This window comes from Capsicum annuum, chromosome 12, assembly GCF_002878395.1.
Source record: "Capsicum annuum cultivar UCD-10X-F1 chromosome 12, UCD10Xv1.1, whole genome shotgun sequence".
In the NCBI taxonomy this organism is placed as follows: domain Eukaryota; kingdom Viridiplantae; phylum Streptophyta; class Magnoliopsida; order Solanales; family Solanaceae; genus Capsicum; species Capsicum annuum.
The window spans coordinates 215326808-215398896 of NC_061122.1; positions in this window are offsets into that span (position 1 = coordinate 215326808).

Here is a 72089-nt window from a genome sequence, read left to right on the forward strand (position 1 = left end):
TCTAGTTGGGATTAATCCTTCTTGAATACAACTAACATCAACACCACTATCAATCATAGCAATATTGGTAACAGAAAATTCCTTATTTATCAAAATAGTGCAGTTTATATACCACTTATGAGCAGTAACAATTTGCATCATTCCCAAGAAATAATCTTTTTTCAAATCTTCTGTTGGACTGAATTTATCAATTTCAGAATTTTCAGAGTGTTCAAAATCTTTTTCTTTTCCTTTTGAAGCAAAAGATACTTCGGGAACATCAATAATTTTTTCTTCAATTTTTAAAATTCTATGATCTGAAATCATCTGGTTTTGCTTTAAGGAAATAATCTCCTTTTTCAATTGCTCAACTTTGATTTTTAAATCATTAAAGGTGGTATCTCTACCGGGGGTTTTATTTAAAGCAAGACGTCTATTAACTTCAGCTAGGGAATAAGACATGGGATGATTATCAAAAGAGTTATCTTTAGAAGTACTAGTATTAGCAGAAGTCTTTTGAGTAGCAAACTTGAGGATTTTTCACGTAGTTTTTCATCAGTAACTTCTTTTGGTAATTCAAGGACATTTTCAGCAGTAAGAGTTTGAACATTCAAATCAAGATGTTCGAATTGCGCTTGCAGTTTATACATCATTTCATCACAATTGCAAACATCATTATCACAATCATTACATTTATTATCCTGATCGAGCTCACTATCCGAATTAGGTAATTCAAAATCATTTGCAGAAGTAGAATCAGATTCGGAAGCAGAGGAGTATAACAAATTATAGACTTGGTCATGAACTTCTTCAGAAAGTCCTAAGGACTTGAGTTTTTGTAATTTACAATTTGGAGCAATATGACCATACTAGTTACATTTATAGCATTTAATTTTGGCTAAATCTCTTTTTGATCAGTTTTTGGTGAATCTAGTAGACTTACGGAAGGATTTTCTAGCCTCACGTTCTTCCTTGCTTCTATGCCTGGAACGTTTATTTCTATAGGGTTTTGAGGACTTAGAATACTTTTGGGGTTTTCGTACAAAGGGTTTATCCATACCAAATTGCTCGCAAAAGTCTCCTAATTGAGATTTTTCTCTGAGTTTGTCAAGCTTAATTTGTCTAGCTAATTTCAACTCGTTACAGAGGGCTAAGCCTTCTTGAGTACAAGCTACAATAAGTTGACCATAAGTTTTTTCTGAATACTGGACTTCTCCATAAGATCCTCGAAGGGTTTTTCTAACTCTTTCAGCAAATAAAGGGGGAAGACCATCAATGAATTTAGCTTTCCAATGGTCATATTTACTTTCGGGTAAATCCATAACCCTACTAATAAAGGTGTCTTTATACCATCTAAATTCACCTAAGTGACGACATTTTAAACCATTAAGCAGAGTTCTAATGTTTTCATATTGATTGGTAAATCTTCCTCCAAAATGTTCAATAATCGTCAGCATAAGGGTGTAGACAGCATCCAAACGTCCTCCCCGAAGAAGTCGCCCTAGATTGTCTTTTCCGGGTTGATCATTGGTGGCGTTAAAAATAGCCTCGTGTTTAGTATCATCAAGGAAATTATCCCACCAGCCGCGAAGTTGGCCAGTAAATCCCGCAACAATCATTTTACAAATTGTTTGGTCAGTACGAGTGGCCCTATTTTCTGGCGAAGTAGTGGCTGTGGCAATAGTAGCATACATAGACATTCGATGAATAAGAATGGAGATTTGTCGGTCAGATAATCCGTCAATGTTCCATTCATAAATGGCTTCTCCACTATAAGAAGTATTTGTCTGATTCCATTCCCTTTCCTCTATCAGAACATCTTGAGGAGTTGGGCGTGGATAATATGCAGTAGACATACGGGGAATATCAGCGTACTTCTTTCCAGGTTGTTTTTTAATCAAACCTTTGAGCTTATTAAGCTCGGAAGAGATTATAATGCCAGGATTTTCAGCAGAATCAATATTCTCAGCAAAATTAGACTCAAGATTTTGTACAAAATCATCAAAAATATTGAGGGGTGTAATATTTAAACGAGAAAATTTTTTATCTAAGAGTTTCTCTAATTGGTCTAATTGAGAAACCTTTTCAAATCCGTCTATTTCAGGAGGTCTTTGAATACAAGGTTTAGATAGAATATATTCGTCTTTATTAGTGATTTTGGAAGTAGAAGGAATGTTAGAGGAATTCATCTGAGAGCTAAGTTTGTTTACTAGCTCAATTAATTCGTCAAGTTTTTTGTCAAGAGAGGAAATGTGTTCGCCTAAAACCTTAACATAAAGACTTAAATAATTGTTTTGGGCAATAAGGTTATTTATTTCAGAAACAGTAATCTTTCCCACATCCTCACTAACAAACTTTTGAAAAGCAGAAAAAGTCATGCCAGTATTATTGGGTAAGATAAAGGAAGACTGAGGAGGGTAGAGTGCTTGAGTAATCGATCCATCAGAATGTTGATAAGATCTTTCGATTATTTTGACATAGGACGGTAAATATGCAGACATGAACCATGGGACAAAGAAAATAATTTTATTATGTAAAGCACAAATTTCATAGAATTCTTCTGAAATATTTTTTAATTCATCAGAAGTATAGGTTTCAAGAAACCAGGTCCTAAAGGTTTTCCATTTCTCAGAAAAAAATTCCTTTTGAATATATTTTCTTGCCTGAGAACCAGGACTAAAATCAATAAGTTGTGTCATCATGGTTAAACAGAATTTATGTCAAAATCCATTTCAGATGGAGTAGGATTTTCATTATCAAAATCTTGAACTATGTTAGTTTTTGAATTGATTTTTATCTTTTCTACACCTTTAGGTGTAATATGCGAATCTGCAGAATTAATAGTATGCAAAGATGCCGCTCGATTCCTAGCCGGTCCATAAGTGGGTTCAGCAGGTTCAATCGGAGAAATATGATGTATTGAAGGGAGCCTTCGTGGTAAAGAAAAAGAATTTCTATAGACAGGAGGATTGCTATCGAATTGTAGACAAACTCGCCCATCAGAGTTTTGAGTTACTTGGGTTAACTCTGAATTAGTCACGTCCTCCGCCAATTGTTTTGGGGAACTGACTGAATTTAATATCCAAGTTTGGGGAAAATCAATTTCATCCCATCTAATAGGCCTTCGGGTAGTAACCCTAGATTATATAAAATTTGTTTCAATAAGCATAGTGCAGTCAGAATTATCATCAATCAACTTACATCGAGGATTTAGAGTTGATAATAATCGATAATATATGCGGTAAGATAATCCTATAAGTTCAGATCCAGGGGCATAATCATATCCATGGGTTTTAAAATTTAATGTTAGAGCATGAAGAATGTTTACATCAGTCAAAGATAATTGTAAATTTGGTTGAGTATTAAAATATACAGGACCATAAGCAAGAGTAGATTCAATAGATCCCATTAAAGACTTTCGAAAATTCAAATTTCTAGCATCACGCAAAGCAGCTAAAAATGTTTCGGGAAGACCCTTTAGAGTTAGAGGCCGAAAGGCAATTTGAACTAAGCCAATATGCATATAATTATAATTACGTTTAAAAATATCAATATCATGCTTATTTAGGAGTTGAAGAGTCTGTTCATCAGCATTTAAAGCAAGAGATTGTTCCGTTGTTTTAATAATCTGTTTATGTTTTATTTTATCAAAAAATCCATATTCATATATGGTTTTTAATTCAACTTTAGGAATAGTCCATTTATTCAGTAGATCCATATCTTGAGGTAAATCTACCTCTTCGAGTTTTGTACTTTTAGTACTTACTTCTCCCATATCCATAGTTGGAAGAGTCTTATATCTATGCTAAGCATCATCACTTCACCTAACATATTTACTATGAAAATTCACAGGCTTTGATACCATTTACAGGATCTCTTAGGCTGGGGTATGCCACTCAGCCTACCAGACCATATAATAATATCGGATTAAGCCAAAGTCGGAAGACGGGAGAAAATAATACAGAAGATTGCCGAATATGAAAAAACTCCCAAAAAATCAATTTTAGTTGAAGACAAAAATCTTAATTATGTTTCCAGAAGAATTTCAGCTCATGAGGGTAATAAAATGCAATTAATAGAAGAATATCTATCAGATTATTATTATTATTATTATTATTATTATAATTATTATTATTATTATTATTATTATTATTATTATTATTTGTAACACCCTGCACTTTTGGACTAAAGTTTGAACCGTCCTTTCTATGCGTATAGACCCGAACCAAATGTTTCTTTGTTAACATATGTTTGATGATCAATCATTTAGTATTTGAATAACTTTGAATATGAATCGAGGTCACACATATCTCCTAACTCAAGATGAGTTGAAAACATTTCTATCGATTAAGTTTTGGGGAACGCTTCATCTAGGTCAACTTTCAATGACCATTACTCCCTGAACATAATTAGTTACGTGTCTTACTATATACCAAAATAAAGATCTTTGAGTCATCTTTCCAGTGCATTTGGTTTCACCTTAATCCAATATCGGAGCGAAAAGTTAAGCTCATTTTACTTCAGCATGTTTGACTGTCAACAAAGTGACGACTTGAGTTGATAGGCCATCACCTAAGTGACGACCTATCAGCAAAGTCATCACCCCAAACCAGTGATCCATTATTTTTAGCTTCTATGTGACGACCTAAGTTGATAGGCCGTCACCTAAGTGATGACCTATCAGCCCAAGTCGTCACCCAAGACCAACAACTCATTAAATCAACTTCTAAGTGACGACTTGGTGTAATAGGTCATCACTTAGTTGAAGGCCTATCAACCAAGGTCGTCACCCCTGAAATTCAAAAATTTTAATTTGAATGTGGAAGGGTATTTTGGTATGTTTCTCATCCTAAACTTCTCCCACATGATTTAAATCATATCCTAAGCATTATAATCAATCTTTTATCAGTTTTAAACATATCTCAATCCTCTCTACTCTCAAGAACAAAAGAAATTAGTCTTTTCCTTCAAGGCAAGAATTCAAGCCTTTCAATCCAAGATTTCCAAGAAATGAGTCAAGATTCGGATTCTATTCTTCGAACTAAGTAATCTAAGGTATGTGGGACTATCCTAAACCTCATGGGCATGAATTTAAAGGTATTGATGAATATGTATTGAAAATCCCTTATATTGATGAAGTTTTATAGAACTTGTGGTATGAAACCCTAAGGTTGAAACATTTTCATGAGATCATGTAATACTAAATTTGTAAAGATAAATGAGAGCATGACCATGTAAACCCCTTATTACTTTGAAATCTATTGTTTTCACAAGTTGTGGCTTTGATTTTACAGATTGCTAAAAGCTTGAGTTGAAGGGTTACTAATACGTGTACATAGTACTATTTTGATTGATTAAATGAGAGGGTGTTTTATGGTTTATAAGCATTTATATTTCTAGTTGAATGTTTGCAAATGTTTGATAAAAAAAGATGACCATTGTAGAGAAAGTGTTGAAGAGAGAGTAGTTTGTTTTCATGTGCTTTCAAGTATGACTTTACGAATGATTTTTAAATATTTTGGGTGGTCAATGATACCTTTTGAAATAAGAAAAAGGGCAGTAGAGATGTTGTAACATGACTTGTAAGTCTGGGTATGACGATACCCTATTTTGATGTGCCCAGATGATATTAATAAAGAAATAACTTTTCAAAGAAGATACGGTTTAAAGAATCTAAAACTAGGCTTAAGAGAGTTAGGTAGATACCCGATGAAGGCACGAGTTAAACGGCTCATTGCCCCACGGGTTTATGATACTCAAATGGGAAATTGTACGCCAGCGACGGCCCAATGGCGAAGTAGAGAAGCAGAGACTCCAACCTTTGCAGCGAACTTGGGTTGGGGGCTTGGCCGCTGAGTCAAGGGTGGATTCCATATAGCCTGTGGAATAGCAGAGTTGTAGGGTGTACCATCTGACTCAGAAGTAAGATAAAGAGTTCAGTCATGAATTGTAGAATGTGTTTCTAAAGTTTTAGATTATTGATATGTGAGTAGATGCTAACATATTTGACGCTTTTAACTGATAATAATCGCAAAGTCTTAAGCAACTTTTGTCATTTTTGATTGTTTTATCTTTGATTTTGCAGTGGAAGTCATGAGGCAAGAGAACCAACAATAATGGAAGTAAAAGAGTTGAAATATGAAGCAAATAGAAGAAAAGTATGGATGACGACATTCCTAATAAGTCGTTAGCACTCTGATAGGTTATCATCTTCATTATCAAACTTAAACAAAGAATGGAATTTAGTTGGAAGAAGTGACGATGACATGTTATATGCCGTTAGCCTTGTGATAAGCTGTCAGAGTCGCTGTCAGCCTTAGACAGAACATGAGAGCTAAGGTGGAGAAGTGATGACATTATCTGATATGTCATCATAGTTTTGATAAGCCGTTAAGATCGTTGTTAACCTAAGGAAGAACATGAGAGCTGAAGTAAATCATCGACGAAATCTGTGATAAGTCGTCAAAGATCTGATAAGCCATCATGCTTTATCGTCAGCCTAAGGCAGCGAATGTCAAAAGCAAAGAGAAGCTAACGACATCTATGATAAGTTGTCAGACTCCTGGTAAGGTGTCACAAAATGTCATCACCTGTCTGAGAAATTACTGAACTCTGTGATTTTGTTTCCATAATTAAGATGAAGTATTTAAAGCATATGTTAGGGTTTTTTAATTATAAAAGGAGGATGAACATATCGGGAGGCGGAACATATCGGATGGGACTCGACATTCTGGACTTGAACTTTACGTGTTTTCTCTCTAGTTTTTGATACAAGTTTACAATTATCTTTGAAGAGCTTATCATCAATATTTTGGGATTTCTACTTTGATCTAATTTGAGAAACACTCATTGCTTTTCATCTTGCTGTAAGTCCATCTTTCAAATTATGAATTCAACTTGTTGTATCGATTATTACATTATGAGTGGCTAAATTCCTTTAACCCTAATTATGGGACCTATGGGTTAGGTCTTGGTAAGTTGCTAAGTGTTCAAGATTCTAAAGGTAATATGACTCCTTTATAATTTTGAGGTTTTAATTATTATCTATTGGTTGCAAATGATAGATAGCCCCTACTTTGATTTGCTTGAGATAAGAAATCAACTATAGTAGGAATTGAATTATTGACAGGGACTTGGAAGCTACCAACCTTCCGTTTAATATTGACGCTGTAACAAGGTTAATTAACCTAAGGCAAAGTCTGGACAGTGAATATAAATTCCCTAAGTTTGAGAGGATTAGGTAGTTAAATGCTTAAGTAGGTCGAGAGATATTTAGGCATAACTTTAATAAAGAAAATCGGTTGTTCTTACATATCGTGAGAATCTTGAATCAGTATTAGCCTTTGTCAATACCAAAACCCATAGTGAACATAATTCTGGTTTACCATAAACTCTTGATTACAAACACTGAAACTAAAGTGACCAACAATTATTTGCTGATCATCAAAAAACCCTATTTTATCTTTTCGTATCATTTGTTTGAATTTAACTTGTAGCTTTAGTTTCAAACTAGTTTAATCGCCACTCACATTGTTCCTAGTGGATTTGACCCCGACTTCAAAGTTGGGTAAATATATTGACAATGACTGCCTTGCACTAAATTGACATGTAAGTTGAGCGTTATCAATTATGCCTATGTGTTTTCAATAGTTCCAAAATGACATGAGATTTATAAAATGCTCTCACCTATGTTTTATAAAAATGCATATTTTGTTTTTGGATTGTTCTGCATACTAGTACATCTGTATTGACCCTCTATCTTTCAGGATCTGAGGCACAGTCCTGGGGTCCCGCTAAGCAGTAGATTATTTATTTGAAGTTTGTAGTTGGTGAGCCTCTCTTATTTTAGAAAGCCTTAAATTTTAGATAGTACTACTTAATTTTGTTTCATGGTCTGACTGGGGGCCTTGTCCCAGTCTTTAGATGAATATTGGTTTTAAGATTGTTAAAGATTTTGCAGACTAGCTTTCATGTGGTTTTGAATGTGTATGAACTAAATTTTTTATTATTAAATTAAACTCAAAATATGACCATAATTCCATCTGTTTATCTTTTTGCATTTTCTTTATTGTATATGAATGGTGTGTATAATTGCCAGTTAGAAAAGGGCACTCGGGCCTTCATAGTTTGGGATGCTTGTTACAATTGGGGCCTCAGTTTGGGTCGTAACAAACTTGATATCAGAGCATGATTCATGGTCCTAAGGTGTCTGCAAAATCACATCGGGTAGAGTCCTGTTTATGGGTGTGTAGCACACCACACTTATAAGTAGGAGGCTAAAAAAAGTTTAGGAATATTTCTCTTTCTTCATGTTCTAGCTCATGCTATGGAGTTAGCATATTACTCTTTCATACTTTAGTTCGTGCTATGGTGTCGTCCATAGGAAAGTAAAGTTATCCCAATTCTTTCCCTACTTTGATATTCTTAGATATGTTTCATTGTTAAGGTAATTCAAGTGCAGAAGCTTAGAATCTAAATGATGTGATCCTTTTTTATTTAGTCATGAATGATTATGAAATTTCACAAGGACTTGAGAGGAGTCCATAAGTTCTTTAAAGAGCATTGATTTGAGCTTATACCCCTATCTACATCAATTATGCGTCTGAGCCTGATGTATGAAGTATATTCGATCTTTTTCAAAATTCTTGTTGCAAATGTCATGCATAAGGATAGTGATGTATATAAGAATATTGGAACTATATTTCCACTCGAGTAGTAGTGTATGTTAAAGTTCCATGATCTATTGGTAGTGAGATGGGCCAAGAAGTTGGTGATATGAAGTCACATGCTTAGAATTCAGAACGAGGGTGAATTTTGTGTAAGGAAGCTAATTTAGTTGTATAACCATTGATTGAGGTATGGGTTGCCATTTCATAGTGATAGACTAATGCGGTAGCAATATTTGTAGTTTGTATGGCAGTCTATGAAAGAAGTGGTTGGCTAAGATTATAATTTATTCAAAATTGGAAAAAATATTAGAATTGGTAGTTATGGTGGTTATAGAAATCATCTATAGGTGGTAAATGGAAAAAGGTAGATTCGCCAACAAGTTACAAGTATAGACTAACTTGGGGGGAAACTTAGTGATGTTTAAGGAATTTTGAAATTTGTCTAAATGTGTGCATGGGTAAGTTGACTTAATGTGAGGAAGTAGAGTATGTTGATAAGATTGAAATGGGTTATATTATAAGATTAGCATTGACTATCCCCATTATGTGACTTAACCCCTTGATTGTCTTCTCTCTAGTCGTTGTAAACTAGTACTGCATGTTAGAAGGTATGTAGCAGATTTTGAGATGTCATAGTGATCCCATGGAGGGGATGTGATTATAGGTAGTAATTGAGTGAAATGAGGTATTTGGGTTGATTTCCCAATTTGATGGACTAGTATAGTATATGACATGACATGTTTCATTGATATTACATGATTGGTGTTAGACAATAGGCTTGAACTTTAGATGTGGAGTGTAGTGGTACGAATAGTAACTCTAGATTGATAATTCATGTTTCGTGGGAATGAATTAGTTGGCTTGGTGTAATGTTTGAAATAACCTAGGTTGGCAACTTACGAAATAATGAGTGGATAATTGTGATATATATATATATATATATATATATATATATATAGTCATGAGGACTAGTGTTAGAATGATGAATCATGGTTGAGTTATTAAGCGAATAAGAGCGGGGTTTTATGTGCATAAGTGTTTTATGTACCTAGTTTGTGTTCTAGAAATTATAGTATGGAGAAGTCTGGTGAGTTGTTGTATGTTGTTCGTTAGAGTTGATTTGAGGAAATATAGGTAGGCAATGTGAGCCTTGGGTATGGTTTTATAAATTTTGTTAAGTTGTAAGTTATGTGATTAGAGGTATAATGCGACTATTTAAGGAGTTGAAGATAGAGTGTTAAGTGTTTGGAAGCGTGGATGTCCATGCCCATAATAAAGTTAGTCATAAGTTGGTGACTTTGGGGGTTAGAGGAAGTTATGATTAGTGTTCCTGAACGGAAGTCCTAGAAAGAACTTAGTGTCTTTGTATTGGAAATTAATTAAAGGAGTTTGTATTCATGTATATACTGATACCCCCCCCCCCTTATGATAAGGAGTGTGGATGTGTATGCTCATGAGAGTAGGAGTTGTAGAGTGATGGCTATAGAGGCTAGTGAAAGTTAAGAGTAGCATTTCCGAAAATCAAGGCCTTCAGAGTATAGTTTACCAGGAAGAGTTTAACGTTTATGTGTATGGTGATATACCTTTTGTGTTGAGAATTGTGGCTATGTATTTGATGTGAGCTTATGTCCACAAATCTAGGATTGTGACTTGGATCTAAGGGAGAGATGATAGATTAAAGTAGTTCCCAAATTTTCTCATTGTGGAAAGTTTACGGAAGAGTCATGATAAACCTATTCCTATTCAAGCACATTCCTCCTACTTCAGTTTAAGAGTTCATTCTACCAATGTCTTATGTATTCAAGCCCTACTGATGTCTAAGGTTTGAGTTCTCTATGTAAGTCATGTCATGTTCCGACCTCTAAACTAGAAGCAATGATGTCTTGGTAAGTCCAGTCTTTCACGTATTCAAGATCTATACTATGATGCTTACGATCCATAAAAAAATCCATGTCTTATAACATGCTTGGTTCTAAGAAAAAACTATGCTTTCTATATATTACCGATTTATGCTATGTTGGGTCTATCCTAATGAGAGAAAGTTTAAGAAAACTCATGGCCATGTTCAGTTCTTTAATGAGGAACAATGGCTCCAATTAGAAATCCTTGCCTCAATCGTTGACTTCATGAATTCTGTCCTTATGTTATACAACTCTTGATGTGTGCACTCATGTTTTCTCACTGTGGTCTGTCCTAAGAATTTATGTTGTGTTGTGTTTATGCCTAAACGACTCTCTACTCATGATCTAGACATTTGATATAAGAAGCACCTTGTTCCTATTGTATTGTATCTTCATCTTATGTCTCTCTTTGAGTAGTACAACAAGTATGAGTTATGATCTGACAAGTGTTATTTCCCTTCATGATGCTTATGCTTGGGTCCCTCAATGACCCTCCGTATATTAGTATGATAGCAGTTGTGGAAGTGTGGTGATGTTTTAGGTGGCGGAGTATATTTTCTTAAAGGTGAAAAGTTTTAAGTGATTTCTTGATCTAAGGTTATAAGAGAAGGGGGAAGAAGGAGATGAACTTTCATTACGTGGAATAGTTAGGAAGGAGATATGTGGTGAAAATCTTTATGAGTGATGGAATTTTCTTGTCTTAGTGGAGAGATCCATGAAGTAGGTGTAGTAATAATAGGCTTGGATGTTGTGATTGATGAAAACACAAACTAATGTGTTATGTGGTTGCTATTCCTTAATTTAAAAACTTGAGTGTATTTGATAGTAGTGATAAGGTGAAATAATCTTCTTAATGGGATGTAGAGTATAGGGTCCCATAGCTTAAGCTAGAACCCCTTTTCTCTGAGTTAGGCTTCAACATAGAAGTACGATACAGTTAGACTCAAGATCTTGCATTTATGTATTTGGCGGGGAAATTATAAGATTTGGGATGTTGAAATTTGGTATTCATAGTTGAAATCATAGTGGAGAAGCATCGCAAAAATTTAAAGGCTATTAGATGTATCATTTGAGGTAGAGAATGTTTCTATTCTATTCTTATGTCCCGCAAGAATCTCAATCTCAACTCATGTCTTGTACCATTCTTAATCAGGCCGATGATTTTTCGAAAAATCCATGCCTTACAGTGTTTTAATCATGTGACATAAAACACATGCCAAAATCATATTGATGTCAAGTTTCGTTATCTCATGATTTGTGCTTACAAAATTTACTTGGTGATGCCATAAAGCTCTTATTGAATGTCTAAGTATGTTTCATTGAGGGAAATAAAATTTCTAATGTGATAATCCATCCTTTATTCCCTACTTTTAGAGCTTCAAAAATTCCCTACCCATCATTCGGGGATGAATGACCCCAAGGGGGAGATAATGTAACACCTCACACTTTTGGGCTAAAGTTTGCACCGTCCTTCTATGCGTATAAACCCAAACTGAATATTTCTTTGTTAATATATGTGTGATTATCAATCCTTTAGTGTGTGAATACCTTTGAATATGAATCGAGGTCACAAATATCTCCAAACTCAAAGACGAGTTGAGAACGTTTCTATCGATTAAGTTTTGGTGAACTCTTCAGCTTGGGTCAACTTTCAATGACCATTACTCCCTATACATAATTATTTAAGTGTCCTACTATATACTAAAAGAAATATCTTTGAGTCACCTTTCTAACACATTTGGTTTCACCTTAATCCGATATCGGAGTGAAAAGTTATGCTCATTTTACTTCAGCAAGTTTGTCTGTCAACAAAGTGACGACCTAAGTTGATAGGCCATCACCTAAGTGACGAACTATCAGCCAAGTTGTAATGCCTCGAAATATGATCCCAAGAAATCACACGGTGCTCAAGACTACGAGTAGCCTTAAGCTAACTCTGTCTGCCTTCTACTAGATATAAATGTCATAATCAAGGTAATATAGACATAAAAGTCATACTGGATGCGGAAACTGTCTGAAATAACTACGAATAATCTGAAAATAATGTATGAAACATCAATACTGAATAACCTGAACACAACTAGTAGTCTGACAAGCCTCTACTACAAACATCTAGAGAGTAACTGGGACAAACCCCTAGTTAACTCAAACTGTCTGAAAAGATTACTAAATCATGTAAACTGATAAGATGCAAAATCTGAGTAAACAAGTCGCTGACTATGAGGACTCATAAACTCAGGATGTAGATGGAGATGCTTAGACTACTCATGTTGCTGATGCTGAGCACCTGAACCTACATTATGAGACAATGTAGCACATAAACATATATGTGGATCAGTACTTTGAGGATGTACTGAGTATATGGGGGTGAAATGCATCAGTAAAAACATCATCTCATCATTACAATTTATAAAACAATGCATGCTAATGTAAATGACTCAGATAAGCTGGAATATTTGAAATACTAAGATCATAAATAATAAATCAATCATACTTTATAAATCTAGTGAGTCATAACATTTAGTTTTGAAAGCTATACTTGTATTCTATTTGTAAATCATACTAAGTGTAGAAAGAGCTCACTTCTGAAATCTGAAATCTAAAAGATGAAGTCTGTAACTATTATCTTTCTATAAAGCACAATCTGAGTAAATTGTGAGCCTTTACACTTAACTTTTCTGAAAAATCTTTACTATTAAACTATAGGAAAAACACTTTATCTTAAGGCTTTAGGGAGGTTCTCTTAACCGACATAAACCATACGAACTACATGGAGTCTAGAGTCTCGTTCCCTTAAGGGGAAAACTCATGATGGGGAGAGGTGTCATACTCTTGCTAGGGAGTATAACCTACTTTCCATCTGATGGATTTCACCCCACTAAGTATATGGGGTGAAATGCATCAGATGGTCTGCATGATCATCCTCACTATGAGAGTAGACAATAATTTCATTGATAAAGACTATGATAAACATGTCCAAATACTATTTGAACACTCTGTTCATCAAGTCCATAAAAGCTGTTGGGGCATTTGTTAGTCCGAAGGACATGACTAGAACTCAAAATAACCATAACGGGTCTTGAAAGCTGTCTTTGGAATATCATATTCCTTTACTTTAAGCTGATGATAGCCGGATCTAAGGTCCATATTTGAGAAATAACTGGCACCTTGGAGTTGATCAAATAAGTCATCAATTCTAGAAAGAGGGAATTTGTTTTTTACTGTAACTTTATTCAACTGACGATAGTCAATGCACATATGCAAAGAACCATCTTTCTTTCGCACGAATAGGATGGGAATGTCTTATGGAGAAACACTAGGCCTTATGAAGCCTTTATCTAAAATATCCTTAAGTTTCTCCTTCAACTCTTTAAGCTCGGTAGGAGCCATACGATATGGAGGTATAGAAATAGGCTGAGTATCTGGAAGAAGGTCAATACTGAATTCTATTTTCCTATCGAAAAGTACCCCTGGCAAATCGTTGGGAAAGATATCTGGAAACTCATTAACTACACTGACTGACTGAACTGTTGGAGTCTCCGACTTAGTATCTTTAACTCAACAAGATATTAGATGCACCCTTTGGAGATCAACTTTGGGTTTTACGATAAGATATGAAATAACTTTTAGGAGACACTGAATTACCTGACCACTCAAAACCTGGCTCATCTGGAAACTAAAACTTCACCACTCGAGTGCGACAATCTATAGAGGCATAACAAGAATGGAGCCAATTCATACTAAGAATGACATCAAAGTCAACCATATCTAACTTTATTAGGTTTGCTAATATGACTTTATGAAGGATAATGATAGGACACTTTCTATAGATTTGTTTAGCAATAACTGAATCACCCACTGGGGTAGACACCAAGAAAGGCTCAAGGATCTTTTCAGAACTTATGTTAAAATTTGCTGCAACGAATGGGGTTACATAAAAGAAACTAGACCCAGGGACTAACAACACATAAACATCAAAATGAAAGACATGAATCATACCAATAACAACATTTGGTGAATCCTCCTACTACTGATAGGATGATAAAGCATAGAATTAATTCTATCACTGATCGCCACTGGTACTGAATGATGTACCCTGAGAAGGAGCTAGGCGACCTAGAGGAGCAGGTGCATTAGCAGCCTAAGTCTGGGGACGGCCATCTCTATTTCCCTACTTAGCATGTAGAAAATATCTAATACCATGATCCAACTTACCACTACTATAGAAACCCTTGTATCCAGCCAATGACTCACCGAGATGACTTTTACCACACCTAGAACATGGAGGATAACTGGGCCTACCACTCACACTATTCTGGGATCTGGACGTAGAAGACTTACCCCAATGCTCCTATCTACCTCTGGGAGTAGGAGCACTAGCTGAAGATAGTGCTGGAATAGATGAACGATCCTGAAACTGCAAATGATTTCCTCCTTGAGACCTATTCTAACCATACTCAAACTGTCCTATTCTATCCCTCTTATTATTTCTATCTCTCCCCTTTAACTTATCTGCCTCAATCTACTGAGCATGCATTATCAGTCTCGCAAGGTCCATGCCTCCAATAAGCATGGCATTCCTATACTCCTTGACTACCAAGCTAGACACCCCAGTAAAAAACTTACTCATACTAGCCCTAGGATCAGCCATCGTATCAGGGGCATACTTAGACAACTGATTGAACTTAAGGTAGTACTCTTTCACTGTCATCAATCCCTACCTCAAATTCACAAACTCTTCTATCTTAGCTTCCATCATCTCATGTAGGAAGAACCTGTCTAGAAAAGTATACTAAAATACCTACCAACTCATAGGAACTGCATTCTCACTTCTACCATTCTTCCACATCACTACCCAATCATACGCTACATCCTTTAATCTATAGGATGATAACTCTACACTCTTCTCCTCAAAAATATATATAATCTGGGTGATCTTCTTCACCTCATCTAAATAAAGTTGTAGGTCCTCCCATGCCTTTGACCTAAAGAACTCTAGCGGATTCATTCTCATGAAGTCTCTGATTTTAGCTGCTGCTAAATCCCTATTCTATTGGAGTGGGACTACAGCATGATTCAGATTATTGCCCTAAACATTGGCAGTCACAGCTTGGGCCAATGCCTGAAAGGAAGCCCTAAACTCAGCATAGGATACATTCTTATTTAAAGGATATGCAGGCTGGGGAGGCTACTTATCATTTCTATGGGCATTAGCTTGACGAGGAGGCATATTCAACTGTAATGTAAGAGCATGAGTTAAAAGCAGATAGAGATACTATAAGCATGATAGATCATGAAAGAAAGAGATGATTTCCTAAGAATATTTCATAGCCTCTTGCTTATAATTGTGGTGCACGTCACACCCATGATCAAGACTCAACGTAACATGTCTTGTCTAACTCCTTAGGACTCTCAAAAACCTTAGGCTCTAATACCAAGTTTGTAATGCCCCGAAATCTGATCTTGAGATGTCACACGGTGCTCAAGACTATGAGTAGCCTTAAGCTAACCCTGTCTGCCTTCTACTAGATATAAATCTCATAATTAAGGTAATATAGCCATGAAAGTCATACTAAATGCGGAAAATTTCTGAAATAACTAAGAATAATCTGAATATAATGTATGAAACATCAATACTGAATAAGCTGAATCACAACTAGTAGTCTGACAAGCCTCTACTACTAACATCTAGAGAGTCACTAGGACAAACCCCCAGCTAACTCGACCTATCTGAAAAGAATACTAAATTATGCAAACTAATAAGCTATAAAATCTGAGTGAACAAGTCCCTGAACTATGAGGACTCACCAACTGTAGGTTGTAGATGTAGATGGTCGGACTACTCACGCTGCTAATGCTGAGCACCTGAACCTACATTATGAGACAATGTAGCACATAGACATATATATGGATTAGTACTTTGAGGATGTACTGAGTATATGGGGGTGAAATGCATCAGTAAAAAAATCATCTCATCATCACAATTTATAAAAAAATTCATGCTAAATGTAAATGACTCATATAAGCTGGAATATCTAAAATACTGAGATCATGAATAATAAATGAATCATACTTTATAAATCTAGCGAGTCATAACATTTAGTTCTAAAAGCTATACTTGTATTCTATCTATAAATCATACTGTATAAGTGTAGAAAGAGCTTGCTTCTGAAATCTAAAATATAAAAGGTGAAGTCTATAACTGTTATCTTTTTGTAAAGCACAATCTGAGTAAATTATGAGCCTTTACACTTAGCTTTTCTGAAAAATATTTACTATTAAACTGTAGGGAAAACACTTTATCTTAAGGCTTTAGGGAGGTTCTCTTAACCGACATACACCATGCGAGCTACATGGAATCCAACGTCTCATTCCCTTAAGAGGAAAACCTCATGATGGGTAGAGGTGTCATACTCTTGCTAGGGAGTATAACCTGTTTTTCATGTGATCTGTCACAAGCTAAGTCTATCATCCATATAGAAATAGGAATAATATGATAATATGTACCTAGGTTGGCTATGTAGTTCTGTGGAAATAAATGCGCTAAACCCACACTTCCCTCTCGGTTTTAAATACTACTCCCTTTTTATTTGCTACACTCATTCTGTTAGAAATCCACTTTAAAAATAAAATAAGGGTTTATCTAAAACCAATTATGCATTTATCTGATAAAATCTGTAAATAAAGCTGATCTAAATTCAGTAATCTGTAATGATTTAAAAAGTGAATTTCATAGCTAATCTAATGATTGAAAGATCAAAGCTTTACTGAAAATCTATAAATAATCTGATAATAGGATGCTTAAAACATTATCTTTCTTCAATATTGGGGTAATAACCCATGCTTTAATCTCATGCCAAAATATCATAATAATCATGCTTGATATTGGAAGCAATGATAGTTCATCTCAAAATCTGTAAATTACTATAATTGGCATGTAAATATGAAAATAGACATGCAATTTAACTTCTAAAACACTTGAAATCTCAAAATCTTGCAAAGAGCAATAATGGGTATGAACCCTAATTCAAATCTCATGTATAATCATTCAGAATCATATGAATTTTAAATAAAAGCTTGGTTTTGGGCACAAGGATGGAAGAAAATTCTTGTTCATAAACCCTACATACCTTGATAGAAGATTAGATGAAGAAACTTGAATTATTGATTCCTAATTAAGTTCTTGGAGATGGATTCTTGATTATCTTGCCTTGGGAATCCTCAATCTTAAGCTTTCTTGGAGAATCAGTGGAGGATTTTGATTTCTTGGAGAAGAGATTTTAGAGCTCTAGGGTTTTGCTTTTGAAGAGAATGATGAATAATGAGTAGAAGGTGCTTTGAATATGATAAATCTTGTGTTTTGGACGGACTGGGGGCTTAGGAATTGACCAAAATACCCTTTTTAAACTTCTAAGAGGAACTGAAAAACATAACATTCTTCTGATTTGGGTGGCCACCGCAATACGCCACAATTGCTATGGCTCACTAGAAATAGGAAAATTGGGAACTGGGCTGACTCCGCGATGCTCCACCATCGCGATGCCCCTTTGTAATGCCATTTTGGCCACTGGCGCGATGCGCCAATATTGCATCAGTTTACTGGAATGGGACAATTAGGAATTTGGGCTTCTTTGGGATGCGGGGCTATCACGGAGGCCTACTGGAATTTGACAATCATCATTTTACCCACCTCCGTAACGCGCCAAGTGCCCAGGTGGTATACTATCAATTTAAAAATGCTCTAACTCCTCAACCGAGTATCAGAATTGGGCGAATTTGGTATCGATGAAAAGCTTATTAAATTTACCACATAATGGGAGGACTAAATCTAGAAAATTCCACACGAAATAAATATTTTTTTATTTTGGAATCTATTTCTTCATATTTAGGAATGAATTCAAGCTAGGAAAAGTGTGGGGCATTACAAAAGTCGTCACCCCAAACTAGTGAGCCATTATTTTTAGCTTCTAAGTGATGATCTGAGTTGATAGGCCATCACCTAAGTAATGACCTATCAACCTAAGTCGTCAACCAAGACCAGCAACTCATAAAATCAGCTTCTAAGTGATGACTTAGTGTGATAGGTCATCACTTGGTTGACGACCTACCCACCAAGGTCGTCACCCTTGAAATTCAGAAATTTCTATTTGAATCCGAAAGGATATTTTGGTATTTTCCTTATCCCAAACTTCTGCCACATGATTTAAATAATAATTTAAGTGTTGTAATCCATCTTTTATTAGTTTTAAATACATCTCAATCCTCTCTACTCTCAAGAACAAAAGAAATTAGGGTTTTCCTTCAAGGCAAGAATTCAACCCTTTCAATCCAAGATTTCCAAGAAACGAGTGAACATTCTGGTTCTATTCTCCAAACTAAATAATCTAAGGTACTTGGTACTATCCTAAACTTCATGGGCATGGATTTAATTATTTTAAACAAGATTTTATGAGTATGTATGCATATATATATATGTGTGTGTGTGTGTGTTTGTGTGTATATATGCATCCGAAATTAGTCTAGGTATTGATGAACATGTATTAAAAATCCCTTTTATTGATGAAGTTTTGTAGAACTTGTGGAATGAAACCCTAAGGTTGAAACATTTTTGTGAAATCAATTGATACTAAATTTGGAAAGATAAATGAGAGAATGACCATGTTAATCCCTCTATTACTTTGAAAAATATATTGTTTTCACAAGTTGTGGCTTTGATTTTACAGATTGCTAAAAGTTTGAGTTGAAGGGTTACTAATACGTGTTCATAGTACTATTTTGAATGATTAAATGAGAGAGTGTTTTACTTGATTTATAAGTATTCATGTTTCCATTTGAATGTTTGCAAATGTTTAAAAAATGAAGATGACCACCATAGAGAATGTGTTGAAGAGAGAATGTTCTGTTTTCTTGTGCTTTCAAGTATGAATTTATGCATGATATTTAAATATTTTGGGTGGTCAATGATACCTTTTGAAATAAGAAAAAGGGTAGTAGAGATGTTGTAACATGACTTACAAGTCTGGGTATGACGATACCCTATTTTGATGTGCTCGAATGATATTAAGAAAGAAATAACTTTTCAAAGAAGATATGGTTTAAAGAATCTAAAATTGGGCTTAAGAGAGTTAGATGGTTACCCGAAGAAGGCACGAGTCAAATGACTCATTGCCCAAAATTGTTATTTGCCGAAACGGGTTTATGACACCCGAAAGGGAAATTGTACGCTGGCGACGGCCCAATGGCGAAGTAGAGAAGCAGAGACTCCAACCCTTACGGAAAACTTGGGTTAGGGGCTTGGCCACCGAGTCAAGGTCAGATTCCATATAGCCTGTGGAATAGCATAGTTGTAGAGTGTACCATCTCGCTCAGAAGTAAGATAAAGAGTTGAGTAGTGAATTGCATAATGTGTTTCTAAAGTTTCAGATTATGCCCATGTATTTTCAACTGTTCCAAGATGCATGAGATTTATGAAATGCTCTCACCTATGTTTTATAAAAATGCATATTTTGTTTTTGGATTATTTTATGTACCAGTACATCTGTATTGACCTCCTATCTTTCAGAATCTGAGGCACAGTCCTAGGGTCCCGCTAAGCAGTAGATTGTTTGTGAAAAGTTTGCAGTTGGTGAGCCTCCCTTATTTCGAAAGGCCTTGAATTTTAGACAGTACTACTTTATTTTATTTCATGGTCTGACTGGGGCCTTGTCCCATTCTTTAGACAGATGTTGGTTTTCAGATTGTTAGAGATTTGACAGACTAGCTTTCATATGCTTTTGACTATGTATGAACTAAATTTCATATTGTTAAATCGAACTCAGAACATGACCATGATTCTGTCTGTTTATCTTTCCGCATTTTCCTTATTGTATATGAATGGTACGTATGATTTTCAGTTAGAAAAGGGCACTCGGGCCTTCATGGTTTGGGATGCTCGTCACAGCCGGGGCCTCAGTTCGGGTCGTGACATTATTATTATTATTATTATTATTATTATTATTATTATTATTATTATTATTTATTGATATCAAATGTTCTTTAAGGAAAAATATACTATAATGGCTAGGGCATATTTTTTATTATAATATCAAAAAAAAATTATAAAATCGAACTCATTGAATTGAGGTACACGCACGAGGCGCGTATCCTACACTAGTATATTAAAAGTGTGAAGGATCTTAGAAATATTGTTTGAACTTTTTGACCATCCCTAAGAGTCTTTGTTTTAGACAAAATCGTCTTTTTATTATTATTTTTTTAATATTTAAGGGTAGAAAATTAATTAAATATATTTATGATAAAACCTTTCTTTATTAGTAGTGATCAGAATTAATGATAACTAATATTTTTTTCTATTATTTTAAGAATTCTAATCAACTATATTTAATTTTAAAAAGATTTGAAAAATCTAGAAATAAATAAAAAATCATTTGAATAAAAAAATTTAAGAAATATCAAATTTTTAAAAGTTTTACGTACGTAATAAGAATGTAATCAATGATTTTGTAAAGATTTGACTTTAAAAATAAGGTAAGATTTTAAATATAGAAGAAGAAAAAAATAACCGTACCACAATGGTTCAAATGTGGTTTTGAATGTGTATGAACTAAATTTCATATTATTAAATTAAACTCAGAACATGACCATGATTCCGTCTGTTTATCTTTCCGCATTTTCCTTATTGTATATGAATGGTACGTATGACTGTCAGTTAGAAAAGGGCACTCGGGCCTTCATGGTTTGGGATGCTCGTCACGGCCGGGGCCTCGGTTCGGATCGTGACATTATTATTATTATTATTATTATTATTATTATTATTATTATTATTATTTCGATTATTATTATTTATTGATATCAAATGTTCATGAAGGAAAAATATACTATAATGGCTAGGGCATATTTTTTATTATAATATCAAAATAATTTTATAAAATCGAACTCATTAAATTAAGGTACACGCGCGAGGCGCGTATCCTACACTAGTATATTAAAAGTGTGAAGGATCTTAGAAATATTGTTTGAACTTTTTGCCCTTCATTAAAAGTCTTTGTTTTAGACAAAATCATCTTTTTATTATTATTTTTTAAATATTTAAGTGTAGAAAATTAATTAAATATATTTATGGTAAAATCTTTCTTTATTAGTAGTGATCAGAATTAATGACAACCAATACTTTTTCCAGTATTTTAAGAATTCTAATCAACTATATTTAATTTTAAAAAGATTTGAAAAATCTAGAAATAAAAAATAAAAAATCATTTGAATAAAAAAATTTAAGAAATATCAAATTTGTAAAAGTTTTACATACGTAATAAGAATGTAATCAATGATTTTGTAAAGATTTGACTTTCAAAATAAGGGAAGATTTTAAATATAGAAGAAAAAAAGAAAAATAATCGTACCACAAATATGGTTCAAATTGATGCATCTCTCTTAGTCTCTGTAGCAAGAAAAAGAGGTACTGCATGACAAATGTAAAAGTAATGATCCATCAATCACTTGAAACTTCTGGTGGTTAAAATATATATGTTCTTATACTAAAATATATGTTTATGTTTACATTATTATATTAAAGTGCAAAAAATCTTTGAAAAGTGATTTAAACTTTTACACTTTATTAAAAATCTCTACGATATATAAAATTATTTACTTTTAAATAATCAAACATTGCACGTGCAGTTAAAATAGTATTACATACTATATTAAAAGTGTGAACGGTCTTAAAATATTGTTTGAAATTTTTGCCCTTCATTAAAGTCTCTGCTTTAGACAAAATTGTCGTTTCACTATTTAAATATTTTAAGAGTTGAAAATTAAGTAAATAGTTATAGTAAAACATTTCCTTATTAGAAATCATCATAATTTATGACAGCTAATACCTTTTTTATTAGTTTAAGAATTCTAAATCAACTAAAGTTGATTTTATGAAAACTTTAAAACTCTATAAATAAATATGAAAACGTTAGAGTAAGAAAAATATAAGTACTATCATATTTTTTAAAGTTAAGCAACTAATCACAGATTTTCTATAAATTTAACTTTAAAAATAAGAAAAGATTTTAAATATAAAAAAAATACTCGTACTACAAATATGGTTCAAATTGATGCGTCTCTCTTAGCCTCTAACAACAAGAAAAAAAGGTACTGCATGACAAACGCAAAAGTGACGATCCATTAACCACTTAAACTTCTAGTGGTATATGTTATGTTTACATTATTATATTAAAGTGTGAAAGATATTTGAGAAGTGATTTGAACTTTTTGCACTTTATTAAAAATCTTCACAATAGAAAAAATCGTCTAATTTTAAATAATCAAAGATTACACGTGCGAGACACGTGTAGTTCAACCAGTATATATATTAAAAGCGTAAAGACCTTTAAAATAGTGATTTAAACCTTTTGCCCTTCATTAAAACGCTCTACAATAAATAAAATAGTCTTTTCATTATTTTTTAAAATTATTAATTAATTATATTTAATATTTTAAATTAAGAAATCCTAAAATATATGGTAAGTTTTAAGAATTTAAAAGTCCTAAAATATATGGTGACAACTAGCAACAAAATACATGGTAAGTTTTTAAAACTAAAGTGTCCTAAATTTGTAGTGACAACTAGCAACAAAATATATGTTAAAAATTATTAGAAAAATTAATAAAGTAGGAAGTCTAAAATATATGGGGAGGAGGGAAAATTGAAAAAGTATAGGTTTAGTTGGCGAATATTAGTATAAAGTACGTATTATTTTAATTTATAGTATATGTTTAGGATTTAGGATATCTTTTGTTTTACTTTTTTCTTCTAAAATTGGTTTTCAGGATTTTTTTTTTAACAAAGATTTTAGGATTATTTTTTAAAAATAAGACAATATTATTCATTTATTTAGATTTTTGAAATTAATTGAAGTCCTTATTTGATCTAGGAAAAAAACCATTAGTTTAACACTTCTAAATCAACTAGAATTTTACCTTATATATAAAAAAAAATTCTACGATTCTGTTCAAGTAATTGTCACGATCCGAACTGGGACCGTGGCCGTGACGGGCATCTCAAACCAATCAAGGCCTGAGATAACCCCTTAGCCTTACCTCATGAGCATGACAGTAATAAATTTGTGGAAGCTAACCAATAGAATAAAAAGAAACTTAATGAACAAAAAGATAAAGTTTGTAATTCAAGATCCAAATCCATAAAGTAAAAATCCAACACTGCCCACAATGCCTCTAACCAAAGAATACCAATCAAGATGGGACATGACCTCAACTATACCACAAGAAAATCAAAAGTTCTAGAAAAGTAAATGAAAACTAAAAAAATTGTTCCTTCAAAAGATTGTAGGATAACCACTTCAGCAGTTGTCCAACCGGAATACCGAACCACTTAACGCGGGACAGGGTCAGAAGAAAAACTCTCAGAACCTACATCATGAAACGATATAGTGTTCGGGTATGGTCAGTACAATGAGTACTGTATGCAACCCAAGAGAAGTAATAAAATATATGCATTCACCAAAAGTCAGTCATAAATCACATGCACAACAATATTATATATATATATATATATATATATATATTGTAACACCCCGTATTTTCCTAGCATAATCTAAGTCCCGATACATGAGTATTCATATATGAAATTTTTGAAACACTCATTATTTTTTAGTTTAGAGCTTTCCATTGCATATGAAATTCAATTAGCTTTCCAACAATATAAAATTCGGCCGAATCCGATAACCGGGTAAAAAGTTATGGCGATTTTAAGTTGCAGTAGTTAAAAACAATCTTTTTAATCTTTTAACCTTCATGCTTTGTCCCTTAAGCTTTAGTGTAATTTTAGTATTATTGTTTTGAGTCCTGGGGGCATTGAATACCCGAAAAACCATAGCTGTTTATTTGGTCTATTCTCAGTACATTATAGAATAGTCTCCAGATTATACTATGAGCATTATCAGAATAATCAGATATTAGTCATTAAACTCAAAATAGTCTAGTATCTCAGTGTCTTTTAGTTGAGAGTAGGATTTAGCACCGAGCGAGTGTAGGGATGGAGGCTTCCCCGTCAGATTGGCAAAGTCGTTAGTACCAGTCCCTATACTCCATAACTACGTAACCAGCGTAGGATATGAGTAGTCACCCGTTAGATTAGTCTTGACTATCTCGGAAGGGTCACCCGTCAGTTCAGGCTTGACACCCTTAGTCCTTTGGACATTATATCAATTTAGTGGATCCACATAGCCAGTGTTAGTACCCGTGGCACAGTATTAATACCATTCCAACTGGGGTTATAGGTTGGACCCCGATTAGCTCAGATTGAGGCATATCGGTTAGATGATACCTCCCACAGTCTCAGATCCAGTCTCAGTTACAGCTCCAGTCAGTCATTCACTTTTAGTGTTGTTTGACCAAAGCATACAAATACCAGTTATTTCAGTACTTCTGTTTATAGATCATACTCAGTCCATGTTATATGCTTGGTCATGCATCTTTAGTGCCTAAAAATTTTCATGTATTTTTAGTATTTACAGACTCTTATGCATATACAGTATTTGCATGCTTTATATATCTCCAGTATCTATAGATTTCACATCCTATACTCAGTACTTTATGCTTTACATGTATATTCAGATAGTTTATCACTCCTATTTATGAAACCTTGCATGTCAGCTTATCTCATTTAGCATACCAGTACATTCAAAGTACTGATGGCATACTTTTCTTTTGTTCTATGATGTCTTATATCATAGGTGCTGATGCTCAGTTCCTGGATCACACCTAGATTCTTAGATTATCAGCAGTACAGTAGCAGTGGTGAGTTCTCATCATCCGAGGATAGATTATATTACTTTATGTATTTTTCTCAGTAGTTAGTAGCATTAGTTGGGTGTCTATCCCATCAACTTACACTATTCAGTTTAGAGGCTTTTCAGACACTACAGTTAGCAATTAAGACTATTCAGATTTCAGTATTTTTATCAGATTCATAATTCAGTAGTTATTTTGTTGTTAAAACCTTATGGAATTTCAGTTATTCTTCCGCAGTCATGATTATATTATTCAGTGCTCATAACAGGTACCAGCTCATGGGTTAGCTTGTGGTCCCTCGAGACTGTAAGCACCGTGTAACGACTAAGGGGTAGTCTCAGGTCATTACATATACATATAGACATATGTATATGTATACATATGTATGGTGAGTACTGGCATGCAACACAAGAAAAGTAATAAAATAGATGCATTCACCAAAAGTCAGTCATAAATCACATGTACAATAATTATATATATATATATATACATATGACAGGATAGGAGCAAGTGGCATGATACATGATAATTTGAAAACTTAATCCTAAATTGTGTAGAACTTAATGACCTTTAGGCACCCACGGGCTATATGGGTTCGGCTCTCCCTGCTAGAAGGCCCCAATTTATGTGAGCCGTATGAATCAGAGAAATAAGGCTAAAGCCACCAATAGTAAGTTAGCCGCCTCCCAAAAATATTATGTGTAAAGAAGACACAATGTTCATAGGCCCCAACATCAGCAAACGTGATTTTTAATGTTGGTCCTTTCCCCAATCGGGACTACACCTTCTCGGCGAGCTACACAATTTTACTTACGCCCAGAAAACAGTTTAACACATATCACCAACCATGGAGTCTTTTGTTAAGGCATTTTCGAATTGGTATCGTCATACCAATAGACTTTCAGGCCCTTCCAATTATGCCATACCATACCCATTTAACCATTAGACTTCAAATTCTATTTCAAAATCCAAAACCAATGGCTTTTCAAAACCTTTTTACCATTTAATGCAATGCAATATTTAAAAGATGAGCTAAACTCTATAGTATCCTTGTTTAAAAATCAAATTATGATGTGAGTTTAATTTCATTATCATTTCAAAATCCATAATATCACAACTCGACCCGAGGTCTAGGCCGCGACGGGCATCCCTAACCATCAAGGCCTGAGACACCCCTGTAACTCCCCAACCCACTAGTGATATTGTTCGCTTTGGGACCAGGCCTACACGACTTTAAAATTCATCACTAGGGAGTAAGGCTTTCTTACTTATATACCCAGTATCCCTCCTGTGTTTTGCCGATGTGGGACTCCTTCCTAAATTAGGGTGTTACATACACCCCCCTGATGGACTCAGGGTCCTCGCTGAGGTTTTCTCCACCGAATGGGATTTGTCTACACTCAGGATTGAGGTTTGCCCTGCTTTACCATGATTTTTCTACACTCAGTTTGAACTCTAGCCCACATCGACAGGGATGACACAGAAGCGACTCTGATACCATTTTGTCATGACCCGACCCGAGGTCCTGGCCGTGACGGGCATCCCGAACCATCAAGGCCTGAGATACCCCTGTAACTCCCCAACCCACTAGTAGTATTGTTCATTTTAGGACCAGGCCCGCACGGCTTTAAAATGCATTACTAGGGAGTAAAGCTTTCTTACTTATATACCCAACATCCCTCCTATATTTTGCTGATGTGGGACTCTTTCCTAAGTTGGGGTGTTATACATAAACATTAGGAAATTTGGTTACCAAATTCCACCTTTATCATGAGGCACAAATTTGATTCATAATCCACCAGTCAAACCATGAATAAACCATTTAAAACAAGGGAACATCAATGCAAATGTGTTACAACAAAAAATCTCAACCCTAGCCTTTTTACTAATCATTTAAAACACAAGAATGCTAAGAAATTTCAAAATTTAAAGATAATTAAAAACAAGGGAATGTACAGCATGCCTTTTAGATGACCCAAAATTGTGACACTTTGAATCTGAGCCTTGGAAGTATGAGTTTTGGGAAGAAACCCTAACTTTGGCCAAATCCATCGATAGCCCCTCAAACTTGTCTTGAAAATTCACTTAGACCCCTAAATTAAGGCTTGTACCTATCAGACTCCTCAACTGCTTAAATTGATACCAATCAAGCATAAAATACTGACTTGGCAAGGAAAGTATGTTACACTCTCCTTGGGAGTGTGAGTTGAACAAAAAAATAATATTTTACATTTTTTAATTAAAAATTATATTTTAATTATTTTATTAATAAAATTTTTAATTATTATAATTTTTTAATTTTAAAAAAAAGAATAGAACAAACCCCCTCCCCCTCCATTGATCGTCTTTACAACCCTTCCCCCACGTTATCATATTCACTGCACCCCACCCCCACCCCAGCCCTCCATCACCCCCGCCTCACCAGCCCCCACTCCCCAGCCATCTTCTTCATCTCTATTTTTTTTAAATTCTTAACAATTTGTTAATACAATTAACAATTTTTAATTAATAAAAGAATAGAAAAATAATGGAAGCCATGAACTTTAGCAGTGGAATTGAACTGGTTAGGAAAGATGGAATATTTTTCAATTAACCAGTGGAACTTTAGCAATATCATCACTGCCTCTTTGGAAAGATAGAATCTTTTTCAGAGTGGACAGTTTCCAGAAAGTTTGAAATGGAGGGAATATTTGTAGCAACATATACTAATGAAGGGTTGTTTGCTTATGTCAGTCGGAGAAATCATAGCCCAATCAGAGATGGGAATGTGAAGTCATAATTTGAGAAGTCCAGTGCGACAAAAACCAATAGAGTTCCCATATCTCACAGAGCTCCGTGTTTGCTCCGCCTAGATACAAGTCACGTTTTCTCCATGCCCCAATTTTCATCCCTCATTATAAGTATCAAATTCTAGTTGCCACTGATTTCGTCTTTAATGGCGATTTAGGATAACGAAGGAAAGTTGATGAGGAAGGAGGGGCGGGGTGAGGGTGGACGTGGGGGTGGGGGTAGATCAATTATCATTTGTGGGTGGGTGGGTGGGCGACGACTTGGGGGTTATGGTGAAGAAGACGACTACAAGAGGTGGGGTGTTTTTTTCTTTTTTTTTTAATTAAGAAATTGTTACTAAATAGATAATTAAATAGAAAAAAAGTAAAAATCAGAAATTCCACTTATAATTTTATTTGGCCACGTTCTTTTTTTTTATTGGTTAATTTTTGCCACATCAGCGTGTGTGTGCAACACACACTTTAGCTTTTAGCTGATTGGGAAAAAAATGCTCAATTGAAACCAAATTGGGGGTGGGGGGGGGGGTTAGGGGTTTGATAGGTACAAACCTTAGTTTAGGGGTCTAAGTGAATTTTAGGAACAAGTTTAAGGGGCTATCGATGGGTTTGGCCCCCTAACTTTTCTTTCTTGAGAGTAGAGAGGAGAAGAAATGTTTAAAACTTTCTAATAATTGGTATACAATGCTTATTGAATGATTTAAGTCGCGACGGAGGAGTTTGAGTTGAGGAAAAGACCAAAAGACCTTAAGAAAACTTTAAAAAAATTTGTAGGAATTTCTCAGTTGACAGCCCGTCAGTTTATTGACTGCTCATCAACTTAGTCGTCAATCTCTAGCTGGACTAGACACAGACTGGTTAAGGTTAATGACAAAGTTGACCGCATATTAGCTTATTGATGACTCGTCAACTTAGTCGTAAATCTATAAATGATTTAATGTCGTTTTTGGTTAAGGTTGATGGTGAAGTTGACAGCTCATCAACTTAGTCGTCAACCTCTGGTAGACAGACACACCCAGGTAAAATGAGCATAACTTTCTACTCCAATATCGAATTAAGGTGAAATCAAATGCATTGGAAAAAAAAATACTCAACGATATTTCATATGGTATGTAGTAGGACACCTAACTCGATATATTCTTGGAGAAATGGTCATTGGAAGTTGACCTAAATAAGAACGTCCGCTAAAACTCTATCGGTGGAAAAGTTCTCAACTCATATTTGAGTTAAGAGATTTTTATGACCCCAATTAATATCCAAAGATGTTTACACGCTATAAAATTGATCAACATACTTATATTTATATAGAAATCATTGGGTTCGAGTCTATAATGTTGAAGTGACGGTTCAAATTCTAGCCCAAAATTATGGGGTATTACATTATCCCTCCCCTCAGGATCATTCATCCTCGAATGTAAGCTTGGGACACCCTTAGCACGACATAAGGAAGAATCATAAAGAGACTCAAAGAATAACATCAAATGAATCAAGAGAAAGAGTAAGATCCGTACCTAAAGAACCTTTTCCCAAAGATGGAAACAAGAAGGGATATTTAGCTTTTATGTCCTCCTTCTCTTTCCAAGTAGCTTACTCTACCCTTTGGTTTCTCTATAGAACCTTTGCAGAAGCTATCTCCTTGGTCCTTAAATTTTGAATTTTTCTGTCCAAGATATCAATCAGGATCTCCTCATAAGAAAATAAATCGTTAACACCAATATCCTCAACAGGCACTACCAAGTAAGGATCATCCACACACTTTTTAAGCATCGATACATAAAAAACAAGGTGAACCGAGGCTAAATTCATAGGTAAGTCCAATTCATAGGCAACATTCCTAATCCTTCTTTCAATTTCATACAGACCAATGTAACGGGGGCTGAGCTTCCCCTTTTTCCCGAATCTCATAACTTCTTTCATAGGAGAAACCTTCAAGAACACCCAATTAACAAACTTCAAATGCTAACTCCCTTTGCCTCACATCTGCATAAGATTTTGGCGACTTTGATCAGTCTTAAGTCTTTCTTGAATCACCTTTACTTTTTCCATAACTTAATGAACTAAGTCATGCCTAAACAGTCTAGTCTCACCCACCTCAAACTATCCAATCAGAGACCTACACCTTCTACCATGAAGGGCCTCAAAGGGATCCATTTGGATACTGGAATGATAACATCATTATAAGTGAACTCGATAAGCAGTAGATGATCAACCCAACTTTTTTTAAGGCCAATCACACAAGTGCTTAACATATCCTCTGAATGTGAATAGTATACTTTGCTTGTCCATCTGTTTGAAGGTGGAAACCGGTGCTAAGGTTCAGCTGTGTACCCAACCCTTTTTGAAAAGAACGCCAAAAATGTAAAGAGAGCTGCATACCTTTGTTAGAAATAATAGACATCAGGGCCCCATACAACTTGACCATCTCCTGAATGAACAGCATGGCATAATTCTCTCCTGAGTAGTTAGTCCTCATGGGCAAAAAGTGAGTGGATTTGGTCATTCTGTCTATAATAACACAAATAGAATCATATTTTTGAAACCGTGAAATGCCTATAACAAAGTCCATATTAATCATTTCCCATTTCCACATGGGTAAAGCTATCTCTTGAGAAGTACCACATGGCCTCAAATGATCAACCTTGATTTGTTGACAGACACACTTGGCAAAAAAATTTCCACATCCCTATTTATATTATTCCACCAATAAATTTCTTTTAAGTTATGATAAATCTTTGCTAAACTCGGTGAATTGTATATTTGGACATATGGGATTCGATTAAAATCCTTGCCCGTAGCCCATCTATATTAGGAACACTCAACCTTCCTTGGTATCTCAGAATGTCATCTCTCTCAATCTTAAAAGCCATTACTTTTTGTTGATCCACATCATCTTGATTTGCATATGTATGGGATCCAGAACCTTTTTATCCTTGGCCTCAACCCCAAAAGACATTTTAACCACTTCTTGAAGGATTACTCCTCCATTCGTAGAGTCTAAAAGACAGACTTCCAAATTAGCTAGCCAGTGAATATCATTCACCAATCCTCTTTTGTCCTCCTCGACGTGAGATAAGATCCCCATGGATAACTTTCTAAGAGCATCAACAACAATATTGGCTTTGCCTGGATGGTAGTGTATACTCTTGTCATAATCCTTAAGCAATTCAAGCCACCACCAATGTCTGAGGCTTTATTCCTACAGTGTGAACACATACTGCAAGCTCTTATGGTCTGAGTAAATATTCACATGCACCCGATATAAATAATGGCACCAAATTTTCAAAGCAAAAACCACAGCTGCCAACTTTAGATCGTGAGTTGGGTAATTCTCTCATGAACCTTAAGGTACCGGGAAGCGTAAGCTACAACCTTATAATGATGCATTAAGACACAACCCAGCCCCATATAGGATCCATCACAATACACAACAAACCCCCCAGTAACTACGGGTAGGCTCAAAATAAAAGAAAAAGTCAATTTATTCTTCAACTTCTCAAAACTGCCCTCATAAGCATCAGACCGTAATAACTTTACCTTTTTCTGAGTCAACCTTGTAAGAGAAGCAGCAATAGATAAGAAACTCTCTATAAATCTACTATAGTAACCTGCAAGGCCCAAGATGCTCCTAATGCCGGTTGGAGTCATGGATCTAGGCCATTTCTTAACGTTCTCAGTCTTTTGAGGATCCACTTTAATTCATTCACTATATACAACATGCCCAAGAAAAGTCACAATACTTAACCAAAATTCACACTTAGAAAATTTTGCATATAACTTCTGATCTTTTAAAGTCTGTAACATAATTCAGAGGTAATTTGCAAAATCCTTCTCACTGGAGTACACCGAGATGTCATCAATGAATACTATAACGAATAAATCCAAAAATTGTCTGAATAGCCAATTCATAAGGTACATAAAAGTTGTCAGATCATTAATCAATCCAAATGATATACCCAAGAACTCATAATGGCCATAACGAGTTCGAAAAGCAGTCTTGGGAATATCAACTTCCCTAATCTTCAACTAATGGTAACTCAAATGGAGATCTATTTTAGAGAAAAACTTAGCACTCTGAAGCTAATCAAAGAGGCCATCAATCCTATAAAGGGGGTACTTATTGTTCATAATAACCTTATTTAGTTGAGATAGTCTATACCATCCGAAGAGACCTATCCTTCTTTTACAAGAAAAGTATAGGATCACCCCAAGAAGAAATACTAGGACAGATGCAACCCTTATCAAGGAGATCCTTTAATTGCTCCTTTAATTGTTTTATATCATGGGAGCCATCCTATATGGAGGAATGGAAATGGGATAAGTTTTTGGTACAAGAACAATCCCAAAGTCTATTTTTCTATCCGGGGGATCCCAGGAAGAGCATCGGAAAAACCTTTGGAAAATTCATTAACCTCAAGGACAGAACTGCAAGGAGGGACTTTTAGAGTCAGAATCCTTGACCCAAACAATATTATACAAAAACCCTTTGGATATCAATTTCTAGCCCTAAGATAAGAGATAAACTTTCTTTTTGGTACTAGGGAAATCCAATCTCATTCTAGTACCGGTTCATTTGGTAAATGGAAAATGGGTTTTACAGTCTAAAGAAACATAGCATGAATAAATCCAATCTATCCCTAGGATTATATCAAAATCCACCATATCAAGCTCTATTGAATCTACCAACGTATCTCTATGAAAAATGGACACCATACAACCCCTATAGACTTTTCTTGCAATAGTACACTTACCTACCAGGTTAGAAACTAAAAAGTGGTCAAAAACAATTCTAGGACCAAAACCAAACTGAACAGCCACAAAAGAAGTCACATAAGATAGGGTGGAACCGAGATCAAAAAAATAATAAACATCATGGGGGAAGAGCTGCGGTATACCAATGACAACATCTGGGGATGCCTTGGATTCCTGGCGAGTAAAAAGTGCATAAAGGAAATTTTGACTAGTTCTTCTCCCTAAATTAGTACCTTTGTAGTAGGTACTGAAGAAGTTGTAGCCTGACCCTTCCCATCCCCAGATTCATCCCTAGCTAAAGGACAATCTCATTGTATATAATTAGGATGACCATAATTAAAGAACCAATTTTTTCCCGCCTCACAATAACCATGGTGAGGCTTCCTAAACCATAACAAGGTGGATAAGGTGGGGCCAACTAAGCTCCACTAACCTAAGATTAGGCACCTTGTGCCTTAGGACCATTATTATACTGAAAATATCGATCAACTGATGACTTAGGGGCAGAAGCACTTGCTGCCGAATAAAATTTTCCCCAATTCTCCTTTTAGACCATTATCTATTATCTCTTTCCCTGTTCTGATAGTTCGTACCCTGTTCTGCATACTTAAAATTCTTACTGTTCATTTTCCCTCTTTTCTACCTACTTTCTTTTCTCCTCTTCTACCTACTGCATATAAACCACTGCCTAGATATGTCCATGCACTAATTTGGCATAGCGGCCTTACACTCTAACATAAAGTCATAAGACAAACCCAAGAAAACTTTCTCATCCTAGAACTCATATTGGATACAAGCTCAAGAGCATAACAGGACAGTTGGGTGAACTTTAATGTATACTCTTTAACACTCATCTTACCCTGGTTCAGATTCACAAAATCTTTAGTTTTGGCTTTTCTCAACTTCTGAGGAAATAAGTGATCAAGAAAAGCACCCGAGAACTCTTCCTACATATCTGGCTTAGTATCTTTACCCCTTAATTCTTCCCACACCTCATACCACTAATAAGCTATTTCTTTCAACTGATAAGTGTCAAACTCAACCCCTTCTAAATCACCAGCATGTATAACCTTGAAAATCTTCTTCATCTTATCAATAAACCCCTAAGGATCCTCCTCAACCTTAGAATTTATAAAGGTTGGGGGATTCAGCGTTCATAAATTAGCCAACCTGAGTGGACTCAGATGAACTGGTGATAGGACCAACATGATCAAACCGGCAAAATTGTAATGCCACAATCTAGGCAAGGATATGGATGGACTGACGGAACTCAACATTCGATACATATCTCTGGTGAGACTGAGTATGAAAATCTCTCTGGTGAGACTGAGTATAAGCAACAACATCTCGAGAAGTCTGAGGTAGACTAGTAAGGATAGATGGAACCCAAGGTAGAGAAGCAAAATCAGGAAATGGGCTCTATACCGAGTCTACATACCATGAGTATGGCAAAATTTTTCTAAATTTTCTCCAATTAGGATTGAGGTTCCAGCTAAGTTACTATGGCAGTTAGACCTTCATGGATGTATGATCTAAAATGCGAGTAAGTCAAGAGTTAGAGAGGATTCATGGTAACTACACTCTCTAGCACTAAACAGAACACAAATAGGGGAAACATTCCCAAAAGCCTTGTATCCTCCCCTTATAAGTGTGGTGCGCTATACACTCGTAAAAGAGACTGTACTCCACATAACTTTGTAGAAACCTAGTGTAACAACTCGTGAGTATACCCGAGATGCCACATGGTTGTTACGGTCTCGTGAAACCACAAGCTAACCCATGAGTTGGTACCTACTGTGAGCACTGAATAAAATTGATAACAACATATGCGGAAGTTCAACTGAAAAATCATAAGGAGTTTAGCAACTGAAAACAATACTGATATAATGGCTTAAAACATTTGTAACCACGCTAAAAATGTGAATAAAATATCTAACAATCATAACTAAAAACTAAAAAACTATATGTGCTAGTATGAAAGCCTCTAACTGTCTGGCAATGGAGTTGATGGGACATGTCCCCAACTAACTCTGACTAACTAAATAACAAAACTACTAACAATACTGAAAGGAAGATAACTCATCCTCAAAAAAAGAGGACTCACCACGGCTAATGTTGATGATATGATGGAAGAGCTAAGGATGATCGGGAATTCGAGTATCTGAACCTATGATATAAAACATCATAACACAAGAAAAAGAGTATGCAGTTAGTACGTCTGAATGTACTGGTATGCTAAATAAGGTCAGGATAATATGCATGGGCTTATATGTATGTAATAATAATAAATAACTGAGTAATATAAGGTAACTGTATGAGAGTATAGATAAAATTGAAGTTGTTGAACGTGTAAGACCAAGCATATGTCGTGTATCTAAAATAGTTTGGAACTGTAGTACTAAATTCTAATAACTTATTAACTGTAACTAAAGGCTATGGTCGAGCAAAAGAACTGAACTAAGTTCTGAACGGATTACTGAAATTGAAACTATGGGAGTTTTCATCTAACCAATATGCCCTAATGTAAATTGATTAGGGTCCAACCTGTAACCCTAATTAAAAGGGCATTAGAACTGTGCCACAGGTTTTTAATAATGTCTAGGTCAGCCCTAATCTGGCAGAAAGACTCATGGGATGTAAATACATATGTCAACCCTAGACTGGCAGGAAGACATATCAACCCATGCTAGCTACGTAGTTCTGTAACTCGGGGATTGCTACTAGGGGTCAAACCCTAATCTAGCAGGAATTCCACCATCCTGGGGTTCGCTTGGTACTGAATCCTACTCATAACTGAACAAATACTGATCACTAGATTATACTAAGCTTAACTGGACTCACACTAATTTTGTTAACTGACCAAAGGCTACTATTTGGGATACTATGGGGATCACCCTATTGCGAATGAAACTAAATAAACAACTAATTTCAAGTATTCAATACCCCTAGGACATTATAACAGAGACAATGGGACCATATCACAACTTTAAAAGCATAACAAATAGATCATCATGCACATTTCGTTTATATTGACATTTTTTCAAACACTTAGGGAACACAATTCTTATACATGAGAACAAACTACACATGAATATCATGACTACCACCTTCCAGTTACAATTCAAGGGTTTGATAGGAGAATTTACATCAATCCACATACATACTAGTTTATTTACGTAGAACATTATATATTTCTTAGTTTAAACCCAACGACAACACATACATGAATACAATTTCAATTTATAACATATGAAACATACATTAAGTTTTTAAAAGGATTCTTGAACTCCAAGGGTGGAAGGAACTGAGGATGAATATCTAACATACCTTGGTTGTTGAATTCGTGAGAGTTATGGACGATTTCTTAAAGCTTAGACTTGAATTTGATGAACTTAGGGTTTTATTCTTGAGGGGATTTGTGAAAAACATGAGCAATTATGCTATTTGGGGGTTTAATCCCGTGTTATGGACCTATTATGTGAAGGGAAAATGACTAATTTTCCCTTAAAAATGCAGAACAAAACTACAGAAATTACACGGACCGGATTGGCCAAGGCGCCGCGGGCTCTGGAGCACCGCTCTGGGCAAGGCGTCGTGGGTTAATCGCCCTGAGCCACTATTTTGGAGCTTCAAATATGCCATTACGCTTGTCCAAAAATTTTGAAACTCACCTGAGAAATACTATTGACTTCCCCCATCATGAATTAACTTAAAAACTAACTTTCCAATAGAGAGAAGGTCAAAAATAAATTCATTAAAGTTTGAGGGTTTTAGAAATGACTAAGTCCTAATACTTAGTAAAATATTCTAAGTCTTGGACCCCTTTCTACATGCAAGAATGAGCTGAAACGAACCTAGGATCTTACATGGTCTTACAATATCTCCCCCTTGGGAACATTCATCCTTAAATGAGGCTGGTTAAGCTGAGAACACTGAGAAACTATGATTACCTTGACACACAACTAACATGACTAAATCTGAAACATGGCACATGACTGAATTGATTCATGAACGCATGAATGACATGAGAATGATATGTAGTGGGAACTGAGCATGAAGCAGAATAAGTCTAAGAAAGACTGTTACCTTAGGCTGAGTCTTGATTTACGGATAAGAGGTAAGGGTACTTGGTTCGCATGTTTTCTTCTACTTCCCAAGTAGCTCCCTCAATAGACTAGTTTTGCCAAAGAGCTTTGACCAAGGGAACTTCTTTGTTCCTTAGTTTGTGGATCTATCGGTCAAGGATTTTGACTAGAACTTCTTCATAAGAGAGACTATTCTGAACATCTACACTTTCTAAGGGGACTATGATTGCTGGGTCACCAATACACTTCTTTAGCAAAGAGACGTGAAATATTAGGTGTACTGGTGCCAAGTCTATAGGCAATTCAAGCTCATAGGCTACCTTTCCAAAGAGGCTCAAAATTATATAAGGGCCAACATATCAGGGGCTGAGTTTTCCCTTCTTGCCAAACCTCTTTACTCCCTTCATGGGAGATATCTTCAAATATAAAAAGTCTCTAATCTCAAACTTGAGATCTTTTCTTCTCACATCTGTATAAGATTTTTGTTGGCTTTGGGCTACCTTAAGTTTCTCTCTAATCAACTAAACTTTCTCCAATGCATCATATACTAATATAATCGCTATCAAAGTGGTCTCACCTACCTCAAACCAACCAATAGGAGATCTTCATCTCCTCTCATAAAGAGCCTTAAACGGAGCCATCTGAAGGCTAGAATGATAGTTGTTACTGTATACAAACTCTATCAAAGGTAAATAATCATCCCAGCTACCTTTATAATCAAGGACACATGCTCTCAACATGTCTTCTAGAGTCTGAATGGTCCTTTCTGCTTGGCCATCCGTCTGAGGGTGAAAGGCTGTACTGAGATGGACTTGGGTACCAAGACCCTTCTGAAAGGTTTTCCAAAAGTGAGAGGTAAACTAAGTACCTCTATCTGAAATGATAGACAATGGGACTCCATGAAAACTAACGAACTCTCTAAGGTAGAGCTTAGCAAAGTCCTCAACTGAATAAGAAGTATGGACTAGCAAGAAATGGGCTGATTTGGTCATCCTATCCACAATGACCTAAATTGAGTCATGCTGATGATGAGTACGAGGTAAACCTGTCACAAAGTCCATGTTCACTTATTCCCACTTCCAAGTGGGAACACTAAACTCCTGCATATAACCACTAGGTTTTTGGTGCTCAACCTTAACCTGCTAATAAGTAGAGCATATAGCTATAAAATCCACAGTATCCTTCCTTATACAACTCCACCAATAGATTTCCCATGGATTGTGGTACATCTTAGTGGCCCCTAGGGATAGAGTAACACACACCATGCGCTTCTGCAAGAAGTCATTGTCTCAAGCCATCTAAACACGACACACACAGCCTACCTTGACAATGCACCACACCATCTCCCTCTTGAGAGAAGACCTCTACTTTCTGAGCTCTGACAGACTCCTTCAACCTAAAAAAACTAGGATCCATATCCTTCTTTTCTTTCACTTCGTCAATCAAAGAAGATTTCGAATTATTTTGCACCCACACACTACCCTCAGTTGAATCAACCAAATAGATGCCTAGTCTGGCAAGCTGATGAACTTCCTGAACTATCTTCTCCTTATTTCCCTCAACATGAGCAACACTACCCATAGATAATATACAGGGCATTTTCCACTACATTGGCCTTGCCCGAATGATATGGCCTTGCCCGAATGATATGGAACACTCATATCATAGTATTTTAACAACTCTAGCCACCTTCTCGGATGGGGATTCAAATCTTTCTGTGAAAATACATACTGAAAGCTGTTATGGTCTATAAATACATCAACATGCACTCCATACAAATAATGCCTCTAAATTTTCAGGGCAAACACCACAGCTGCTAACTCAAGATCATGGGTAGGGTAATTATTTTCATGAGATTAAAGTTGTCTAGAGGCATAAGCTATGACCTTACCTCTCTGAGTCAAAACACAACCCAACCTAACTCTAGAAGCATCATAATAAACAATAAACCCATCTGAACCATATGGTAAGGTCCAAACTAGACCTGAGGTGAGCCGAGTCTTCAACTCCTGAAAACTCTTCTTATAAAAATCTGAAACTTAACTTTTTTTGAGTCAATCTGGACATGAGGGATGCAATAGATAAAACCCTTCAATGAACCATCGGTAATATCCAGCCAAACCTAAGAAACTCCTGATATTTGATGGGGAGATAGGTCTAGACCAGCTTCTTACTGCTTTGGTCTTTTAAGGTTCAACTCTAATGCTATCATCAGAAATAATGTGACCAAGAAAAGCTACTAACCTTAGCCAAAATTTACACTTGCTAAATTTAGTGAATAACTGATGGGCTGTAAGAGTCTGTAATACTATTCTGAGGTGGTCTGTATGATCATTTTCGGTATGGGAATAGATAAGGATGTCATCTATGAAGACTATGATGAACATTTCCAAGTATTGTTTGAACACTTGGTCTATCAAGTCCATTAAGGTTGTTGGGGTGTTTGTGAGGCCAAAGGACATGACTAGAAATTTGAAGTGACCATACCGGGTTTGGAAAGCTATTTTTGGGATGTCACATTCTCTTACTCTGAATTGATAATAGCCGGATCTGAGGTCTATCTTAGAAAAGTAACTGGCACACTGAAGTTAGTCAAACAAGTCATCGATTCTAGGAAGTGGGTATTTATTCTTAATTATGACTTTGTTCAACTGACGATAGTCAATGCACATTCTAAGAGAACCGTCTTTCTTAGGCATGAATAGGACTGGTGCGCCTCACGAGAAAATGTTGGGCATGATTAATCCCTTATCTAGGAGGTCCTTCAATAGTTCCTTTAGCTTTTTGAGTTCAGCTGGAGCCATTCTATATGGCAGAATGGAAATAGGCTGAGTATCTGGAAGAAGGTCTATTCCGAAGTCAATTTTCCTTTTGGGAGAAATTCTGGGAAGGTCTTCAGTGAACACATTTGGAAACTCCCTTGATACTGGAATTAACTCAAGGTTGGAGGTCTCTGAACTAGAGTCTTTGATTCAAACAAGATGATAGACATATCCCTTAGATATTATTTTTCTCGCTCTAAGGTATGAGACAAGTTGACCCCTAAGCGTTGTAGTACTACCCCTCCACTCAAGGACTATTTAATTCAAAAACTAAAAATAAACAACTCTATTTCTACAATCGACTAAAGCAAAGCATGAATGGAGCCAATCCATGCCAAGAATGACATCAAAATCAATAATCTCCAACTCTACAAGGTCAGTTGAAGTAATTTTTTGGGATATGGTGACTGGATAGTTCCTGTATACCTGCCTGGCTATAATAGATACACCTACTAGGGTAGATACTAAGAAAAGTTCTGCTAAGGTTTTGGGATTGACTCCAAAGTTGACTGCTATATAAGGGGTTAGAAAAGAAAGAGAAGCTCTATGGTCAAGTAAATCATAAACATGTAAATGAAAAACCTGGAACGTACCAGTAACCACATTAGGAGAACTCTCCTGATCTTGTCGGGACTAAAGTGCATAGAGACTACTTGGGCGTTGCCCACTGGTGGCACTAAAAGCAGCACCCTGCTGAGATGGGTGACCGGGATGAGCTGGGGGATAGTTATATTGACTCTACAGACCTTCCTTAGGACATTCTTTGATCCTATGACCTGGTTTTCCGCACCCAAAACACACATCACTGTTATCTCTGCAAATACCCTAATAGTTCCTACCATATTTCTGGCAGAGAGGATTTGTTTGAGCACTATTCACACTACCCTGAAACTGAAAGCCTGGTGCCCTATCCTTACTGTCATTCCTAAATTTGGGCATTGGAGCACTAGCCGAAGATAGAGCTGGGAATGAAGATTTAGGGAACAACTGAGGAAAATTACCTTTTTTTACTTTGGCTGAGTGAAATTAAAGCTATCTATTCTAGCTTTCTTGTTCTCCCTCTCCCTCTCCTTAACCTTATCCACCTCTATCTGATGTGCATGAACTATCAACCTCACCATGTTTATCTCTTTAATCAACATTCGTGGTCCTACACTCCTTGACCATGCTATCAGACACCTTAGATACAAATTTGCTCATCCTTGACCTTTTATCATCTACTATATGAGGAGCATACCTGTCTAACTGTGTTAATTTGAGGGAATACTCTTTCACACTCACTTAAATTCACCCCCATAATATTTTTCACCTTCTAAACTATGTCCAAGAATTCCTATGGATCCTCATTGGACTTAGACCCTGAAAATGAAGAAGGTTTCATTCGGGTGAAGTCCTGAATCCTGGCTACAATAGTATATGGCCATTGGGTAAGTGATGATAGGCGAAATTACGCGCCTATATCAATATATTTTGCCCATATTTTAGCCTAGTTTCGAGAACTAATTATCTATTTCGTACACTTTTAGTCCTTTTTCCTGTAAATGAGCTAACAAATGTGATTAGGAAAGTTTCAGGTATAAATGATGCAAAATACAGCAATTTATGGCTTACTTGACGCAAAAGAAAGCTCACAAACGAGATGGAAAGGAGCTGGACGCATAAAGGACTAAATCTGCTGCATGGAAAATCTGTCCCGGGCTAAAACAGCATTTCTGAAGACTTTGGGACTTACAGACACAAAGCTGGATTTTTGCCATAATACATTAACCTAGTGCAATTAGGTTATGTGTTTCATCATTCTATTTGGATTATAATTTTGTAACCTTACCCTAGTACAATTGGGTCAAGGATTTCATTAGTATATTAGGATTTGGTTATTTATTTTATTAGTTTAGTAGGAGTAGGATAGGAGTATTATAAATACCCTATCATGTTAGAGATTTTAGAGAGAGGGAGACATTCTGACAATTCATTCATCTCCTTACAATTAAGACATCTTCCTACAACCCATTCTCAATTCTTCATTCTTCTACTCTTAAATTCCACAACAAGAGAATCGTTACTTGCTACGGAATCACTAAAACCACACGCCAAACACCTACTATTCACGCCATCCACCATGCAAAGCGTGATATCCTTCGCATTCATGGGTAACTAAATCTCTTAGTTGGGGTTATGGAAGCCGAATGAGTTACTATCTATAGCTATGAGTTTGTGAGTTCAAGACAAGTATATTGCTTATATCATTATTCTCTTCATCTTAAATCTACATTCTTTGCAGTTCAAACACAAGAACACGCCATTCTAACATCTAACCTGTTCGAGAGAAAGGTTATTTGTCTAGAAAAGAAGACGCATAGACCAACGCCAGTCTAACATCTGACTTGTTCGAGAGAAAAGTTATTTGTCTGGAAAAGAGATAATGTCAAGGTAGTAGGACACCCTTTCCTATTAAAAAGCTAGTGCCGTACCTGGACTAACTTCTTGGAGAATTCGTACCGTTAGTCACGCTTTAAGCTCGAGAGAGTTAAAGTGAAATAGTCCTTGTTTAGGTCGAGAGACGCTTGGATTTACCATCGACTACAATTCTCTATAAGCAATTACATGTCAAGACTCTACACACTCATAGCCAATAGAGACGTATACCTCAGAAGGTGGACATAACCCCAACGCCTCAATTCTCATTGTTTACAACACACGTGACAATCTCTCTTTATTTTGCTATTTTCAGTTCTTACCTTCTTGTTTTGGTTACATACTACAATCCCCCCTTTCCTACGAGACTTGCACTAAAAGTCTAGTAATTTCTCTTGCTTGTTGGCCAAGCTATTCTCTGTGGGATCGATACCCAACCCAGGTTGGGTTCTATATTTGCTAACGACCGCTTTACACTCCCACGAGAGCTGTAGATTGAGCGTTATCAGTAAGTATGAACAGTTGTTGGCCACATATTTAGGGCTGCTACGGAAAGGTCTAGAGTGGTGAATACTGCTTTGAATTCTATGTAAGAAACGTTCTCATTCAAGGGATTTTCCTGAATGGGCGGAGGTGTTGGCTGGTTATCGGTTCTTCTTCCGTTAGTCTTTCTAGGAGGAATATTTTGTAAACTCTTTCTAGGAGGAATATTTTGTAAACGAAAGGAAAAGTTGAATTAGATAAAGAGTTTAACTTGAGCTCATGCTCATTCGTACGATATAAACATTGAAAGAATGGAAACATTTCCTAAATGTCTTGTAGCTTTTTGCCTATAAGTGTGGTGCGCTACACACCCATGCACAAAGCCCTACTTAATGTGGCTTTCAGACTCTGTAGGACACTTTAAAGACCTTCGGATCTGATACAAAGTTTGTAACGACTCTGGATGCCACACGGTGCTTACGGTCCCATAAGACCACAAGCTAACCCATGAGCTAGTACCTACTATGAGCAATGAATAAAAATGATAAAAATATATGTGGAAGTTTAATTAAAATGTCATAAGGTTTTTAACAACTGAAAATAATACTGAAATGCCGGTTTAAAACATTTGCAACCACGCTGAAAATGCAGATAAAATATCTGACAATCACAACTAAAAATTTAACAACTATCTGTGCTAGTCGAAAGCCTCCAACTATCTGACAATGGAGTTGAAGGGACATATCCCCAACTAAATCCGACTAACTGAATAACTAGACTACTAACAATACTTAAAGAAAGATAACTCATCCTTGAAATAAAAGGACTCCCCACGGTTGATGCTGCTAATGCGATGGAAGAGCTAACGACGATTGGGGATCCGAGCATCTGAACTTATGATATAAAACATCATAGCACAAGAAAATAAGTATGCGGTCAGTACCCCTAAATGTACTAGTATGCTAAATGAGGTCAGGATAATATGCATGGGTTTATATGCATTAATAATAATAATAACTGAGTAACATAAGGTAACTGTATGAGAGTACATCCAAAACTGAAGATGTTGAACATGCAAGACCAAGCGTATGTCGTGTATCTGAAATAGTATGGAACTGTAGTACTAAATTTGAATAATTGATTAACTATAACTAAAAGCTATGGTCGAGCAAAACAACTGAGCTGAGTTCTGAACTGATTACTAAAACTAAAACTATAGGAATTTTCATCTAACCAATATGCCCCAATGTATAGGGTCAAACCTGAACCCCAGTTGGAAGGGTGTTAGTATCGTGCCACGGGTTACTAACAATGTCTGGGTCAACCCTAATCTAGCAGGAAGACTCATGGGATGTCAATACGTATGTCAACCCTAAACTGGCAAGAAGACATATCAACCTATGATGGCTACATAGTTCTGTAACACAGGGATTGCTACAAGGGGTCAAACCCTAATCTTGAAGGAATGCCCCCATCCCTGGGTTTTCTTGGTGCTGAATCCTACTCTGAACTAGACCGATACCGATCATTAGACTGTACTAAGCTTGACTGGACTCGCACTGAATCTATTAACTTATTGAAGGCTACTATTTCGGATACTATGGGTATCACCCTATTGCAACTGAAACTAAGGCAACTGAAACTAACTACACAGCTAATTTGGGGTATTCAATACCCCCAGGACTCGATAACAGAGGCAATGGGACCATATCACAACTTTAAAAGCATAACAAATAAATCACCATGCACATTTCGTTAACATTGACATTTTGTCAAACACTTAGGGAGCACAATTCTTATACATGAGAATAAACTACACATAGATATCATGATTACCATATTTCAGTTATAATTCAAGGGTTTGACAAGAGAAGTTACATCAATCCACATATATACTAGTTTATTTACATAGAATACTATATATTTCTTAGTTTAAACCCAATAACAACACATACATGAACACAATTTCAATTTATAACATATGGAACATAAATTAAGTTTTTAAAAGGATTTGTGAACTCCAAGGGTGGAAGGAACTCGAGGATAAACATCTAACATACCTTGGTTGTTGAATTTGTGAGAGTTATGGGCAATTTCTTAAAGATTAGACTTGAATTTGATGAACCTAGGGTTTTGTTCTTGAGGGGATTTGTGAAAAAGATGAGCAATTATGCTATTTGGGGCTTTAATCCTGTGTTATGGACCTATTGGGTGAAGGAAAATGACCCATTTGCCCTTATAAATGCGAAACAAAACTAAAGAAATTACATGGATCAGATTGGCCAGGGCACCACGGGCTCCATCGTGGTCTTCCCCCCAGCACCAGATTCGGCAGGGCACCACGAGATAATTGCCCGAAGCCACTATTTTGGAGTTTTAAACATGCCCTTAAACTTGTCCGAAAATTCCAAAACTTACCCAAGATGTACTATTGACTTCCCCGATCATGAATCAACTCAAAAACTAACTTTTCAATGTCATAAAGGTCAAAAATAAATTCATCAAAGTTTGAGGGCTTTAGAAATGACTAAGTCCTAACACTTGTAAAATATTCTAAGTCTTGGACCCCTTTCTACATGCAAGAATTAGCTGAAACGAACCTAGGATCTTACAGGGTCTTACATCCAGTGACCTTGAACCATGCTATTATATCAAGCTTATCAAGATCCGAACCAAGGTCATGGCCGTGACGGGTATCCCAAACTAACCAAGGCCTAAGATGAACATTTAGACTTAACTCATGAGCATGACAATAATAAATTAGTGTAAGCTAACTAATATAATAAAAAGAACTTAATGAATGAAAATATAAAGTCTATAATTCAAGATCGAAATCCACAAATTAACAACCCAACACTATCCGCAAAGCCTCTGACCAAAGAATACCTACCAAGTTGGAACATAACCTCAACTATACCAAAAGAAAATCAAATGTTTTGGAATAGTAAATATAAAAAAAAAAAGAAATTGGGCCTTTTGAAAGCTATAGGGCTCACCACTTTAATAACTGTCCAACCAACCGAATCACCAAAAGCTGCACAGGGACACAAAAAAATCCCTTGGAACCTACATCATAAAATGATGTAGCATTGGGGATAGTCAATATGGTGAGCAATGGCATGCAACAGAAAAGGGATTAAAAATATGCATTTACCAAAAGTCAGTAATAAATCATATGCACAATAATTATATATATATATATATATTAGATATCGGAATAGGGGAAAGGCGCATGAAACATGATTGTTTAAAAACTTAATCATGAACTGTGTAGCTCTTACCGACCTTTAGGCACCCACAAGCTATATGGGCCGGCTCCCCCTGTCGAAAGGGCCCCAATTGACGTTATCCAAATGAACCAGAGAAATTAGGCTAAAATCGCTAATAGTTAATTAGCCTCCCAAAAATATAATGTGCAAAGCAGACACAATGATCATAGACCCTCAACATCGACAAACATAAGTTTTAATATTTTTCCCCGGGACTACACCTTCTAGGTGTGCTACACAATTTCCATTAAGTCCAAATTAAAATAGTTTTACACATATCACTAACAATGGAGCTTTTTATTAAGAGTCTTTTATTAATTTATTTCTGAATTGGTATCATCATACCAATAGACTTTCAAGTCCTTCCAATTATGTCATACCATAACCATTTAACCATTAGACTCCGAATTTCGTTTCAAAATCCAAAACCAAGGGCGTTACAAAATCTCTTTACCTTTTTACAATTTAATGTCATGTAATATTTCAAAAGATGAGTTAAGATCTATAGTTACCTTGTTTAAAAATCAAATTATGATGTGGTTTGAGGTTTATATCATTATCATGCCAAATCCCACAAGCATTAGGAAATCCGGTTACCAAATTCCACTTTTATCACGAGACAACAATTCGCTCACAATCCACCATTAAAACCATGAATAAACCATTTAAAACTAGGAAAAATCAATGCAAGTGTATAACAATAAAAATCCCTCAACGCTAGCCTTTTTAAAATAATCATTTAAGATAAAAAAAATGCCAAAATGTTTTACAATTTAAAGATAATTAAAAGCAAGAGAGTGTATAACATGCCTTTTAGATGAACCAAGTTTGTGACATCTTGAGCCTTAAAAGTATGTCTTTTGGGAAGAAACCCTAACTTTTCTCTCTTGAGAGTGGACAGGAGAAGGAGCAATGAAAACTGACTAATAATGGGTTTACAATGCTTATCGAATGACTTAAGTCATTGGGAAGGAGTTTGGGGTAACAAAAACCAAAATACCCATAAGAATACTTTAAAAAATTAAAGAAATTTCTCAGTTGACAGCTTATCAACTTAGTCGTCAATCTCTAGCTGGATTAGACACTTACTGGTTAAGGTTAACAATGGAGTTGACATCCCCTCAACTTGTTGACGGCTCGTCAACTTAGTTGTAAATCTATAAACGATTTAAAGACTTTTTTGGTTAAGGTTGACGATGGAGTTGACAACCCGTTAACTAGTTGATAGCTCGTCAACTTAGTCATCAACCTCTGGCAGACAGATACTCCCAGGTAAAATGATCATAACTTTCTACTCCGATATCAAATTAAGATGAAATAAGATTCATTGGAATAAGACTCGAAGATCTTTCATTTGGTATATAGTAGGCCACCTAACTTGATATATTATAGGAACAATGATCGTTGGAAGTTGACCCAAGTAAGAACGTCTGCTATAACTCTATTGGTAGAAAAGTTCTCAGCTCATCTTTGAGTTAGGAGATTGTTAGGAGCCCCAATTCATATCCAAAGATGTTCCCAAACTATAAAATTGATCAACATACTTATATTTACATGGAAATCATTGGGTTTCGGTCTATACACATAGGGATGATGGTTCAAATTCTAGCCCAAAATTGTGCGGTGTTACAGTAATATTTTCATCAAATGTTACAAGAAACATCTGGCTTCTTCTACTTTTAAGTTTTTTTTTTTACTTTGATTTTAATTCAATATCATCATTCTTTATGTCTTTTAGTTAATAGTTTTACTTTGAATTATAATAATCAATAATTTATAATGAAATCTCCCTTTTTAATAATATATCCTATTTTCTCTTTCAGTTGAAATTCAGGTAAAAAAATTGAATAAAACAAGAATATTGTTGCCGAATGAAGTAGCCAAAAAAGTCAAGGTTCATCTCCTCTCTTTGAATTAAAGCTATGCAGATAAATCGATGTATTATTAGACAAGCGTTCTTGGTATAATATTTTTTTTGAGTTATAATGAGTCTCAAGTTATCAACTAAATTATGATATATATAGGCCTTTAGGTTTATAGAATAATTTAAAACCTAATGGATTTGACATAAACTAAAAGGCGGTGGTGAGCATGTATCTTCTCTATAAAAGTGGACTTGGATAAGAACATTTTTTTGTGTTATCATATTCAGAGCAAAACATAAATCAGTGTGTACCTTAAATTCGTAGCGGAAATTGATTTTGCTTCCGAAAGGATATGCCCCAGTCCACTTTATTTCTCTTGGAAATGAAATTGTTTATTCATAAACGAAAATCTTTTTGTTTTGGTGTTGTCGCTGGTTTCAATTCTTCATTTATGAACCCATTTTTTTCTATTTTATTTTCTCTAGTTTCTTGTCAGTAAAGCAAAAAAAAATCATCTATAGGATCTTTTTGGGATGGTCCCCCTTTTCTTTTGAATTAAGATTGCATTAATCTTATTTCCTTGACTAAGAAACGGGTCGGATTGGGTCGGTCCACATGGGTGACCCATACCTGTAATCCAACATCTCCCACTTCACACATGACCTGAGCCAGTACGACTTTAACAAATCACCAATTCATACGGCAAATAGTTCGTGCAACTTGTGAGCATTACGAGCTTACCTATAAGGTTTTACAAGCTATATTTAGGAATCCAATGACATATGGAAAGAATTCTCTGCTAATATAAGGATAATACTCACAATACCCCAAACATCATTCACTACTTCAGTAGTTACTTATCTGATCCGTCATCCTCTTAAAGAGGTGAACTCGAGTTCATGATTAACTTTATATACACAATTATACTTCACTCTTATATGGTTACTGTAATAGCCAGCTTGTGTAAACAAGTTAAAATTTTCACTTTAATCATCTTCCATTTCCACTCGAATCTATCTATTCTAATAGACTACTTTTTAAGACTTGCACCGCATTGCCGAATCTCTCATGGCTATTAGTAACATGCTAAAGTAGCAACACCGACCAAAACTTTAAGAAACAGTTAAAGGTCTAAGGGTATTTCAATGAAAAATTAAAATAACATTGAGGGTCTCTCACAATAAAGAAGCAGGGATTCATTTTTCTATTAACCCATTGGTCACTAAGAACACATGGTATGAAACATATGCTATGATGTTATCACCTTTTATTGGAGCGTGTTTCTCATTCTTTTAGTCATTCAACATCGTACAGATATAGCTATAGACACCTCTAAATGTCTAACCTGAGTTTCTTTCTTTAATAATCCTCAAATACATATTCTTAGAGAAACTCACATCCGGCTTTACAAAATAAGTCATTATCGTATGGTTGAACTTTTCTCTTCACGTTCCTCGATGTAAGAGGTGATTGCCCATGTGAGAGAGCCAATCTCGTGACTTGTTCGACATATTTTATTAATAAAATACATTTTTGCATGCATAAGAGATTGACCATAAATTCAAGATTCTTATTTGATAATAATTAAAATTAAGTCATCTTCAATACATAAGCATAATCATATCCTACGTAATCCTAGAGCCTTAATATGTTTCTCAAATAAGTCTCTAGATATCGCCTTAGTAAAAGGATCTGCTATCATTTCTTGTATAGGAATGTATTGTAAATTTATTTCTCCATTTATTACTATGTCTCTTATACAGTAATACTTAATATCAATGTGCTTGGTCTTGCTGTGATATTTAGGATCCTTCATATATGCTATAGCCGGTTGAATGTCAAAATATAATATTATGGAACCCTTAGAATTCCTTGCGATGTTCAAATGCTCAAAGAATTTCTTCAACCAAATAGTTTCTTGTACTGCAAATTCCATAGTTGTTTCTTACTTTTCCATGAAATTGCACCACCATTTAGCAAGAAGTCATAACCGGAAGTTCATTTTCTGTCATAACGGTCACCAGCCCAATCAGTATCTATATAACCTCTTATGGATAAATCAGATCCACTATGGCATAGTGAATAATCAGCAGTTCCCTTCAGATATCAAAAAATTTTCTTCACTGCTTTCCAATGATCTCTTCCAGGATTAGATTAATACCTGCTAACCAGACCTACAGCATAACAAAAGTCTAGATGAGTACACATCATAGTATACATCAAGCTCCCAACTGCACTAGAATATGGTACTCAAGACATATCTTCTTTTTCTTTTTCAGTCTATGGACACATTTCAAGGCTTAAAGATTCACCTCTTGCTATAGGAGTAGCCATGGATTGCAACTATTCATTCGAAAATGTTCCAAAATTTTCATTATGTATGTTTCTTCAGATAGACTAAAAATTTTCTTGGAACGGTCTCTTTGGATTTTAACACCCAATATATAGTCTTCTTCACCCATATCTTTCATGTCAAATGACTTTGAAAGCCATGACTTAACAGTTTTTACATACTCCAAATTATTTTCAGCTAATAAAATATCATCCACGAAAGTGAAAGAATCATAAACATTTCATTGGACCTTTTCACATAAATGCAATAATCTTCATCGATCATGGTGAAATCAAATGAAATCACTTCCTTATGACATCTCAGGTATCACTGCCTTGAAGACTGCTTAAGGCCATATATTGATCTATTTAATTTACAAACCTTCTTTTCTTGTCCTTTAACAACAAAACCTACATGTTGTTCCATGTAGATTTCCTCATTTAGTTCTCTATTGAGAAAAGAGGTCTTCATGTCCATTTAGTGTAATTCTAAATCTAAACATGCAGCGATATCCAAAATCAAGCGAATTGAGATAAATTTTACAACTGGTGAAAAAGTTTCCTCATAATCTATTCTAGCTTCTTGAGTAAAACCTTTTTCTACCAATCGTGTTTTATTCCTTTCTATTGACCCATTTGATTTGTATTTAACTTTGAGAATCCACTTGTTACTAATAGCTTTAAGCCCAGAAGGACGGTCAACTAGATCCCAGACTTTATTAGTTTTCATGGACTCTAATTCTTATTTCATAGCTTTTATCCATTCATGTTTTTTGGGACTCAATAGAGCCTCATTCGTAGAATTAGGTTCATCCAATTCTATGGGAAATACCAGGAAGACATAATCCTCAATCTCATAAGATCGTTTAGGCACACTTTTTTGGTACTTTTACGTAATTGAAGTAGATTCCTCAATAGGATATTGGGATTCATAACTCCCACTTGGACTAAGAATCATTTCTTGTTCAATTGAATTATCAAGTATATCTAACGACATTATTTGACCGTTTGAATTCAACATTTCATAAAAAGGCTTCTTTTTCTTTATTTCACCCTTTGTTGAAAAATCATTTTCCAGGAATGTGACACCTCATGATTCAATTTTAGTAGTACTTCCATCTTCCAATTCATCAATGAACACATATCCTTTGGAGTGTTCTAAGTATCTTATAAAGATTCATTTCTTTCCTTTTGGACTTAGTTTTCCAAACTTACCAAAACGATCTTTCGTAGATCATTAAAGTTTGGTTTATTACTAGTTCATAGTTCATAAAGAGTAGAAGATACCAATTTAGAAGGCACTTTTTTCAATATGTAGGCCGCATTTAATAATGCATCTCCCCAGAAAGAGATTAGTAAATTTGCCTCCGCCATCATAGACCTTGTCATATTCAGCAACGTTCTATCCTTCTTTCAGCTACACCATTTTATTGAGGTGTATAAGGAGTAGTTAATTGTCTAATAATGCCTTTTTCAATACACAGTTTCTCAAACTATTTTGACAAATATTCATGACCCCTATCGGTTCTTAATGTCTTTATACTTTTTTCTAATTGATTCTCAACTTCATTCATATATGCTTTGAAGCATTCAAGTTCTTCTGATTTATGAGATATAAAATAGACATAACCAAAGTGCATGAAATCGTCAATAAATGTAATGAAATATGAAGAACCAGTCCTTGCCCTCACATTCATTGGACCACGGATATTGGAATGGATTATTTGTAATGGAAATTCAGCTCTTTTAGCCTTCCCAAATGGTTTACGTGTAATCTTTCCGGCAAGATAATTTTGACAAGTTGGTATTTTAATTTTGGAGAAAGGACCTAGATGTCATTCCTTTTCAAAAATATTTATTTGGTCTTGCCCTATGTGACCCAATCTAGTATGCCATGTAAGTATATCAACATCATTATTACTAAAATAAGATGACATTACACAACGATCAACATAATAGTCATAAGTTGAAGGATTACAATCTAAAATAATAAAGCGATAATAACGATGTCCAAAACCATAAAAACATGATCTAGAGTAATTCCTACACAATTACGACTAAAAAATAAATGAAAACAAACATCTAAAAGAATAGACACAGATACTAAGTTTCTTCAAATTTCTAGAGCATATAAGACGTCATGCAACATTAAAGATCGGGCTCCACGCAAATCTACTTTGCAAGTGCCAATACCTTTGAATTTAAGTCTTGCATTATTTCCTACATAGATCCACCTTGATCCAGGTGAAACTTGATGGAACTCCGCAAACGCTTCTCGATCTCGACTCACATGGTCGGTAGCTCCTGAGTCTACAATCCACATAGGATAAGATTCAATTAATAAAGTAGTGCTAGAAATATATGTAGCACTTAGAGTTGCATTTAGAAATGCTACCTTTTTCTCCTCAGGACATTCACGAGAAAAATACCCCAGATTTTGGCAATTCTAGCACTTCATCTTCCTCTTGTCTTTCTTCTTAAAATACCTTTTTCCTTTCTTGGAATTTGGCTTGTTCTTTTTCTTAGCAGGTCCTTCTTCGGTCTCTTTATCCTTTCTATTATTTTTCCACTTCTTATGCTTGAATACTGAAGAGTTCTTACCACTTTATTCTTCCATAAAGGCATTAGAAACAGCTTTAGCAACACCAAGCCGCTCATCTTCAAGTTCAACGTGACATGCAATATTAGAAAATGTTTTAATGTTGTCATTGTGGGTTAAGTTGACCTTTAAGTGTTCCTAACTGTTGGGAAGTGATCAGATCACTGCTTGAACCTACTGCTTCTCCGAAAGAACGTGACCAACACTTTTGATTTGAGCTATCATATTCGACATCACTCTAACGTGTTGTTTGATGTTCTGATCATGACGCTTCTTGTAAGTGTCAAACTTGATAGTCAGCTGTCTGAGATGGGTGACAGAAGTACCCCCATATGTTCCTTGCAAGTGTGCCCAGATGGCATTGCTAGTAGGAAATTCCTCAAGTGTGCCCAGATGGCATTGCTAGTAGGAAATTCCTCACACTCAGGTATGAGGTCATCAACCATATAACTTACAATGATTCCACGTGCAATGGAATCGGCCTTTTTTCAAGCCTTATAAGCTTCAAGGTCTCTTCTGTGTTGTGCAGTGTTACCCTCTTCTTCTGGTAGACATATTACATGGTTAATACATTTAAGAGCATTTTTCTCTTCAAGCACATACGATATTTTATGACTCCAAATGTCATAGTTGTCTCCATTTAGTTTTTCTCCTTTGTTCAAGTCAGTAATTATGCTTTTTTATTTCATGTCTATTATTAAGAGACAATCACACAAGTATTTTATCAATTATGCATGCAAGTTACATATTCAAGAAAATCATTTCACATAAAGGTTTATATTCAGTGTATAATCGAAAGGACACTTAAGAATCCGATCATTTTCTACAAACTAAACATTTGACCAAAATTAGAAATTAATTTCTTAATGTGTATTAGAATGATAGCTTTCAAATAAGTCATTTTAAAATAAAAAAAATGAATGAAATTCATATAAATATTTATATTATATAAAGTTAATAAATAACTTCGTGTTACAAGTCAATCTAAAAATAAAAGTCATTCCACAAATAATCTAGATGACTTATATACACCCAAAAAGGTTCGCTAGGCTAAATATCGTGATAAACATCAATTAATATCTCTCCCCAAGGATCAAAGAAAGAATTTGCTAAAATAGCCAATGCTTCCCAATACGAGATTTCTACATAGTTTTCTTGTTCTACACATTTTAATTCAAACAACTGAATAAAAGTAGCAAATGTAATATTAGAAGACATCTTAAATAACTTAAACTCTTTCATCTTCTTCTCTCTTTTCCTTCGTATATCCCTTTCATTTCGTAATAGATTTTGTGTCACCATGGGGACACCATTTCGTATGATCTCTCGACCTCAAAACATGCCCTTCGATGATGTGCTCTTCTACAATGTTTCTTTGATCGACATCCTGAACTCCCACTTTGAGTGATTCGAGTTTTTCCCCGTTCATCCATTTCTGAAATAGGAACCAAAAAATATTTAGAATGGTTGAACCATGCAATGTAACCTCTTATGATACATTTTTACCATAGAAGGCAAAATCTGTTATTAGAATAAAAATTATGGTCCAATTAGGAAAAGAAAAATATTAAGCCTAATTCTAAAAGCTTTTATTATACTGAAATAAAAATCCATGTGGATTTTGTCAATATATTTATGAAAAAAAAAACAGTATTCCGATTTCAAGATAGTGCACTTTCACTTTTTCTTTTGAAGGATAACAGTAACAATCTTACCACTATTTCCTTTTATGTTATTAATTTATTCTAATGGTGAGCAGTACACTTGCATTCACCTTAATCATTCTTTAAAGAAAAATTAGAAGCAGTATGAAATAATTTTCTCTCTTCTGTCATCTTCTACAAAAAAAAATTGCACATTATAACCCTGAACCGCTTCTAGATCAGAAGTTGCTCCATGGGGTAAGTTTCTTCGATGTTTGTCCCTGTAATACCCTGTATTTTCCTAGCTCGGTTTAGCTCTCAGTACACAAGAATTCCTACATAAAACTTTCAAATACTTAGAATTTTCCAGCTCAAGACTCACGAAAGTGTAGGAAATTCAATCAACTTTCCAACAACATAAATTTTTCACAAATCCGATATCCAGGTGAGAAGTTATAGCACTTTTAGTGAAGTAGTAGGCCATAATGAGTATCACCACATCGCGGTGATAGGCCAAATGGCATTCTTCAGTTTCCATTAAATAACTGCAATAGTGTTGCATCGCGGTAAAGATCCAGTTCCCAATTAGCATTTTCCAGGACGTCAACATGATAGCACCGCGCTGCGCCAATGGGTATTTTCACAGTTATCAATTTCCAGTAAGGCACTGTGATTTCCATCGCATTGCTCCAAGGTGAAATTTTGTACTTATCCTTGGATTGCACTAGCCAACAAATTTTAGTGGCTCACCACGATGGCACCGCGTCGTGGTGATGGCCAAAGTTGGGATCCCAACGATGAAAATTTTAAGTTATTGTAGGGACAATTTGGTCTTTTTTTAACGGCCCTAATCAGTAGAAACACATGATTTAACCCCTAATAACCTAGTTAGGTCATTATTCTATACAATTTCCCCCAAAATCAAGAGCATTCTCTCAATTAGCAAGACCCTAGCATTTAAGAATGAAGGTCAAATCTCAAAAATTCCACTAAGAAACTTCTAGAAATCATCTTCCCAGGTATGTTAGGTGTTCATCCATGGGCCCTTACCACCCATGGAGTCCAAGAACCTTTTTTTTAAAATAAAAGTTTCCAAATTTGTGATTTTAATGCTTGAATTAGATTGTACTCATGGTCATGATATTGTTTGGGTTTCAATCCATGATTAATTACAAGTTTCATAAAATTAAGATAGCATGTGTGGTGAATTATGTTATTCTCATGATTTAATCCTTGAATTTACAAGTTGAATGTTGTAGCCATGATATTTATATATGTTTATTGTTATGTGAAATAGTCATCCTCTCCAAGAATTTGTTAGATTGCCTATGTGAATTGAACAGTGAAATCCTGACATGTTAGCATGCGTCTCATTCATGTATAAACTCATGCCTTGCAAGTGTTTGACAAAATGTCTCAATGAATGAATCATGACTAAGTGACCAGCTAGTATGCTTTCAAGATTATGCCATGTTTTACTATTGATGCTATCGAGTCCTTGGGGTATTCAATACCCAAAAAAAATCTAGTAGTTTACCTAGATCACAGTAGCTACAGAATAGTCTCAATAATGTTATAAACAGTAGTACTCAGTCAGTTACAGAACTCAGTCAAACTTAGTCCAGTTCAGTTTAGTTTAATAATCAGTGCCATTCAGCTAGGAGTAGGATTCAGCACTAAGCGAACCTGAGGATGGGGGCTCACCTATCAGTGAAGGGTGTGATCTTTAGTATCATTCCTTGTATTCCAGAACTACATCGCATAGTTTGAGATATCAACCTGCCAGTTGAGGGTTGATAAGATGTTTTATCTGCCAGTTGAGGGTAATATCGTTCTTATTAGGGCACCTGCCAGATGAGGGTGACTCTTTAACCTATTAGCACCCATGGATCGGTGCTAAAACCCTTCGAACTATGGTTATAGGTTGGACCCTGATAAGATATTAGGGCATGTCGGTTAGATCATTACCTCTCATAGTTTTAGTTTCAATCTCACCATAAAACTCAGTTCAGTTCTACAAAATCAGGACTGTCAGAAATAGTCACCCAGCTATCAGTAATTCAGTGATCAGTAATCTCAAATATTAGTTACTCAGTTATCAGAACTCAGTACTCAGTTCAGTATAATCTTAGATACAATATACATGTATATATGTAGTATTGCATACACAGTATTTACAGCAGTTTCCATTATCCATGTACTCTCATTTAGTTACTTTATATCATTTAGTCAGCTATTATTCATACATATTATACTTACCTCATCTAGCATGCCAGTATATTTCACGTACTGATCACATACTCTTTTTTTATGCTATGATGTCTCATATTATAGATTCAAACGCTCAGGTTCCTAACATCGCTTAGCCAGATTCAGTTAGCAACAGCAGATTTAGTAGTGAGTCCTCATCCATTGAGGATATTATTTATTTCAGTATTATAGTAGATTTAGTATTTTATTGATCAAAGTTAGTTGGGGGCTTGTACTATCAACTCCATATTCAGATACTTCAGTAGAGGTTTCTCAGACTAGATTATTTCAGATAGTATTTAGTTTTTAGATGTTATTATCAGTTGCGATATTTATCAATATTTGGATTATGAACCTTATGGCATTTCAGCCTCGTGGATAAAAACACCATGTGGCATCTGAGGTGCAAACTCAGGGCATTACAAACTTGGTGTAATACCCTAATTTTTTGAATCGAAATGCTACACGGTGCTCATGACCCCGAGGGACCACAAGCTAACCCATGACTAATATCTGTACTTGTACATTGCTTAACATACATGTAATATGTGGAAAACATAAACATTTAGGCCATAAGGTTTAACTGAATAAAGAATCTAGTAAAATAACATCCATATGGGTGAAAGATACCCAAAGCAACTGAAAACTAAATCAAATCTGAACAAAATCTAAAAGCCTCTAAGCACTGTCTGAATAAGGAGTTGAAGGAACATGTATCTAACTAACTCCATAAACTGAAAACTAACTGAAATAATAAATAAATCAAATCATATCGTCCTCGAATAAGGACTTACTGCAGCTCGGTATACTGGAATACGACTGCTACTGCTGGTCTAGAACTCATGTCTCTGAACCTATGGTGTAACATGAAAAGAAAGTACCATAGCGCAAATGCGTTAGTAAAACTAGAGTACTGAGTATACGAGTGAGGTAGGCTAAACATAAATAGGGTTACATGCTTGAACAATGCTAACTAACTGACTGATATAAACGTGAGAGTGCAAACATGCATATATAGAAACTGAGATCGTGAATGCATGATAGCTAAATCTGTATGCTAATACATAGTTTACTGATAACTGATCATGACTGACACTGTAGTTCTGAATACATGGGTGATTGTGTCTGACATTCCTGTGTCTTATGGAACTATCTGAGTTCCGTACTATAATTGAATTTAACTGTATCTGGTAGTCCTGGTATACTGATATCTGAAGAACTATTTGAGTTCTTTTACTGAGCCTAAAACTGTGGGAGGTAGTTGTTTAACTGACATGCCCCAATAATGCATATAGCTAAGTTGGGGTCCAATCTCTGCCCCGACTGGAGGGGTGTCAATATAGTGCCACTAGTAAGGACAGTTGTGAGTGACCCTCAATTGGAAGGTACTCAAATGAGAACGGTGGGAACCCTTAACTGACAGGTTAAGCCACCTCATCAACCCTAGTCTGACAGGTTAATATGTCTCAACCTACGCTGGCTACATAGTTCTGGAACACAAGGATGACTGCTAAGAATCACTCCCTAAACTGGCAGGTGAGTTCCATCCTTGGGTTAACTCGGTGCTAACTTCTACTCCCATCTGAAGAGACTGAACATGATTTAACTGACTGTATAAGGACCGAGTAACTGACTTCCGTTGACTAATCGAATAGCACTACTATCTGAGATTTTACTGAGATCATGAGATTTTGGAGGTTTCCTGAGTCACATAACTGACTGAGTTCTATAGATCATGGCTTGACTAAGATTATCGGTGTAACGCGACTTGGCTCTAGGCACATAACTATATTTTTTGGGTACGAATACCCCTAGGACTCGATGGAATAAAACTGACACACATGACATGACTTGATCAAAAGATTTGAGTCCACAATTCATAATATCGTACATAAGGGATTTCATACTAAGCATGGTTATCAACAATGTATTTCATGGAAAGGATTTCATGTCACATGGAAGTATTTGCACAACCTTAATATCATGTTCTTTGCATAATCATACTAGCAACACATATCAATAGAATGGAAGTTCATGTGGAATCATCTTAAGAGTTGACATAGCTTGTCATTTAAATACTATGGGGTCATGGGAACATAATTTTTAGCATTCTAGGCATTTTAACAAACACCTCGTATGTACACTTTGGGGTATAGGTTTTCTCAAAAATTTTAATCATCTTGAACCACCCAAATTCATAGGTTTTAACTACAAGCATGCATACATCATGGAAGTCTGATCATTAACATGAACAACATCAGATAACAACAAGGAAATCAAAGTTTCTCATTTAAAAGCATGGTTTTTGAACTCTATGAACGAAAGGGGTCCATAGATGAACACTACGCATACTTGACTCAAGGTTCTTGATGTTTTTGAACTTGAAGGATTTGAAATCCTTTGATTCTTGAAGAAGATTAGGTCTTGTTCTTGGGGATTAAATTCAGAACGAAACCCTAGTTTTTGTTTGTGAAATAATAATGAGCATAATGGCTGAATTTGGACTTATCTGGGTATATATAGGTGAGTGGTAAGTGACCAAAATACCCCTATTAAAACGAACTGGAAATAAAATGAACATGGTGTGTGACGGTCCAACTGATGGTCCTTCAGACACTTGACAGTCCGTCACTTAGCCCATCAGACGTGGACCAGAAATGGGGTTCACTGGATAAGAGTTGACGGCCTGGATGACGGTCAGTCACAACTTTGATGATCCGTCAACTCATTTGTCAGTCCTTATCCAGTACGTGGCTCAACTGCCTTTGTTGTGATGGTCAAAGTGGCAGTCCATCACTTATGTGGCGGTCCGTCAACTTGCCGTCATACCTGGGCATTTTCGACAGTTCTAAGTAAAACGTCCATAACTTCCTCGTCTGATGTCGGATTTGAACAAAATTGGTACCGTTGGAAAGCTAACTTAATTTCCCATGTGATAGAAAGTGAAAATCTCAAAAATAACATATGTACAAAGTTAGGTTTACATTTTAAAGTAAGTCCTAGCATCCTCGAGATAATTTGTAGCTAGGAAAAAGGCACGAGTATTACAATATCTCCCCATTGAGAACATTCATCCTCGAATAGAACTGACTGAGAGGGGAAAAATAATTCGAACATGAGTAGCTGGAACATGATCTTATGACTAACAAACTGAATGTGTTATACTGAACATGCATATCTGATGCACATGTAACTGATTCATGAATGCATGACTGAGGTTCTCACATTGAGAATGCATATTTGATGGATTATTATTTACTGTACTGATACATGTATGCATGACTGAATATGCAATGGTAGTTGATACCAAATTTGTGATGGAACATGAACACGAAATGAAATATCAAGTTGTATTGAATGTTGAACGTGAAACTGAATAAGATCTTGAAGTGACCGATATAGAGGGGACTGAGTTTCCATTTCTTGCCGAACCTCTTCACTCCTTTCATGGGAGAGATTTTGAGATAGACATAGTCATTGACCTCAAACTCAAGATCCTTTCTATGAACATCTGCATAAGACTTCTGTTGGCTCTGAGCAACCCAAAGTATCTCTCTGATCAACTGAACTTTCTCTAAGGTATCAAATACCAAGTCAGGACCAATGAATGAGGCCTCACTAACTTTAAACCAACTGACTAGAGATCTACACCTCCTACCATAGAGAGCTTCGAATGGAGACATCTGAATACTGGAATGATAGTTATTGTTGTATGCAAACTCAATCAAGGGCAAGTGGTCGTCCCAACTTCCCTTGAAATCAAATGCACACGCCCTTAGCATATCTTCAAGTGTTTGAATGGTCCTCTCTGCTTGGCCATCTATCTGAGGATGAAACACTGTACTGAGATGGACTTGGGTACCAAGACCCTTTTGGAATACTTTCCAAAAGTGAGAGGTGAATTGTGTAGCTCTGTCTGAGATAATAGATAAGGGAACGCCGTGTAATCTGACTAACTCCCTGATATAGAATTTGGCATAATCCTCGACTAAATAAGAGGTACGAACTGGAAGGAAATGAGCTGACTTGATCATTCTGTCTACAATAACCCAAACTGAATTATGCTGATGACGAGTTTGAGTCAAACCCATCACGAAATCTATGTTCACTTCTTCCCACTTCCAAGTAGGAATGGTGAAATCCTACATGGACCCACTAGGTTTCTGATGCTCTATCTTAACCTGCTGACATGTAGAGCACCTAGCCACAAACTCTGCAATATCTCTTTTCATCCCACTCCACAAATAGATCTTTCACAAGTCGCGGTACATCTTAGTGGCCCTTGGATGAATAGAGTATCATGCACTATGCGCCTCTGCAAGAATTTTCTTCCTCAAGTCATCTTCACCTAGAACACACAGACGACCCTGACAATGAAGGAAACCATCTCCCTCTTTGGAGAAAGCCTTTAATTTCTAATTCTAAACTGACTCTTTTAGCTTGACAAGGCTGGGATCCCTGTCTTGCTTTTCTTTCACCTCAGAAACTAGAGATGACTCTGAACTACTCTGAACACATATACCACCCTCTAAAGAGTTGACTAAGTGAATGCCTAGTCTGGTAAGCTAATGAATTTCCTAGGCTATCTTCTTCTTACCATCCTCTACGTGAGAAACACTACTCATGGAAAGTCTACTGAGAGTGTCGGCCACAACGTTAGCCTTGCCCGAATGATAAAGGACACTCATGTCATAATCCTTCAAGTGCTCTAACCACCTTGTCTGACGAAGATTGAGATCTTTCTGAGAAAAGACATATTGGAGACTCTTATGATCTGTGAAGACAACTATATGAACTCCGTATAAATAATGCCTCCAAATCTTTAAGGCAAATACTATGGCTGCTAACTCAAGATCATGAGTAGGATAATTGTTATCATGGGGCTTTAGCTATCTGGAAATGTAGGCTATGACTTTACCATGCTGCATGAGGACACAACCTAAACCCACTCTGGACACATCACAATAGACTATAAAACCGTTTGAACTATCTAGAAGAGTTAGAACTGGGCTGAGGTGAGTCGAGTCTTCAAATCTTGAAAACTCTTCTCGCAAGAATTTAATCACTGAAAATTAACATTCTTCTGAGTCAATCTGAACATAGGAGATGCAATTGAATAAAATCCCTCAACAAAGCATCTTTAATAGCCAGCCAAACCCAAGAAACTACTGATATCAGATAGAGAGACAGGGCAAGGCCAGTTTCTTACCGCTTTGGTCTTCTGAGGATCTACTCTAATTCCATCACCGGAAATAATATTGCCAAGGAATGCAATTGATCTTAGCCAAAATTCGCACTTACTAAACTTGGCGAACAACTGATGATCTCTGAGAGTCTGAAGAACAATTCTAAGATGGTTTGATTGATCATGCTCTATGTGAGAATAGACCAGAATATCATCTATGAAGACTATGGTGAACATGTCCAAGTACTGCTTGAACACCTGGTTCATCAAGTCCATGAAAGCTGCAGGGGCATTGGTAAGACCAAAGGACATGACTAGAAATTTGAAGTGACCATAAAGAGTACAGAAAGTTATCTTCGGGATGTCGCGTTCTCTAACTTTGAGTTGATGATAGCCTGATCTGAGGTCTATCTTAGAGAAATAACTGGCACCCTGAAGTTGGTCAAATAGGTCATCTATTCTAGGAAGTGGATACCTATTCTTGACCGTGACTTTGTTGAGCTGACGATAATCAATACACATCTTGAGAGAACCGTCTTTCTTGCACACGAATAAAACTGGTGCACCCCATGGAGATACACTAGGCCTGATGAATCCCTTATCTAAGAGATCTTTCAACTGATCTTTTAGTTCCTTGAGTTCTGCTAGTGCTATTCTGTATGGAGGAATAGAAATAGGCTGAGTATCTAGGAGAAGGTCTATGCCGAAGTCTATATTTCTTTCGGGATGAATGCCTGAAAGATTTTTAGGAAAAACATCTGAATATTTATGAACAACTGGAACTGATTCAAGACTGGGAGATTCGAAACTGAAATCCTTTACATGCACGATATGATACATATACCTCATTGAAATCATTCTCCTTGCCCGAAGGTAGGAAATAAGCTAATCCCTAAAAGATAAAGTACTACCCTTCCACTCTAGGATGGGCTTATTCAGGAACTAAAATTAAACTATCCAAGTCCTACAGTCGACTATGGCATAGCAGGAATAAAGCCAATCCATGCTGAGAATGACATTAAAATCAGTCATCTCTAATTCAACTAAATCTGCTGACATGGGTTACTAAAATATCATAACCAGGCAGTTCCTATATACCCGTCGAGCTATGATGGTTTTACCCACTGGGGTAGAGATTGAAAAGGGCTCTGCTAAAATTTTAGGACTGATTTTGAAATCTCCTGCTATGTATGGAGTGACAAAATACAAATATGCACCTGGATCTAGCAAAGCATAAACATAAATATAGAAAATCTGTAACGTACCAGTAACGACATTAGGAGAATTTTCCTGATCCTGTCAAGTCAAAAGAGCATATAGTCTATTTGGGTGTTGCCCGCTAGTAGCATTAAAAGTGATACCCTGCTGGTTCGGGCGACCAGACTGAGCTATGGAATGATTTTGCTGACCCTGATAACTGGATTGACGACAATCTCTGACTCTGTGGCCTATCTTGCCACAACCAAAATGAACATCACTATCAGCTCTGGAAACACCCTGGTGGTTCTTACCACAAGTTTGACATAGGGGATAATTCGGGTATTGCTGACACTGCCCTGAGATTTAGAGCCGGGTGCTTTATCTCTGAACTTAGGAGATGGAGCACTGGCTGAAGAATGAACTGGAGCTAATGACTTAGGATAAAACTGGGAACGATTTCCTCCCTCTGATTTGGGCTGAGCAAAACTGAAACTACCTGATCTTGCTCTCTTATTCTTCCTCCACCTAGCCCTAACCTTTTGCTCCTCTATTTGTTGAGCATGGTTCATGAGCCTGGGTAAAGTCATATCACTATTCAGTATGGTAGATCTACACTCATTTACCATTCTATCATTCAATCCTAACACGAACTTGCTCATCTTAGCTCTGTTGTCTCTAACCACATGACGGGCATATCTGGTTAGCTGAGTAAATAAGAGAAAATACTCCCTAACCTTCACATTTCCCTGCCTGAGGTTGATAAACTCAAGAACTTTGGCCTCCCGCAGATCTTAGGGAAAGAATTTATCTAAGAAAGTCATGTTCTCTCACTCTATAGGACCTGCATCCTCTAACCTCTCAGACTTTCACTTTTTGTACCAAGTGTCAGCAACATTCTATAACTGGTATGCAGCTAACTCGATGCTTTAAACAAAAGTAACTCACATGATGTCAATGACCTTTAGGACTTGGTCAATGAACTCCTGAGGGTCTTCATCAGACTTAGACTCGAAGAAAGATAGAGGGTTCATTCGGGTGAAGTCTCGAATTCTTACTGCTGTGGAATTAGCCACTGGATTGGCTGAAATAACCGGTGGTTGTTGATTCTTGGCAGCCACAGACTGAGAAAGTGTTGTGAATGCGGCTCTAAACTCTGCATGAGAAACATGCTCGCCCAAAGGGTCTTCAGGCTGAGCAACTGGTTGGTTTCTTCTCTTTGGAGGCATATTCTGAAATAAGATAAGAATGGATTATACTAAGAGTTTAACTTAAGATTATGCTCACTAGCACGACATGAATATTGAAAGAAGGGAAACTGATCCTAAAACATCTCATAGCCTCTTGCACATAAATGTGGGGCGCAACACACCTATGTACAAGACTCTACTAGATGTGGCTTTCAGACTTCCTAGGACTCTATTGAACCTTAGGCTTTAATACCAAGTTTGTAACACTCCAATTTTCTGAAATGGAATGCTACACGGTGCTCATGACCTAGAGGGACCATAAGCTAACCCATGACTGATATCTGTACTTGTACATTGCTTAACATATATGTAATATGCGGAAAACATAAACATTTAGGCCATAAGGTTCAACTGAATAAAGAATCTAGTAAAATAACATCCATATGGGTGAAAGATACCCAAAGCAACTGAAAACTGAATCAAATCTGAAAAAAATCTGAAAGCCTCTAAGCACTGTCTGAATAAGGAGTTGAAGGAACATGTCTTCAACTAACTCCATAAACTGAAAACTAACTGAAATAATAAATAAATCAAATCATATCGTCCTCGAATAAAGAGGACTCACTGTAGCTAGGTATACTGGAATGCGACTGCTACTGCTGGTCTAGAACTTGTGTCTCTGAACCTATGGTGTAACATGAAATGAAAGTACCATAGCGCAAATGCGTCAGCACAACTAGAGTACTGAGTATACAAGTGAGGTAGGCTAAACATAAGTAGGGTTACATGCTTGAACAATGCTAACTAACTGACTGATATGAACGTGAGAGTGCAAACATGCATACATAGAAACTGAGATCACAAATGCGTAATAGCTAAATCTGTATGGTAATATACAGTTTACTGATAACTGATCATGACTGACAGTCCTGCGTCTAATGAAACTATCTGAGTTCCATACTATAACTGAATTTGACTGTATCTGGCAGTCCTAGTATACTGATATCTAAAGAACTATTTTAGTTCTTTTATTGAGAATGAGCCTAAAACTGTGGGAGGTAGTTGTTTAACTGACATGCCCCAATAATGCATATAGCTAAGTTGGGGTCCAATCTCTGCCCCGACTGGAGGGGTGTCAATATCGTTCCACTAGTAAGGACAGTTGTGAGTGACCCTCAACTGGAAGGTACTCAAATAAGAATGGTGGGAACCCTCAACTGATAGGTTAAGCCACCTCATCAACCCTAGTCTGACAGGTTAATGTCTCAACCTATGCTGGCTACGTAGTTCTGGAACACAAGGATGACTGCTAAGAATCACACCCTAAACTGGCAGGTGAGTTCCATCCTTGGGTTAACTCGGTGCTAACTTCTACTCCCATCTGAAGAGACTGAACATGATTTAACTGACTGTACAAGGACTGAGTAACTGACTTTCATTGACTGGCCGAATAGCACTACTATCTGAGATTTTACTGAGATCATGAGATTTTGGAGGTTTCCTGAGTCACATAACTGACTGAGTTTTATAGATCTTGGCTTGACTGAGATTATCAGGGTAACGTGACTTGGCTTTAGGTACACAACTATATTTTTTGGGTACAAATATCCGCAGGACTCGATGGAAGGAAACTGACACATATGACATGACTTGATCAAAAGATTTGAGTCCACAATTCATAATATCGTACATAAGGGATTTCATACTAAGCATGGTTATCAACAATGTATTTCATGGAAAGAATTTCATGTCACATGGAAGTACTTGCACAACGTTAATATCATGTTCTTTGCATAATCATACTAGCAAAACATATCAATAGCATGGAAGTTCATGTGGAATCATCATAAGAGTTGACATAGCTTGTTATTTAAATACTATAGGGTCATGGGAACATGATTTTTAGCATTCTAGGCATTTTTACAAACACCTTGCATGCACACTTTGGGGAATAGGTTTTCTCAACAATTATAATTATCTTGAACCACCCAAATTCATGGGTTTTAACTACAAGCATGCATACATCATGGAAGTCAACTTATATTGATATCTTGAAGCTTAAACAATGATCGTTAACATGAAAAACATCACATAATAACAAAGAAATCAAAGTTTCTTATTTAAAAGCATGGTTCTTGAACTCTATGAACGAAAGGGGTCTATAGATGAACACTACGCATACCTGACTTAAGTTTCTTGATATTCTTTCACTTGAAGGATTTGAAATACTTTGATTCTTGAAGAAGATTAGGTCTTGTTCTTGGGGATTAAATTCAGAGAGAAACCCTAGTTTTTGTTCGTGAAATAATAATGAGTATAATGGATGAATTTGGACTTATCTGGGTATATATAGGCGAGTGGTAAGTGACCAAAATACCCCTATTAAAATGACCTAGAAATAAAATAAATATGGCATGTGACGGTCTGACTGACGGTGCGTCACTTAGCCCGTCAGACGTGGACCAAAATTGGGGTTCACTAAATAAGAGCTAACAGCTTGAATGACGGTCCATCATAACTTTGATGATCCGTCAACTCATCCGTCAGTCCTTATCTAGTACGTGGCTCAACTGCCTTGCTATAACGGTCAAAGTGGCGGTCCGTCACTTATGTGACAGTCCATCAACTTGGCCGTCATACCTGGGTATTTCCGACAGTTCCAAGTAAAACGTCCATAACTTCCTTGTCTGATGTCGGATTTGGACAAAATTGGTACCATTGGAAAGCTAACTCAATTTAACACATAATATAAAGTGAAAATATCAAAAATAACACATGTACAAAGAAAGTTTTACATTTCAAAGTAAGTTCTAGCATCCTCGAGATGATTTCTAGCTAGGAAAAAGGCACAGGTATTACACTTGGTATCAAAGCCTAAGGTTCTAAAGTGTCCTAGGAAGTTTGAAAGACATGTAAATTAGAGTCCTATGAAATGGTATGTAGCGCTCTATACTTATGGACAAGAGGCTACAAGGCATTTTAGGAAAAATTTCCCTTTATTCAGTATTTATATCGTGTGAGTGAGCATCATCTCAAGTTAAACCCTCAGTCTAATCTAAATTTTCCTTTCATTCATAGAAAATGCCTCTCAGAAAATCTAATAGAATAAGGAATGAAAATCAACCAACATCTACCTGTTCAGGCAGATCCCCTAAATAAGCACATCTCTCACACAGTATTCAGAGCTGCTTTCACTACTTTAGCTTCTGTTTTTCAGAACAACCTACAGGCTGTTGTCCTATCTAGGATTGGGGTTCATACTTAACTAAGTAAGTGGAAGAAATATAGAAAGAAATACAGAGAGAATAAGAGATTCAGAACTAGTAGTTTTAGGCCAAGGTCAGAGGGTGGTAACCGCTTCCAATTCCATAAGAAATTCTTAACCCCAAGTCCTTTTGTAGCTAGTATACTAATTCCAAATTTTAGAAATGACAGTCTAGATAGCGCGCCAGGATCTAAGTCCTAGGGTAGCAGAAATGAGGTCATACCAACCTACTTTGCCTGAAATATGGTAGAAATCATCAGGGTGTGTGTAAAGCTGGTAGTGTTATGTATTTTGGATGTGGAAATCCAGGCCACAAGATGTAGGAGAGTAAAGTAGTGGCTCATAGGGGAATGGGTTTATGCCAACAGGGTTAGTCTAACCGTTCTCCAGTCCCATTCGATCACGCAACTCTGTAGGGTGACACTTCCAATGCTACCAGCGGCCAACACCAAAATGAACTATATGCACTCCAGTCCTATCATGATTAGGAAAGTTCTCTTGATATATTTATAGGTACATTACAGGCCATTCATAATCTTGTGTATGCTTTATTAGACCCCAGAGCCTTAGTTTCTATTGTAACTTAATATATAGTTGTTAATTTTGATGTCAATCCTGATACTCTAGTAGAGCCCTCCTCAGTGCCTACCCCAGTAGGTAAACCTATTCCATCCAGACGAGTATACAAAAATTTCTTGGTTACAGTATTCCAAAAATTCCCTTCAATTGATTTTAGTACTAGAGTCATTCAGTTTTAGTTTATGGACCAATCATTAAATGAAGGGGTAGTACCTCAGTGCTTAAGAGTCAGACGTGTTTCCATATTCTTTTTAAAGTCCTATGATAGCATATAACCCAAATTTATAAGTTTGAACCCAGGAGTTTAGTAGCAGTAGCAGGGTTGGGATAATGTTATTATAATTTGTACAGGCTATATTTTATGGGGCTAGTTGTATGGAAGGTAAATCGATAAGCTTGAAATAGTGTATGCAAGAATTTAAGTTTTTTCATTCAAAATATATGTTGTAGATGTGGTATGTGTAGTATATGATGAAAGTAGACAGTGTTGAGGTTGCTATATGATGATTGTCGAGGCAATAAAAAGCTAAGAATTGTGTAACACAAAAAAGTACTAGCAATGGACCTTACATTATCAAATGTAGTCCTTTAGGATGAGTTTAGTGTTTATGAGTATTGTTATATTTCAGATTTTAGAGTAAAGTGGTTTCAGTTTGATTTAGAGTTTATTAAGTGGTTCACAGACTTAGAATAACGGTTTTAAGATAAGGGGGAATGGTAGAACAAGTAACCAAGTTAGGCTTTTAGATTTTAGTAGTAATGTTAGTATGTGTACAAAAGTAATGGGAGAGGATGATTCCCAACCCGTCTTTACCTCAGTGTAAAGTTTTGCACTTTAGCTACCATGATATCTACTCATGCCTTACATACCAGCTCTATGATCATAGCTCATATTCGTGCACATTATCAAAAATCATGTATGCTTATAGTTCCTAGTATAAGGAGTTCCAATTCACTCAATGTTACAAATCATGTTCCATGAATACAGAAACTCCAAACTCAAGTCATACAGCTCATGACTCATGTACTCATACTTTACAGTATGCTCAATTCCCATGACTCATGCTACACTCCTAATGATCATCTAAATTCAGATCATGTTATGTATATCATCAGTTTAGATATATTGATAATTTGATGATGTTGATATTCTATTCCTCATGCCTCAGTTAAGTGTCAAGTTCTGTATAGTGTCCATTCATTCTTTAGGTCCTCATGTTTTAACATTTCAGTGAACTCTCCATATGAAATAATGTAGTGATGAGCAATTGCCTAGATGGGAGAGAGTAAATGTTTTACGTTAAGGAAAGATTGTTGCATGCTTGCTTTACACAAGGCTGTAGTTATAAAGATAGGCTTGAATTTCATGTCAGTGTGTAAGTGGATAAATGCATTTCACATAGTGAATGGCTAGTAGGAGGTTGTATTTAGTTGTTGAAGGGAAAATCAGAATTATTCAGGAGATAAGAAGTTATGAAATACGGAGTATATTGAATTCATGACTCAAGCTAGTATACAGTGTTATGTATGTATTTCATAGATTTGAGTAGGCTTGAACATAGTGGGAGAATTCAGTCTAGCTCAGACCTCAGTAGGTAGAGTTAGGAGTGCCCATGTGAATTTTTCAGTAGCCTCAAGTGAAATGCGGTGTTGAAGTAGAAATTATAGTTGAGGGAATAGTTTGAGAAACGTGGCTAAGATTGCAAGTTATTAGTTCAGTGTATAAGGCTTAGTAACTCTATCTTAGATGATGTTTCGTAGGCCTTGCTCCATATTATAGAATTCTATCCATGTTGTGCTTTCTTATTCAGATGACTTATACATACCATGCCAAGATTCCTTGCTCCTTAAAGTCATTAGAACTTTATAGAAAGAGTGGAAAAGAAATGCTCCAGTCAAGTATAAGCTTTCAGCATGAGTTAGTCCTTAAAGCCAGCAATTCAGTTTAGCAGTTGGACAGATAAGTTCGTATGGTTTCCCATCTTTTTATCTAGTCTTACTATCTGAAGTCTCATAAATATGACTATTCCAAGATGGAGCACCTCGTAGTTGCGAGTTCAGCCCAATTCATGTATCATGCCTCAGTTTCAGATCCCAGATATTTAGTTACAATTCAGTTTGTAGGTGTCCCATGCATCGTCTCAGCCTTTCCTTAGTATCTCAGCCAAGTCAGCATCCTTCAGGGGACATAATATTCCAACCCGAGCTTTCATTTCCTAAACCTTCCACTTTATCTTCACGTAATAAGATCTAGTTTGAAGTAATGGGTACTCATAAGTTGACTCTCTCATTCCAATCTAAGCCGTATGACAATTCCCATGTCATGGGATGTATTCAAGGATTTAGTTTAGTTCATGATATTCAGTTCATGTATCATATTTTAGACTCAGTTATGATCCATGTTCCTATTCATGCATGTTCAGTAAATAATCTCAGTTTCATCAGTATTCTTAGCTTGAGGTACCAGTCTTCCTTAGATTTACTCAATTCCATGCTCATTTACCTTTACGAACTTGGTATCAATTACAGTTGCATATTATGCCTATGATAGTCATGTATTCAAATTCATGAATCGGTCCAGCCATGTACTCATGCTTCAGTTATGCATGTTCAGTATGAAAACTCAATTTATCAGTAGTTTTAGTCGTGTAATCATGCTTCAGTTGAGCATGTTCAGTATGTAAACTAAATCTATCAGTATTATCAGCATAATTAGTCCCATTCAAGAACGAATCTTCCCAAGGGGGGGATATTGTAATACTTTGAATTTTTCTAGATCAGTTTAGCTCTAAGTATACTAGAATTCCTATATAAAACTTTCAGAATACTAATAATTTTCCATCTCAAGACTCACCAAAGTGTAGGAAATTCAATCATCTTTCCAACGATATAAATTTTGCCTAAATCTGATATCTGAGTGAAATGTTATAGCACTCTTAGTGAAGCAGTAGGCCAAAATGAGTATCACCGCATCACAGTGACAGGCCAAATGGCATTCATCAGTTTTTAGTGAATCACCATGATAGTGCCGCATTGCGGTGAAGATCTAGTTCTTAATTGGCTATTTCCAGTATGTCAACATGATAGCACCGCATCGCACCAATGGGTATTTTTGCAGTTCTCAATTTCCAGTAAGGCACTGTAATTTCCATCGCATCATTCCAAGGTGCAATTTTGTACTTGTCCTTGAACTGCACTAGCTGACAAATTCCAATGCCTCACCGCTATGGCACCGCATCGCAGTGATGGCCAAAGTTGAGATTCTAGCGACGAAAATTTTAAATTCTTTTAGGGATAATTTGATCTTTTTCAGCGGCCCTAATTAGTATAAACACATGATTTAACACCTAATAACCTAGTTAGGTCATTATTCTATACAATTTCCCCCAAAATCAAAAGCATTCGTTCAATTAGCAAAACCCTAGCCTTCAAAAATCAAGGTCAAATCTCAAGAATTCCACCAAGAAACTTCAAGAACTCATCTTCCCAGGTATGTTAGGTGTTCATCCATGGGCCCTTACCACCTATGGAGTCCAAGAACCTTTTTTAAAAAATACAAGTTTTCAGATTTGTGATTTCCATGCTTGAATTAGATTGTACTCATGTTCATGATATTGTTTGGGTTTCAATCCATGATTAATTACAAGTTTCATAAAATTAAGATATCATGTGCGGTGAATTATGTGATTCTCATGATTTAATCCTTGAATTTACAAGTTGAATGTTGTAGCAATGATATTTATATATGTTTATTATTATGTGAAATAGTCATGCTCCCCAAACGTTTGTTAGAATGCCAGTGTGAATTGAATAGTGAAATCATGACTTGTTATCATCTGTCCCATTCATGTACAAGTTCATGCCTTGTATGTTTTTGACAAAATATTTCAATGAATGAATCATGACTAAGTGACTAGCTAGTATGCTTTCAAGATTGTTCCATGTTTTACTAGTTATGCTATCGAGTCTTTGGGGTATTCAATACCCCAAAAAATCTAGCAGTTTACCTAGATCACAGTAGCTATAGA